Source organism: Acinonyx jubatus, chromosome B2 (genome assembly GCF_027475565.1).
Source record: "Acinonyx jubatus isolate Ajub_Pintada_27869175 chromosome B2, VMU_Ajub_asm_v1.0, whole genome shotgun sequence".
NCBI lineage: Eukaryota > Metazoa > Chordata > Mammalia > Carnivora > Felidae > Acinonyx > Acinonyx jubatus.
In genome coordinates, this window is record NC_069385.1 from 55,051,902 (window position 1) to 55,123,990 (window position 72,089).

Sequence of the window (72,089 nt, forward strand, 5' to 3'; positions counted from 1 at the left end):
AGCTGCCTTCAAAAGAATATAATTGTCAAAATCATGAGAGTGTTTGAGGCAGTGCATGTAGAATGAGAAAAGAATAAAAGTGGAACTCTGGGAACCACAGAGAGGAGGAGACCAAGAAAGGATGATGAGAGGTGGGACTGTAGAGGAGATAAGGGAAAAGATTAGTGCTTCATGGTTCTAGAAGGGAATATGAAAAAGAAAAGGAAGCATTCATACACAGCAGAATTTGAGTCAAGTAAAGGATAAAAACATAGTTATGGGATCTGTCCCCTAGAAAGCTGTATTAGTTATCCATTACTGTATAACAAATCACCCCAAAACCTAGCAGCTTAAAACAACAAATATTTATTATCTCTCAGTTTCTGAAGGTCAAGTTTCCAGAAGGAGCTCAGCAGGGTGGTTCTGGCTCAGAGTCTCTCATGAATTTGAAGTCAAGTTGTCAGTCAGGGATGCAGTCTCTGAACGTTTGACTGGGACTGGAGGGTCAACTTCCAAGGTGGCCACTCACATGACTGTTGGTTGGAGGCTTCAGGTCCTTCCCTGTGGGCCTAAGGGACCGCTCAAGACAGTTTTCTCCATAGCAAGTGATCCAAGAACTGAGCTCTTTTTATAACCTAGTTTTGGAAGTGATATAACCAACCACTTGTGCCATATTATATTGACTTGAAGCACATCATTAAGTATAGCCCAGAGCCAAGAGAAGGGACATTATACTCTACCCCTTTGGGGAGAAGTATCAAAGAATTTGTGGACATATTTTCAAAACTGCTTCAGAAGCCTTGGGTGATTTCTGCCAGAGTCCATCGGGGCAGTGGATAGAGAGAAACAGTGTGGGCTACCAAGTGAGGTGAAGTCACTCACTGGAAATTTGGCTCTAAAGAAAGAAGTAGAACTTCATAATTGAAGGAGGAAGATTTAAAAAATTTTTTAAAAATATTTATTTATTTTTGAGAGACAGAGACAGAGTGTGAGTAGGGGAGGAGCAGAGAGAGAGAGGGGGGGAGACACAGAATCTGAAGCAGTCTGCACAGAACCTGACACGGGGCTCGAACTCACAAGCTATGAGATCATGACCTGAGCTGAAGTCAGACGCTTAACCGACTGAGTCACCCAGGCGCCCCTAGGAAGAATAATTTTTAAACTCCCTATACTATCTGTTAGCACAGGGACTGTATTTTTATATTTTTATAGTCCCCCAAATGTTAACAGACTGAATTCAACATTGGTGAAATAGGTTTGAATTTGGGAAGACACTTTCCCACAGAAATGCCTTCCATAGGAAATGGGGCCACCACACAAAAACCTATTTGACCCATGTTTCATTTATGGTGCAGTAGGGTGCCAGGGCCATCATAGCATCCACTCACTTCTGTGTAGGATCTGTTACCAGGTAGGACCCATTGCCCATTTCTGCAAGGATCCCCAAGTTCACCACTATGGGGAATGCTAAACAGAGAGCCCTTTGTAGGTAGACCCATTTATCACGTAGACTGCATCTGCTAGCATCTTTCTATAAGAGAATGTCCTCTTGTCAATCCAGCTTGTCATCAACTGGAACGCTTCTCTGTCTCCGGGGCTCTAAGCAGTACTTCCCTGGGCTTGGGTCCTTGGTGGGATTGCGCCTTCACGAGGGAGAGGAATGAAGGCATAATGTGAGAAGAAGGAAAGGAGATAAAGGAAGTAGGACTGACATGGATCAAAAACTTACGTACCTGTCACTTGGGTTCTCACAATCATCTAGAGAAGTGAGTCTTATTCTTTACCATGTTTAAAAATGAAGAAATCGAGGCATGGGTATAAAATATTGGCCAGTTGTAGAGCTACATACCTATATAAATTATATAATAAATAATATATAAATTAAATCATAATAAATTATAGTGAAAGTGTGGCAGTTAGCGGTGTGGGGAAGCCTGCTCAAACCAGCTGATCATGTACATCATTTCCCAACTCTCTATTCAGTGACATCATATCAGTAGCTTGAAATCAGCCACAGCAGGAGTATTTACATCATGGAACTGGACAAATGTTGCAGATTCTCTTTCCCCATAGAGCCAGGTGCTAAACGTTTACCAGCACACTACTGGTTATTGTGCAGATGTGAGGTGGAATGTTGATGAAATCTAATGGCTCACTGAAGAAATGGTGGCAACCTCAGTTGGCAGAGAGGGGGCGTGGGGCTGGTGCAGAATTCCAATCACTGAAATTAGGCAATGACATCTAAGTCCCTCAGTGGAGCTGCAAGGGGTGTAATTTGCTCTTTTACCTCTATTTCCTGCCTATTTTCTGCACATGCAGGTCAAGTTGGGTGTGAGATATGTAACTTCTTTTGGGTGACATTAAGGAAGTGGACTGATTGGGGAAGAAACTCCTCTTTGGAGGAGCTTAAGAGGTCCCTTGCTTAGAGATTGACAGCTGCAGTCTCCCTTAGAAAGGTCTAAGTGGGAATCTTTGTCCTCACAAGAGATTGTTAATAAGGAATTAACAAATTCTTCCCATTTGGGGTCTAGACCTACAGAGTTTTTATATCCAGTTCTCTTATAAAAAAGAGAAACTCTAGTCTCTCTTCTGCTGGATTCTGGACCTTGAGAATTCTGTGGTTTTTCTAGAGTGTGGAGACGTAGATGAGGACTTCTTCAGAGCCCTCTGCCCCCACCAGCTTGTCTGATTGTTCTAGTCTAAGCTCGGGAGCTCAGGGCAGAAAGAAAGGGTTTTAAGACTTGATTGTTCAGTGACTCTGAGGGGAGAGTGGCCTGGGTTAAGCTAGGAGGAAGCTGTGAGTTTCCTTTACTAATTGTTTTCAGGCCTGTTGCTTAAGACTTTACTCACCTTTTCAAAGACTTTATTGCACTGTCTACAGTGCAAGTTACTTAAGAGGCTCTTCTCGCATCACTGTTAACACCAGCAACTTCACTCACAACCTCACTTGTTTTCCCCGACAGTGTGTTTGCCTGTTATTTGTTGCTTTTACCTGGGGAATCAGATTATGCTTCCACACCCTAAGATGAAAAGTTTTGGAAGGATATGCAAGAAGCTGATACAATGAGCCCTTCCAGGGTATTAAACTAGAGATCCAGTATGTTTCATATATTTTATACATTTCTGAAATTTTCAATTTCTTTTTTCCCTTTTACTTATTTCCTTGGTTCTTTAGTCATTTGAAATATTGCAGTAAGTGCCTGTGAAGCCACCACCCTGAACAAAAGCTGAGATCTTTCTAATAATTTCCATTTGGCCCTCTGATTTCCCTACTTCCTTCTCATATCCCTGCCAGCCCTCAACTCATGATAACCTTCATCCTGGATTCATCATTCTCTCACTTTCTTTCTTACACAGTTTTATTGCAGCAACTGGATTCCTAAAGATTATATATTTTTATTGTAGTTGTCTTAAATTTTATGAAAAAGGAGTAATGTTTTATATAAAATTTGGCACTTATGTTTTCTAGTTACTATGTACTAAACTGTTGAGATTCAACCAAATGTTTGATTCATTTGGTTGCTTACTGTCTAAATGTTTTACCAATAGTATTTTGTACATTTTTAGTAACAACTAGCTTAAATCTTTTTTTTTTCCAGAGAGAGAGGGTGCAAGTGGGCAAAGGGCAGAGAGAGAGGGAGAGAGAGAGAGGGAGAAGGAGAGAAGTGGGGCTCAGCTGAAGCGGGGCTCGAGCCCATGAACTGTGAGATCACGTCCTGAGCTGAAGTCAGATGCTTAACTGACTGAGCCACCTAGGAGCCCTAAATCTTAAAAAAAATTAACATAATTGACAAAAGGAATATCTTGTGTATTAGCAGATGAAACAACAATTTGATATTATCTTTCAGTGGGCAGTAACAGGGCTGTACCTCCTCTGAATGCACATTGCACAGTGTTTTCCGATACTGGATTTTCAGTGTCTAATCTTTACCTCTGAATCAACCCTTTTTCTCTTGTTCTGCTTTCTAATCAAGAAGTCAAGCTTAATGGGGGCATTATATAAAATGTAGAATATCAGAAATAACCTGAGGGGCAGTACAAAAACGCTGATTTGCATGATTTGCATGAAGTTTATATTTTAAAGATACCAAGCAATCTTTCAACTTTCCACCTGCTTATGCTTAGCAAAGTATTATACATCTTAGAGTAAGTGTTAGCATTTTCTCTCTTAATTTTCTTAGAACCTTGTCAGAAAAGAAGAAAATTTTCCTCTAAACTCTTAGGTTTAGTTCTTAGAGGCCTGTGAATTAAACTGATGCAATTAGCAAGAAACAAGACAAAATTTAATCATGTATTTGTATTAACATATGTACAGGAGTTCATAGAAAACTATGACTCAAAGGGAAGATTAAAATTTGGGGTTTATAGGTCATCTTAATAGGGGAAGGGGAGGAGGAAAAGGGCACTTCTAGGAAAACAAAGAACTTTCTGGAAAGATAAATGAGCCCTTAGGTTCATATGAGATATGACAGCTTTGTGACCATGTCTGTTTAGATGTGGGTAGAGACTTCTCACTTCTAGTTGTCCTGGGGAGTTGATTTATGATGACTGAATTTTTTTTGGATTCTTTGATGAGGGTCTGCTTTCAGGCAGATAAGAGACTTCAGGAACTCAAATGTCTACTGCTCAAAATACTTTTTATGCCACAGAGGTGTATTCTGGACCCTTTCCCCACAACTGCAACCTGTAGTATTAAATTGTCTGCAAAATAGTCACCAAAATTTCTAAATTATCTCACCTCTCCTCTTTGCCATTTTAAACATGTGTGTTCATAAGGCATAGGGAAACACTGTTCTTCATTTGTAATTCTAAACAGCATTTGATAAAATCAATGTTGAAGAAATTTCTGATATCTATGGCAACCGTGCTGGGAACTGTCTAGAAAGACTTTCTAGGACCTCAAGGCTTTCTCCAGAAACCTGTTGCCTTTGCCCAGGGAACAGCCTAAGGCCTCCACACTCCAAGGAGCCAGAACCTCCCCAAAGAGACACATCTGCGTGACCCCAAGTCTCTTTGATAAATGCTCAAAGATGAAAGTTGGCTCTCTTCCCTTGGAGAGACATTGGGGGATGTCAAGAGATAAGAAGTTTCTAGGAAGAAAAGAATGTAAGGGGAACAGTGAGAGGATAAAAGTCTTCAGATAAGAGGCAAGTGAGAAAAGCATTTTCTGCCAACATTGTGAGAAGTGGAAGAAATATAAGCAAGCTTGCTTTAGGGCAGAACTAAAACCAACTGAGCAAAAAGAGACTTAACTTGTGAGGTATGGGGTTTTGTAACAATGAGAAAAAGCCCAAGGGTAGTCCAAATGCTGGTCCAGTGTTGCCTGGGACAAGGTCTGCTGTAGGTGACCAGACAAGACACCTGGCCCTGTGGGGGGATTTCAGAGCTACCAGGGAGGCTCCCTGAACCCCCCACTGCCTCCACTGTTCTCCGTGACCTGAACAAGAGTCTGAGGCTACAGGTGAGAGTCAGGCAGAACCCCAGCCTGCCCAAAGGGCTGCCTTCCAGTGGGGGGAAGGGAATCTTAGCAATGGGAGGTTGTGTGTGCCCATCTTTTTCTAGAAGCTCCCCAATTTCAATTCTTGAAAGAGAGTCCATACAGAAAGCTGTCATTCCACCCTGTAAGGTGCCTTTTTTGCAAATCAGAAAGTGGCACCTCTGTAGGCAGCCTGATGTGGCAGACACAATGTGCAGATAATGGCACAGCAGGTGAAGGCCGGGGCTGGGTGGGCCCAAGTGGTTCTCAGAGGGGCACCTTCCAGCAGGGCTTTCCGATTCATGGATGCACTCTGGGACCTTGATCCCTACTTAGAAGAGAGGTTCAGCCTGAAGTTGCCAATCATTTCTACCTCCCTGTGAACCACCTTTGGAATCCACTCTGTGCACGGACTTTGGTGGAAGACCAGGACAGAACCAAGAGGCAAGGTCATTGAAGGAGAGCTTGAATGGACCGCGCTTTTGCCCAGGGCCAGCCTGAGCCTGGAGCAGGGAAACAAGGAGCAACTGTAGGAAGTAGAAGCCTCAAGGCCACAAGGCTGGGCTGCTTAGACTGAGCCGATGATGCTCATGGGTTGGCTTCCTTCTGAAAGATGAGAAGACACAGCAAGTGAGGAGGAGGTCTGGCTGAGGTTGACCATGGATTACCACTGAGAATGGACCAGACCAAGGCCTGGGAAGGAGCCGGCTGTGGGCAGATGGTCCTAGCACTTCCCAAGCCAGTCTGAACTTCTTGTTCTCTGTGTTTATTTCCCTTTTACTCTCTCTAATGTTCAGTCAAGCTTTGCCAAAGTTCCACCCGGTTTCAGCTTACCAGAGCAATAAAGAATGGGGAGCTGGGTCATGGTGAAGGCAAGGGAACAGAGGACAAATTGGGGCTTGTTCGTCCTCCAGCTTTTTCTGCCTGTAGATGCTCTCCTGGCATTATTTCTGCAAAGCAAGACATTATTCTAGCTCACTCCTCATGCCTGGGGAATGCCTCTCTCAGGGCTCCAGGTGCTGGGCCACCCAGCACCTCTGGCCCAGGATAAACATTGAGCAGTGATTTCCCTCCAAGGTGTTGGAGAGAAAAGTACATTATTTTGTAAACAGGCAGATACATTGTAGAGGACAAACTTCATATGAGCCTCAAATATTTAACACAGATTTCAAAATAAATTTCTTAAAAAAATTAAAAATTAAAGAAAAATTAAATAATTTTTTAGCTTTGGGAAAGCGGCCCCTCGAACTACTCCCAGGCTTTCTTGTGATAGTAAGTCATTCATCCTCTTCTGCTTTTGGGGGTATTTCAGCAGAAAAGTTTGAGAAATAGGCTTTAGCAGAAGCAAATGAGATTATGAGGCAGTTGAGAATCACAGAGAAAGGAGTTCTCAGACTCAGGTGGGTTGTCAAAAAAGGGCCTGGAATGTTGGCAACAGCTGGCTGAGAACATTGACAAGAGTGAGTTTGGAATTTAAATGTGTAATTCAATGCTGATGTACCTTTGAGGACTTCACTCCAGGCCTGGAGCTCTTAAGTGAGAAAGGGCTTTACGTTCTATCAGGTCCTTCCTTCTCTTATTTCTGGGGAAGACCCATAGCCCAGAGAAGTTAAATTATTTGCCTCAGGTCACACAGTTATTCGCAAGGATGGAACAAGAACCAAGGTCTCTTGTCCCCTAATGCCCTAATTGTGATCATAGGAAGCAAAGCTCTGTTTCTTATTGTATTAATCTCTAGGTTTAAAGATAAGTGTATTCTTAGTTACATTTACTTCCAGGTTAACATAAAACTTTCAGGGCTAGAAGTTTCTTTGGAGTTGTGATGGGGGGCATTCCAAGAATGGAAAAGTGAGATCTTCACTATTTGTTCATTCACCCAGTCATTCAACGTGCCTTAATTGCTTGCCTGTTGCGTGCCAGACACTGTGTGGGTGCAGGGAATATAAAGATGAATTATTTTCTGCCCTCGTGAGGTGGAGAGATTGGACTGGGAGATACCCAGCCTAATGGGGTTGGTGGTGGCCCATCACAGCACATCAGGATGAGTGTGGGACAGCCACGCACAGGGTTTTTAGGGAATCACATAAGGAGGTTATCTAACCCAGACAGGGATGGGATCAAGGAAATTCTTTCAGAGGTATCAGTTCATAAAATAGCCAGGTTATGGTTGGTAGGCTGGAATGAACCTTTTGATAATAAAGTCCACTCTGCCAGAGTTCTTGAAATATTTGAAAAAACTTGGCAGAGTATAGTCCTTGTATGGGTCATGTTACCAAATGTTTGATTTGTTGGGCTCCTGTGGGCCACACAATGGAAACAGCTTATGATGTCCACCATTAGACCTTACGCCATCATACATGGCAACAGGGTCATTCACCACAATTTATTTCTTCTCATGTCACTCTCCCCATGTCCGTGCTGCTCGAACCACACAGCCTCTTCCCTGTGACTCAGACACACTGAGCACACTCTTAACTCAGGGCCCTTGGACTTGTTCCTCCCTCTGGTCACTTGCCCACAGTATCTCCATATACTCCTAGCTTTATTCAGGTCTCTGCTCCCATGTCCTTTTGACAGGGACAGCTTGGCTTTCCCAACTACATCATGAGAAAAAGTAACATCAACCTGTAGTGGGTCGACTGGTGGCCTCTCGAAAAGATATGTCTCCATTCTAATCCCCAGAACCTGTGAATGTGACCTTATTTGGAAAATAGGTCCTTGCAGACATAATTAAGGATTTTGAGATGAGAATATCATCCTGGATTATTTGGATGGGGCCTTACATGTAATCACAAGTGTCCTTATGAGAGAAAGAGGGAGAGTTGAGATAGACAGAGGAGAAGGCCATGTGCAGACGTGGGCAGAGGTTGGAGTGGTGCAGCCACGTGAAATGCCAACAGCCGCCAGGAGCTGAAGAGGCAAAGAAGGGAATGTCCCCGACAGCTGCTGGAGGCTGGGAGGGCCTACTGATGATGTTGGTTTTGGACTCTGGCCTCCAGACTGAGAGCATAAGTTTCTGTTATTTTAAGCCACCAAGTTTGTGATAACTTGTTATGGCAGCCACAGGAAACTAGTGTATGACACAGCTCCTGCCAGTCTCTGCCTCCTTAGGCTTGTTCTTCGTTATCAGTACTCGACATATTCTTCTGTCTGTCTGTCTATTTATCTATCTATCATCATCATCATTATTCATCTAAACACACACACACACACACGCGCGCGCGCGTGCGTGCGATTTCTTCATTCTCTTTTTTGAATTCAAGGGCGTTGTTTTTGTTCACTGTTATATCACCAGCCTCTAGAATAGTGCCTGGCATATGGTAGGTGCTTAGTTGACACTGAATGAATGGATGGATGACACGTTGGATTCTGAGGCTTTGCAGGCACTTGGCGTTACTTTTTCATCCTGTGTGTAACTGAGGAGACAGAAGGATCCCACTTCTGGTGATGCAGGGCTTTGAGTAATGGGGAGGGTCAGTGACGGAGAGATCTGGATTTAAATCATGGCTCTGCCACTTGTTAGCTGGTGACTTTGGGCTCGGAACCTCAGTTTCATTAACAGCAAAATAAATACTGTTGCTGTAGGGCTGCAGGGAATGTTAATAGCATGGCTGGCTCGGTGCCTGGTGGGTGGTGCTCAGCGTGGTTCTCTTTTCTCTCCCATTCATGGCCCTAAAACTCACTGTAGGTACAGACAGGAAGGCTTTCCTCTGTGTGGCCATTTCCTCCTGCCTCAGCTGCACAGGTTCCTGAATACTACCTATCCCCTAGGGCTAGCCCTTGCCATTCTCTTTAAAGGTAGGATTTGCTTAATTGAACACAGCAAACCTGATGATTCTCTATTGTGAGATGATGGGCTCCATGGGACCTTGAATTTCCACCCTGGACACTAACTCTTACAATCACTTCATTTTATCAGCCTTTGTGCTGTGAGGAGAAAAGTAGAGGCCATTTTTACACCTGCATCATTATGATGGTTGCTGGCATCCATCAATGTTAGAGAGAACAGCCCCTTCCAGCTTGCCCTGTAGGGATAGCTCTTTAATTGTACATTTGTACCTGGTAGATCCTCATATTGTTTAAGGAAGGTTATACACCCACATGCGTGTGCGCGTGGATCTAGTTCTCTTTCTCACAAACATTGGTTAAACACCTGAAATATTAGAGAGATTAGCACTTATTATCTCTAGGCTCCTGGGTTGTTGGATAAAGCATGGTTTTAATCTTTTTCTTGATGCTTTTCTTCATTTTCCAAAATGTAAATTAAAGATGTTTCTTAATTCATTTCTTCTGTCAGATAAAGCCACAGGGTTTGCCTTTGAGATTTCATTCCTAGAAGTGGTTCAGAATATAAATGTTGAGGTTAGCTTCAGTGCCAGTGACTGGGGATTTTCTCTAGTCTCTGGCTGAACATGTAGAAGTTGTGTTTTTCATTTCTTTTCTGTTCTTAAGCCATCATACAGACACAGAATTGCATGGTAAAGAGGAATAATGGCAACTGTTGTCTGTCAAGAAGGTTAGCTGTGATTTCCTTGATCCGCTTTTCATCTTTGCAATTTCACTGGTTCCCTTGATGCGAACTTTTCCTGAGGTCTTATACAGACTCCCTGTAAAGCAGTGATTTCATCACACTCTTTAGCTTCTAGTTAAAAATAGAATATCTCATATAATTCCCAGGGAAAATCAGTTTTGTCAAAACTCATTGTTAATTCATAAAGGGCATTTGGCTGTGCAAAGAGAAGAGCATGGAATCCAATGGATGTTTCCAAAGTTATCATTTCTTACAGGAGCTTAATATGCCATCTCTGTCAACTGTGTGGGCCTGAACCAGTTAAACTTACTTCATCCAATGGAGATACATTTGATTTTGCATGAATTAGGGCAGCATTTGCAAAAAGCTCTTGACAGAATATTTCATACATATTCAGTTCCAGCATCTTGTGCTTTTCTTTAAAGTTGGGAAGAGAAGCGTTTCCACTATTCATTGTAGGCAAATGTGTTCTATGTTTTCAAGTGGAGCTAGCATAAGTTGTTATTATGATAACGTTAATAACACTTTTCATGTACTACATTCTGGTTGACATTTCCCCCTAATTGAGAAAAATCTAAAATTAATCTTTGTAAGAAACAAGACCAGAGAGGCTAATCAGGTCTGGAACTGGGACTAATTGTACCATAATCAGATTGATGGGCTGTTAAATATCTGATGTGAAAACCATGGCATGAAATGGCAAGAAAGGATCTGTGCAAAAGTCCCATTGAATTTTCCCCTTGTCCTTTATTTCTCAGTTTGTTCAAAAGGCTTATTACCTCAGCCTCAAAGCACAGATCCAAGACCTCTACCGTTCGGTAACTTTTATTTTTTAACCAGCTCAACTTTTCCTGAGAGAGTTGCAATAAATAGACAAGTAAGTAAGTAAATCTTTATCCTCTCTTTGTCCAGGATAAGGTCCTACAGTGATGCTGGTTTAGAGCCTGAAGCTGTTGCTGATTCTGATGCTTTGTGATTAATTTTCAAGTCTGCTTATGGTTAAATTGTTGCTCAATTTTGGCAGATTGAGACAAGCAGACAAGGGACTAGGCACTGGGTAGAATGGGATAGGTCTGAGCAGCAACTGTTAGCTCTTTCACCAAGGTTAGATCCCTTTCATCATCTCTGGGGTGGGGTAGTCAGTCTGGTCAGGGCGTTGGTACTCACGATCCTGTAGCTTCATAAGAGTTCCGTGGGGAGTGATGTGGGGCAGGGGTGTGGTGGCGCATAAAACACTAGATTAACTTTTGCTTTTCTCCTGGAAGCAGCAGAAGTCAGAGGCAGATGTTCTATGGGAGGGACTCCATGAATTTATATCAGAGACAGTCTAAAAGTCCAAAGACCACCTAGACCCATGGTCAAGGATGGCCAGTCACCAACGTGATGATACTGATGAAGTCAATAGCCACGTGCCCCCTGCTCCAGAGTCTTTGTTTTAGAGTCGATTGTTGAAGTAGGAGTGTTGTAACCTCAGATTCAAGTTGCAAAATGACACTGAGAGATTAGGTGTCAAGTTACAGGCTCGATATTTGAATAGGAGGCTTGAGGCGGAAGCTGGTGGAAGCAGAATAGGAGACGGACTCAGATGAGGAGGAGGATCGTCAGAAAGTTTAACTCAGAAGAGAACTCCGTGGGTGTTTGTAGGTGCAAAATGTATGCCCTGAAAACATCCAAAGAGGATGTAACTTTTATTTGGTGGGGAGGGGAGAAAGGCATTGATTGATTATGTAGGGTTTAAAGCACATAAATCCCACTCCCCTCTAACGCCTCTGTCCCCCCAGGAAGTGAAAAATTGCATGGAGAGCACACTTTAACCCAGAATTTTGTGAAGAGATTTAATGAACTGAAAACAAAAACAGAAAAGCCCCCCAAAACCCATTAGCTGAGAAGCAAGGTTCCTGAGATTACTGCTCAGTCACCCAGTCACCGGAGTCAGATTTGTCTTGTTTTCTTCACCTTGAGCCCCTCTGAATGTTCTATGGAAGGACCATGTCAAGACCTTGTCGTTTCTCTTTCTTAGCCAGAGATCCCTTACACCCTGAGCTCCTAGAGCCTCCTGGTGGGGGCGGCCCTCCTGTTGGCCCAGCTTTCCTCCCATTCCCTCCACCCCCACTCTTGGCTTCTCACTCACCAGGAGACAGCTTGGTATGCTCAGGACCTGCCTCATTTTACAAGGCACAGTTCTCTACAAGGCACAGTTTTCTGCCTTAAAAGTGTTCACTTTCTAGAGTCTGGTCTAAGACAACAGTGGAGGGTCCTAGCAAAGGTGTGGTGTCTCCAGCTCTGACTTCGCTGACTGGCTTGGCTCGTTCATCTCCGGGATCCCTGCCCAACCCACCAGGACCATCTTCCAACTGCCCTTCCAGCATCCCATTCATACCTCAACCCCAAGGGTGGAGGGGCAAAGGAACTCCATTTACAAATCATCTCCGTGGAAGAGGGGAAAAGAGCAAGTGACACAAATGCACAGGTGTGGAGGGGTGCCTGGTTGCTTAAGTGTCTGACTTTGGCTCAGGTCATGATCTCGTGGTTCATGAGTTCGAGCCCCACATCAGGTTCTCTGCTGTCAGCAAGAGCGTGCTTTGGATCCTCTGTCCCCCTCTCTCTCTGCCCGTGCCCCACTTGTGCTCTCTCTCTCTCTCTTTCTTAAAAATTAATAAACATTAAAAACAAAAAACAAAAACAACCCAAATGGACAGGGGTGGCTTCAGCAGACACCAGAAGCTTAGAGGACCGGACACAGTCAATTCTGGCCAAACCCTCCTCACCAATGCAGAGTCCCTGAACCTATTTGTTTCATGGAGGCAAATGACTCAATGAACTCTTTAAAAATGTCTGTTGAAATATTAAAGGCAATAAATATCTGTTATAAAAAAATAAGACACGTGAAAGTAAAGTAAAAAGTGAAAGTTTTCATTCACTTTGCTCTCCTAACCCCATCTCCTCCCCTGAGGGAAACACTGGTGGCCTTTGAAATGAGTTCTTCCAGATCTTTTTCCGTGCAATATGAGTGAATAGCAATTAAGTCTTTGAATTGTTACATCCACAAATGTGGAAACTGGAAGCATCTTGGGCAACGAGAATATGCCGTTAGCTTATTAATAACAAGGCCTGGAGGAGTACCTCAGTTCTTTCCTTTTTTTTTCTTCTTTTTCTTCTACTTCTCTTATCCTATCTAAAAATGTGAAGCCCTGCTAAGGCTATATTATCAATTTTACCTCAATAAAAAAATGTAAAGTCTTAAAGAATATGTCTAAAGAGAATCTTCGCTTGCTCCGAAGCTCACACACATCAAAATTCAGAGTATTTGTGCTGTCCACCCCTGCTCCGCAATCCCATCTGTATCTGCAGCCTACTGTTCAAGTACACTCTTAGCGAGGCTTATTAAAGAAAGGCTCCCGGTTCTGATTCCAGCCTGCCTTGTATGTTACATGTGTGTTTCTGGACACCTAGAAAACAGTCTCAATTATTTAAAAACAAAACGAAATGCAGTGATCTTTCCCACACTCTTGACCTCCAAAACGTCTTGTGAAGTAACTGCTTTGAACACTTCCTGATTTGGTTGCTTCAGGATGGAAACAACTGTTACCTGAATTTTCTGCATACTGCAGCCCTTACCGACTCACACACCCTGCATCGAATGTCCCGCAGACGTGGCCTTCTTTTCCTTAGCAGGATGGACCCAGCATTTCCTTTTTTCCAAGGGTCGCTCCCCAGGGACCACGCATGCGTGAGTCTCCGTTCTAGCCTTTTGGCTAAAGAGAGAAGCTTGTGAAGGTTGGAGTGGTCACCCCAATTTATTGTTTGTTCCCAGCCAGGAAAGTGGAAGACCCGGCTAGTTTCACGAGAAATTTTTTGAGAAGGCTTTTGAAAACAGTAACACAACAGAGAAACTTCATTCTAGAGTTGTGATCCGTGGCCTCCAGGGCAAAGTGATGTCAAGGAAGTCCGGAGCATGCAACTGGGTTCAGGGGAATCTCATCAAGAAAAAACCCTGGCAAGAGGCTCCAAGGGATTGCTGCAATCTTTTCTTTCTTTTTTTAAAAGTTCATTTATTTATTTTGAGAGAGAGAGAGAGAATGAGAGAGAGAAAACATGAGCGGGGGAGGGGCAGAGAGGAGAGACAGAACCCCAAGCGGGCTCCAAGCCATCAGCACACAGCCCTATGTGGGGCTGGAACTCATGAACTGTGAGATAATGGCTGAGGTGGAGAGTCGGACACTTAACTGACTGAGCCACCCAGGCACCCCAGGAGTTCTTCAACCTTAATTGCTACTATTGAAGGAAACTTGGGGTTATCTAGCATAATCTCCATGTTCTATAAATGAGAAAGAGAACGCACAGAGCGGGGGAGGAGACTCGTCCATAGTCCCAGAGCTGGAACAAGAGGCCGGGTTTCCAGCTCTCCACCCAGGACACCTTTCAGTGTATCCAGCCACCCCTCTGTCTAGGACTCCTCCAAATTCCAAGTTTTTGCTTCAAAACTGCAACTCGAGTTGTATATGTTGCTATTTCTACATCATTCACGGTGCTCATTTTTGAAATGCTGTTTTCATTAAGACTTTTATCTATGGCCGCCAAAGAGCTCCCGGAGCCGCCTCGTGCTGGTGATGTGGAGCCCCGTCCAGTCAGGGGGCACAGGGGCCCAGAGGCACCGCTCCAGAGGAAAGAGTGCTAGGCATGCAGGTGCCCTGCCAGGGAAGGCGGCCTCCTGTCCAGAGCCGAGCCCCCCCCTGCAGCCTGTGCCGCTTCTCACGTGCCAGGCCAGGTGCTGCTGGTTCGGATCTATAGCAGCTCCTATCAAAACCTGCTTCAAGTCAGCGGGGAAAGATGGATTATTCAATAAATGGTCTCGGGGTGACTAACCGTCCCGTTAAAAAAAAAAATGCACTGTTGCCTTCTTATTCCTTATACTGAAACACATTCCAGAGGGATCACACACGTAGGTGTAAGAAAGTGAAGTCGTAAGAGTGTTGGAAACAAACATGAAAGAATTTTTTTTTTGAAACATGAAAGAATTTTAAAGTTTAATAATCTCACGCTGGGGCCAGAATTTCTGAGGCTGAGACACAAAACCTAGAAGCCATGAAAAAAAGAGACTAGTAAGTTTGACTGCATAAATAATTTAAATTTCTGCAGAGCAAAGAATTACCATAAAGGAATTCAAAAAATACAAATAAGCCTTAGAAAAATTATATATATATATATATATATATAACAGAGGCAAAGAGCTAATTTACTGAGTGTCTTTTTAAAAAGTTTTACAACGCAGTAAGAAAAGGATCTGCAACTCTATAGAAAAATGAGCAGAAGGCAGCTAGAAGCAGACTAAAGGAATCCAAGTGGTTTATAAACAAAGAAAAACAGGCACATGAATAATTAAATAAACACTAAAACAACGGCAATATTTTTTACTATTAGATTGTCACAGATCAGAAATTTTTTTAATACATTAAAAAATTTTTTTTTCTTAATGTTTATTTTTGAGAGATAGAGACAGAGCATGAGTAGGGGAGGGGCAGAGAGAGAGAGGGAGACACAGACTCTGAAACAGGCTCCAGGCTCTGAGCTGTTAGCACGGGGCTCGACGTAGGCATTGAACTTGGGAATGGTGAGATCATGACCTAAGCCGAAGTTGGACCCTTTACCAACTGAACCATCCAGGTGCTCCAGAGATTTTTATATAATAAACAGTTTAGGCAGCAGGGAAAGAGGCACTTAGATGCAGGTAGGAGACGTGTAGTTTGGTGCGACCTCTTTGGAGGGAAAATTGACAATATTGATGAAAAATTTAAATTGAAATACATTTTGACCTGGCAATTTCTTTGTAAAAAAATTATGCGAAGAGATTTATATAAAAGGATGCTCATTACAACGCTGTTTGTTACACAAAATCACCTAAATGATTTTTATTTTTTTAAATTTTCTTTTTTTACATTTCTTTATTTTTGAGAGACAGAGACAAAGTGTGAGCAGGGGAGGGGCAGAGAGAGAGGGAGACACAGAACGAGAAGCAGGCTCCAGGCTCTGAGCTGTCGGCGCAGAGCCCGATGTGGGGCTCGAACCCACGAACTGTGAGATCATGACCTGAACTGAAGTCGGACGCTCAACTGACTGAGCCACCCAGGTGCCCCCTAAGTGATTTTCAATAGCAAGGTGGCTACATAAATGATGTACCTTCCCATGACGGAATGTAGATACGTCTGCGCCAGAGGTGAGAGGACATGTGTATAGGTACAGTCATCACAACATTGTTTGTAAGTTGCAAAAAAAAAAAAAAAAAAAAAGCATGGGAGGGACCACCCAGGTGTCCTTCAACAAGGGCCCGGCACTGATGGGAAGCTGTTGCCAGAGAGATGAGAACACATGTACAGCCGCATGCTGTTAACGTGGCGATCGCAAAGACACATACATGTCTGTGTGTGCTTTGAGCACCTGGGGAAGCAGTCACAGGAAGGGGATGACGTGCCTGCTTCTGGGGAGAAGACCAGAGGGTCTGGGGAACAGGGTAGAGAGGGGAGACCTGCTTTTCATTGTGTATTTGTTTGCACCTGGGACCTGTATGTCACGCTCTTAAACATTATTGCTGATCCCGCTGAGTTTTCATTGACACACACCATATTAAAAACTGAAGCTGAGAAATTTTGAAAACACAAGAAAATAAGCAGATTCCATCATCAGAGCCCTGATGACATTAAGGAATCGTGTAGCCTGAAAAATTTCACTGTATACTAGTTGAGAGATTAAGAGTGAAAAGAATAAATAGCATCTTAGTATTCTTGTGAAAGTAGTTCTGACTTCGTGAACCCCACCCCCAGGGGTCCCTGGTCTGCACTTTGAGAACCACTGTTACAGTGAATATAACAGACACTGATAGATGGTGAGAAAACCAGGCACACAGACCAGGGCTCTGGACACCAGGACTAGGCTGGTGTCCCAGTGAAATGCTATATCCTGGTGTCTCCCCTTCCCCTGGGCCGATGACAAAGGACACCGGGCACTCTCGGCCCCCACCCCTTGCCTACCTCCTCCTTCAGCTGCAGGGCTTGTGTGTGACTATGTACAGTAGCTTTGGAATGTGGCGTCACCCAGGCGCGTTATTTCTTGGCCTTAGAGGCAGACATGTGACCACCTGGCCTGGGAGCCCAGCCCTGGCTCTCTCCTCAAGATGATGCTGACAAAATTTGTGGGGTTTGGCTCTAGAGCAGAGCCTATTTGGAAGTGGGATTTGGGGTCTAAGACTTTTGAGAGATTCTTTCTTTCTTTATTTTTTAAATTTTTTTAACGTTTTATTTATTTTTGAGACAGAGAGAGACAGAGCATGAACGGGGGAGGGCCAGAGAGAGAGGGAGACACAGAATCAGAAGCAGGCTCCAGGCTCTGAGCCATCAGCCCAGAGCCCGATGCGGGGCTCGAACTCACGGACCGCGAGATCGTGACCTGAGCTGAAGTCGGACACTTAACCGACTGAGGCACCCAGGCGCCCCTCTTTATTTTTTTTTAATATAATTTATTGTCAAGTTGGCTAACATACAGTGTATACAGTGTGCTCTTGGTCTTGGGGGTAGATTCCCATGGTTCATCGCTTCTATACAACACCCCGGCCATGCTCTTTCAGCTTCTTGCTTCTTACCTGACTTCAGCATTTCAGTTTCTACCTCAAGTTGGCAGCAATAGAGTCGGGGGGCAGGAGGCGTCCCTAACTGTCTCGAGCAATACTTGGAGGAATGAGACCCTAGAGTGGTTGGGATAGGAATCTTACTCTGGGTACTTTACGCACATTTGCTGACTTAAACCTCACAATCATACCATGAGGTGGCTATTATTACTTCCACTTTACAGATAAGATGATCTTAGAGAGGTTAGTTCACGCCCACGTTCACACAGCTATTACGTTGTGGAGCCACATTCTATTCTGTCTGACTCAGTGCCCACGGTCTTACCCATTCAGAAATACTGCCCAGAAGCCTAGAAGGTTTCATTTGAGTTTCGCTTCTTTGCCTTACCCAGTTTTGGAAAGAACCATCCAGAAACACTTTATCTCTCAGGAGATAGGACAGGTAAAAAAAAATGTGATGGGGCAGGAGATTGGACATGTGCCTTTCTTTGAACTCCTGATGAAGTTTTATTTGCAGGTAATTCTACACGAAATGAATCAGAATAGCCTCCTTACTTCCATTATTCTATCTGAGGAACTGAGGAATTTTGTTCAGGTCAGGGACTGAGAAAAAGTGAAATGGGCCTATCCTCAGTGTCCTTGGGACCACGTCTTGACTGCTCTGTGACCTCAGCAAATCCCTGTCTCTCTCTCTGACCTTTGGTTCATCTGTAAAAAAGTTTGGAATAAGAGTTTTTTCTCCTTAAACAAAACAACAACAACAAAATTGCCCAAGTGAATTCCAAACTCCATATTAAATTCCAAATTTAATATGAATGGTAAGATTGGGTCTGATTCATTTTGCATAGAATTACCTGCAAAAAAAGTCATAATGAATTCAAGGTTGACTATTGGGGTGCTGATTCTTTTTTTTTTTTTTTGGCATAATTGTTTTATTTTTTTAAAAATAAATTTGTTAATTTTAAAAAAATGTTTATTTGAGAGAGAGAGAATCAGAGACAGAGACAGAACATGAGTGGGAGGGAGGCAGAGTGAGAGAGGGACACAGAATCTGAAGCAGGTTCCAGGCTCTGAGCTATCAGCATAGATTCTGATGCGGGGCTCGAACTCACAAGCCATGAGATCATGACCTGATCCAAAGTCAGACGCTTAACGGACTGAGCCACCCAGGTGTCCTGGCATAATTGATTTGTGTAGGGGTATGGCACAATCCTTCACTTTACATTTGGTTTTCATAGTACACGCATAAATGAGGTTGGGTTGTTTTTGTTTTTGCAAAAATATTCCAAGCTGTTATCAGTTTTCCCACGAGTTTCAGCCCAGTCCTTTGATATTTAAATGATCTCTTTTGAAGCCCCTATCCTGTCATCACCCTCAGATTTTCTCTTCTTCAGTTAGTTGGTGTAGCTTTCCCAGATTCTCATTTGTTAATATGGCTTCATGTGTCTGATTTGAGCAGCTTGCCAATAGCACTTTCACCCACTTCACAGAAAGTTCGTTTTCCCCAACATTTGCCATCTCTTGGCATTTTTGCACGTACCACTTACAAAATAGTCTGCAAAGAACATTCTTACCTTTGGGGGGAACTGGCTAGTGTGAAAAGGAGAGGGACGGATGGCTGAGAAGGTATAAAATAGAAATGTGGTCAGTACTTTTAGTGAATATTTTGTGTTGTGATTAACCTTTGCTTTCTGTGTGCAACTTCATAACTGAAACTTGGGTAGTAAATGCTCATCTAACAGGATCCATGGGAAGGATCAGCCACATACTTGGACAAGGAAGAGCAAATAGGTATCACCCAGTGTACCCACTCCAATTGATTGCTAGTGCTTGTCTGAAGCATTGTGTTGAGAAGGATCCTGAGACTCCTTTTGGCCTTTCTAAGGAAGAGTAGTACGATTGATTAACATGTTTGATGATGTGTGGGAGGGACTGAGTGGCAGTCTGTGTGCTGACATAGCCCATACTAAATACTCAGCAATTGCCAAGTTTTCTTTCTTACAATGTGGCATTATTGAGGAGAGATTAAAAACAAAAAAAGAAAAGAAAAATGATGATGATTGCTCAGAAGTAGTTCACCTCTGAGAAAAGATGGACAGAGACAGGAGTTGGTTGAACATTTATTCTGGTAGTACCTGCTTTGGCTGCTTGGCCAGCCAGATGACAAAAAAGAAGTCTAGTGGTTATTAAGAACACAGATGACATTTTTGTTGTGACGATTTTTGCTTCCCCCTGCTATCTGACAATCGTGGAAATGTAGATCTAAAACAAGGAAGTGAGATAAAGCAGAAATGTTACCTCTTGTTATAACTCAGGCTCTGGAGTCAGACAGATTTGGGTTTAATTCCAGTTCTAACATTTATTGAATGACGGTAAGAAACTAGCTAAATCTGTCTAGACCTCAGTTTCCTCATTTGCAAAATGGGAATAATAATAGTAGGTGGCGCTCTGGGTTGTTAGGAGGACTACAAGTGCATGTGCAGCAATTTCCTGCTTCCTGAAATGGGATAGTGAGTTTCTCTCCCAGGAAATGTGTGTGATGCATAGTTAAGGGTAATGTATGCAAAGTGCCAGAGAGTTTAACTGCCACTGAAACCATACATCAAAGTCTTGACCCTAGGGTCACCCAGATGTCACTGAAGCCACAGAGAGAGCTTACAGAAACAAAAGAAGCCGATGAACCAGTGGAGTTACTGCTCAGGACTCTCTTGGCAATCTCCTTCCTGCTTCTCTCCAGGAATGTGGTTGCTGCTCAAGCAATACTCCCATCTCCACTAATGATCTTAAAAGCTAATCAGAAGATACCAAGAAATACAGCATTCTCAGCATGCCTAACCTTTGCTGAACCCTCTTAAATACTTTTGTTTGAGAGAAAGTTGTTTTAATTCAAATCTATTCAGTCTTTCAGTTTCAACCTTCTCTGTTTCACTCAAGCTAAAGGTGTCCTTATTCTCTAGCCTGGGAGGGAGCCCCAAGGTCAGTTTCGTTTGCACTAAAAAAAACAAACAAAAAAAAAAAAACAAAAAAAAAAACAAAAACAAAAACAGGGAGATGGGCTAGGGGCTGGGATGAGACAGGGAAAAGGTTCATTATTTTCTAGTCAGAGAGTCAGTGGGTTGTTTGTTTTACCATCTCATTTTGAGATTTTTCTTGTTGACGTGAAGAGTCAGATTTTTCAGGAGTGAAAAATCAAATGATTCAGAAGCCAAGGGGAGAAGAGTGAACAGGTCACAACTTAAAATATTAATAATGACTTTTACAGTCAAAGGGTAGTCAGATAAATTCTGTGAACATTGAGTACCCTCTGAACATAAATCATCGATGAGCACCCTTTGTAAATCTGCCTCACTTGTATTGTAGCTCCATGTTAAAGTGCAGGGGCATCAGTTACACGGCAGAGAGACCGGAAGTGGGAAGGAGAGCACGCCTTCGGGGCACCGAGGCTCTGGTATCAGGTGCAACCATTTTCTGAGCTCTTGAGAGACAGGCTAGGCATCTGCTAGCCTGGGCTCTCTCGCTCTCTAGCTGTAGGACACGTGGTCATACATCTCAAAGCCTTAGGCTCCTCGTCTGTAACGTACAGGTCATAGTGTTGCTATTATTAGGCCAGGCTCAGCTCTGTGGCTCTGCTTCCACTCAATAGTGAGTGATCAATTACAATGAACAGTCAGCATCTTATAGTTTACTATCTCCACGTCAGGAAATAAGGGACTTGCCCAGGGACACATGGTAACAAGGAGAGCCAGGAATCAAGCAGACCTTTGAACGGACAAAATCCCTCTCTTGGTTCGGTACATGGCCCTGATCTCACATGTGGAAGTCATAGGTACCGTGAACAGTGGCTGCTCAACCAGAACTAAACGCAGAGTAATGATCTTGGATGGTCGTGGTGCAGCCTCTTTGGAAAAATAAGCAAAAGGAAAATTACTTATGTGGCATACTCTACCAACAACAGTTTTTCATTTTTTTTAATGTTTATTTTTGAGCCACAGAGCGCGAGTTGGGGGGGGGGCAGAGAGAGAGGGAGACAAGATCCGAAGCAGGTTCCAGTCCGACGCAGAGAGCCGACGCGGAGCTCGAACTCGTGAACCGTGACACCATGACCTGGGCCGAAGTCGTCTCTTTAGCCGACTGAGCCAACCAGGTGCCCCAAGAACAATTTTTAGAAGAGGATCATTACCCTATGTTAATTGGACAGATAGGTTTTTTTTTTTTTTCTTTTACATTGCTTAGGCTTCCTAAGGCATCGTCTATATTCATATGGGCCTTGGCCTTCTATGGACAAAACTCGAAAACGTATGACCACACCTGGAAGAAGAGGCACCTGTATTGTCCTTTCAGGCATGAGGTTGAAGCCAGGCCCTCTTCCTCTGCCTCTCCATCACTGCCTACATGATCTCAGTGTGGCCCAGGGGCTGTTGCCAGCTCTCTTGCCCAGTGAGTGCAAGTGGGCACTGAGCTGGCTATGCTATTACTCCTTGTTTAAAGCAAACCAGCGCTTGGCTACCCAAGTCTTCCCAGATTTTCTTTTTGCCTAACTTGCCCTACAGCTGTGTGTTTTAAACTTCCACGTGCACGCAAACCTCCGGGAATCTTGTTCATTCTGGCTCAGTAGGTGTGAGTTGGGGTCTGAGATTTTCCAATTGCATCAGGCTCCCGGGAGGTGCCCTTGCAGCTGACCACGTTGATTATAAATAAAATGCACCAGCTTTTCCGGCCAGGGCAAAATGGAGCATCTTGAAGCCATATGGTTTTAAAAGAGATTTTAATAATAATAAAAATAAAATAGCGGGCTCTGCCAACCATGTACAAAATAGTTTACTGAAATGGTCTCCTCTTTAAAAACGCTCCCCCCTCCTCACCTCCACCCTTCCAGTATCCCAAGAATGCATTTAGAGTCAGCTACCATGCCAAGATTTTTGCTGGACTCTCTTGCCTTGGGTTTTATTTCTACATGTGCTTATATCAGCCTTTACCTAGTACTTGAAATGTGGGTCTTTCAGAGAGCAGTGCCTCTGATTTGATCTCCAAGTTAACCAGGGGCTGCTGACAGATGGCCAATGAGGGCTGACATTCTCCTGTCTCTGCCTTATAGTGAGATCTGGCCTTGGCTGCTGTGTGTAGTTGTGAGATTTGGCTCATGGAAACATGATTTCCTGACTGTGGGCTTGGTGCCCCTCTCCTTAACACCAGTGATAAGCTTCATCCAGCATTTGATAGTCCAGGATGTCTATCTGGTTGTTTCTGCAAGCCAATGGACTTTGGCTGCCAGCAGGCAGTCCGGAATTTTAGCCTTGATGTTTCTCGTATTTTCATTTCCTTCTTGGCAGATGTCAGCAACTGCTGGCCTGCTTCTGTCAGTCCGCCATGACCATTCGTTCGGGGGTCAGGATGGGAAGCTCGGTTACTTCGTAATTTCCTTCCCCACATCCCCTCCCTGCCCACCCCAGCCATGAACAACTAAAAACGCAGCAAGAAGTTGGAAGACCCTCAGAGAGAAATCTGCAACATGGCTTTATGGATAATGGCTTAATATCCAGGTATTACTTTCTTACTGAGTCTCAAAGCTGCCATCAAATGCCTTCCCGCCACTGTTCTGATGATACGCGTTGTGTAGATTCGAGAAGCTCTGTGGGTCTCAGTAGTGCAGAACACAGGGATGGAGAAGGAAGGTATGAGATGAACTCCCCCTTCGGTCTTTATGCCTCTCGCACAAAACTTGATGCCATGGCAACCACTTGATCCTGGGGACAGGTCCACGGAGGGCCTTTCTGTAGGTCAGCAGCATCACTGGTGGACCACTATAGGAAAAAATAATTAAAAAAGAGTTTCCTGTCAATCACTGAGATCTGTCCCTTTTCAAAATACTTTCTGTGTGCAGCCTTTCCCCACCATTGGTGCTGCCTGCAACCACCTTGGTTCAGCTCTCCTTGCCGCACCCCCTCTCCCCGTGCCTTGAGGCCTGTGGCTCCTCAGCACATGCTTACAAGGGAAGTCTCCCTAAAGTACTGTTCCCCTTGTGCTGTTCCTCCACTTAGGAACCCAAAATGGCTCCACATTGCCTTGGAGATGAAACATGAATCCTGCTGTACATTTCAGGGACCGTGCAATCTGGCGTTCCCTGGTTTGTCAGCCACATTTCCCACCACCCCAAGGTGGCTCAGGCCCATGGCCTTGCTCTCTGCCATCTCCAAGGCAGGACTCAGGACTCAGGACTTGGGGTTGCCCTTTCTTTTCCTTTGTTTATTTGTAAAAATTTTTAATGTGTATTTATTTTTGAGAGAGACAGAGAGACAGAGCACGAGCAGAAGAGGGGAACGGGCAGAGAGAGAGACACACACACACACAGAATCTGAAGCAGGCTCCAGGCTCCGAGCTTTCAGCACAGAGCCTGAGGCAGGGCTTGAACTCACGAGCTGTGAGATTATGAGCTGAGCCAAAGTCAGACGCTTAATCAACTGAGCCACCCAGGAGCCTCAGCGGTTGCCCTTTCTGCCCAGCTTTCTTCTTCTAATGCTCCCCAATTACCTTGTCCTTCTGCTTCCTGGTTCCTGGCATGCTTGTCATTAATGTCTCGATTGCATAGTTGTTTGTTGTCTGTCTTCCTCAACACCCTCATGCCCTGTGAGGGCAGGGTACCGTGCTAGTCTGCTAGGGCCGCTGTAACAAAGTACCACAGACCAGGTGGCTTAAACAACGGACATTTTCTCACAGTTCCGGAGGCTAAAAATCCAAGATCGAGGCATCAGCAGGTTTGGCTTCTCCTGAGGCCTCCCTCCTTGCCTGCCAGATGGCCACCTTTTCGCTGTGTCCTCACATGGTCGTGCCTCCGTGTATGTGTCTCCCTGGTGTCTTCTTGTCCAAATGTCCTCTTCTTATAAGGACACCACTCAGGTTGCCTTATGACCCACCTTAAAGGCCTCATTTTAATGCACTCACCTCTTTAAAGGCTCTACCTCCAAGTATGGTCACATTCTGAGGTACTGGGGTTGGGCTTCACCATATGAATTTGGGGGGGGTACAACTCAGCCCATAATAAGCACTCTCCTTCCCTCTCACTTGTGTATGGCCAGTGTCTAGCCCTGTGTCTGGCTCATGGAAGGCAGGTCTCAGCATAGGTTTGTGGCTGAATGATTTTGTGAAAGAAGCTACTGTCTGTCTCTGACGTGTCCTGTCCCTTGTCCCTCGAATCATTTGAGGCCTGGTCCAGCCTTCCCTCACCTGGGAGGACTTCCCAAACCTGGCTGACTTCCTACTCTGGACTTCTCTAGCCTACACTTATGCACATGCACATGATGACTCTTTCAGGGCTATTAGCCTTGACCCCTTAGCTGGAGTGCACAGCTGGAGCTGTGCCCCACTCCTCATGGACCAGACACAAGGAGGGTGCTCTAAAACAAACTCCCTAAACAAATGTGTGGGTGATTTTCCCTTAGGAATGATTTGGATCTGTTGAGGAGGTCCTTGAGGGAGCTCTAGCCAAGTCCAGGGAAAGGGACCACTCAGACTCACCCAGCCCCCAGAACAGAGCTGGAGGAGAAGCTGTGGGTTTGGGGACTTTAACCAATAAACTGCGTTTCCTTTGTCCTGGAGATCATCACAGACCAAGTTGGAAACACTACTCATCAGCCTTTCCCAAATAACAGCTTGACACATTTTATTATCTGAAAGCATTTAAAATCTGGGTGACTTTGTCTTCTTTCCAACCATTATTCTCTTGCCAGCCGTGGGAGCATGTCTTCTGAAATTCAAAGAGTTAGGCCTGGTTATATATTGACCTCATTCCCCAGCAACTTAATTATTGACCCAGCTTGTAAATCATTCATAGCTTTCCAGAGGTATCCATATACCTCTGCTGGCAGCAAATGGTACCCTGGGCTATTTGTGGAATGGAGGCTGGGGTCAGGGAGAGCGTGAAAAATTAAGAATAACAACACTTCCTTTTCTCCCTGAACTTTAACCGCCCTTTTAAATACAGCTAATGCTTTCTTCCTTTGCCACCTGCTCAGAGAACCTAAGTTTACTGCCAAGAAGGCTATGTAGTTTCACTTACCATTCTTCTCCATGCCATGCCGCCCCAAGGACATCAGGTAACTTCAGTTTCATCTAGGAGGGAAGTAGCTCGAACCAGCCGTCTTGCCTCAAGTCTCTCTGGGTTTCAGCCAGGGCGTTAGGAATGAAACGTCTTAACATTTTAAGTACCCCTTCTAATCGTATCTGTTAGGGGCTGGATAAGAAGTAACGGCTTTCAGCTGGCCTGCCGGTGGGGCGTTCAGGCGGGTTTGTGGTTAACCAAGGCCACACATCCAGTGAGCAACAAGATGGGGTTTAATTGTAGTGGTGTCTGGTGGGGGGCCCGCACCTCTGTGGTGTCAGTTATCAGCCAAGCCTGCTTACTCTCCAGTGAGGGGAGAGGGCCAGTCAGGTCTCACCGGCTGGCTGCAGGGTTCCGCTCCAATGCCTGTGAAAACAGACACCAAAATAATCAAAGCGCTGCATTCCTGTGTCTAAATGGCAGCTAATCCCCTCTGCTCTGAAGGAGCAGAAACCACAGGTGACAGTCCAGCCCTGGGTGGAATCAGCTGTTTGGTTCATTTGTCCCCCAGTCTTGTCGTTCTCAGAGTTGAAAGGAACCTGAAAGATGCCTCAGTCTGTCTCCCGGGTGAGGAAACGGAGGCTGGAGCGTGTTCAGGGGTTGCTTCTGTTGACCACTTGTGAGCAACCCGGACCCCAGTTCTGCTGTCTTCCAGGCTATAGGGCTTTCTTTCCATCATGTCGTGAGTTGTCGTTCTCAAATGGGTTAGATAAGCCTTCTTTACTCGAGTTTCAATTAATATAAGCTGGAAATGGGCCTATTTTATTAAACCTGGAAAAGAAATGAATGGCAAGAGTCTTTTTTAAAGTAAACAGTAGAACATTCAGAACACCAGAAGATGATGTCACTATTTACCAGAGCTAGAGACAAATCGTTCTCAACTTGTTCAGTGCACACGGTCTGGCTCCCAATCAGTTCTAGCCAAGCTTGTCCTGAAGCACAGACCCTCCCCACCTCCCTGCTCCCCGAAAACTACTGGAACAGGTGGGCAGCTCCTTTGTGCTTTAGAATTGCCTCTTTGTTCCCCTTGGAAGTGTAGTCGGTTGGTGTTGGGTGGGGAAATCCAGGAGAAGAGATCTGCTGGGGAATTTTTAACAAGGTTTGAGTGTTTTACAAGCATCCTTGCAGGCTTCACTACAAGATGCCCTATGACTGCCTGTCCCCTTGTAGATGCTTCTAGGAGCCCGAGATTGCAAAATCAAACTTTGTAGGTAAGCAGTTGAGGGCTGCTGCATATCAATGAGCCACTACCTTTCTTGGTAACCTCTTTTTTTTTTTTTTTTAACCTTTGGAGAGCATCTGTTAAAGCCAAGCGAATCATTTTTTTCTAAATTTTGCTCTCACTTGGTACCACTTCTGGTCAATTGCTTTTCATATATTAATGGACTCATTTAATATTCATGAAAACCCTTCAAGGTGGGTTTTCTCATCCCCAATTTTCAGATGAGGAAACTGAAGTCCTGAGCAGTAAGTGGCTTTCTCAAAGTTACATAATTAGTAGTATCACCGAGTCTGTCTTCATTCCACTGTACGTCTTTAGCAAAGCACAGTATCCCATGATTAAAAATAAAAACAAAATTCTTGACCTTAATATGCAACCCTGCTTAGTTAAGCAGGTGACCAGAGAAGGTTGCTGACTGTCAGGAGAATTCACACTGCGTGATTTTAGAGTCCTGTGCCTGTATATTGCGTGTGTGTGTATGACGGACTGAATGTTTGTGTCCGCCCCCCGCCCCAGATCCCTATGATGAAATCTGAAATCCTAACCCCCAATGCGATGGTATTAGGAGGTGGCCCTTTAGGAGCCCTCATGAATGGGATCAGTGCCCTCATAAGGATAGATGTGAGAGAGCTTTCTTCTTTCCCTTTCTCTGCCATGTGAGGACACAGGGACAAGGTGGCTGTAAACCAGGAGGAGGGTTCTTATCAGAATTCGACCATGCTTGTACCTTGATCTTGAACTTCCAGACTCCGAAACTGTGAGAAATAAATATTTCTATTGTTTAAGCCACCATAAGCCACCTGGTCTATGGTAATATGTCACAGCCTCTCCAAGCAGACTAAAACTACGAATACTTATACATAGCATCATCATCATTTTCCCTCTGGGATGGAGTCCGTGGTGGCCTGAGGATGAGGTCTGTGACTGTGGCTGCAAGCTTTGTCAGTGTATTCACTGGGCAGAGATGTGGGCCCTTGCTTTGGGGGCCAGGCGGTAGGAACATCTTGTTTACTCCCAGAGTTCTGCACATCCTGCTCTGGCTTAACCAGTTCACAGAGGGATATGAATTCTAAGTAAGGGAGGCCTTTCCAGATGAAATTATCCAATTATATTTCTTAATTTTAACAGTGTGAGTAATAGAGACAATGTTGGATAATTTGCAGGCAGGTCAGAGAAAACAATATGCTCCCTCACGTAAAGGCTACACCCTAACTCCAGCACGGGAAAACACCATACAGTCCATCCCTCATAAACCCCAGGTGCGATGCCAGCTCCTAGGGCCACACCAACGTGGCACAGATGAAAAAAAGCTACCGGAAATGCCACTTCAGGCTGTTAAGCTCCTGCTGTTCTCTCTCTCCATACTTTTTTTGGCTGCTGGTAATTTGCCCGAGGTTCCAACCCCTGCTTCATGACCAGCCCTCTCTCCTCAGCCAGCTCCGATGCTCCCACCAAGCTGAGCAGATGAGCCCAACAGTGCTCATTCCTCAAGGGGCTCTGTTCCAGCCAGCCTCCTCCTGGGCCCCCAGAGTGCACGTATAAGAACAGCATTTTACTTACAATTTTGCTTTAAAAAGATTATAAAACGACTTCACCAATACTGGAACACTGGTTGTGGCCCTAAGAGCTGGCATTGTGCTCAGGGTTTATGAGGGGTTGACTGTATGCTGTTTTCCCATGCTGGAGTTAAGGTGCAGCCTCTACCTGTGGGACAGTATTGTTTTATCTGACCCGCCTGCAACTGATCTAACGTCAAATCTCTATTACTCACACTGTTGAAATTAAGAAATATAATTGGATACACATCAGGATTTATAATTTATTATTTTACTGTTATTTGCTGCATTTATTAAATCTGGCTTTCTGTTGCCTTAGTTTCTAAAGCTGTTTAATACCTTATATTTACTATTTTCTATCTTATATTTACTCTCTTACGGTAAAGAAATATATCAACCAAAAAAGACGGTTGAAAGATATGTTTTTTATCAGTGTGTGGTCCTGGATTCATTTCTGTCTCCGAATTGGGTTCCCTACCCCTGGTCTCAGTATAAATTAAGTTCTCTTATCTCTATCTGGCAGGGAGGGTCCTCAATAGAATAAGGATTATCAGGTGGGAATGTCTGCAGCTTTCCTCTCTTTCCCAGATGGCTGAAAAAAAAAATGCTATATCTGTCCAATTTCCTCTTTCCTTTCCCCTCCTAAAAAGGAGGTGTTTTTATTGCTTTTTTAATCACTGGGAGAGGGTTTGTATCAATGTACATAATCAGGAGACAGAAAGAAAAGAGGAAGTAAAGAGAGGAAAGACAGTGTGGGGCTGGCTTGGAGAGAGATGCTCGAGAACAGCAGATATGAGTAAAATGGGCAGTGAAGGAAGGAGAATTCATGAATGTTGGTTTGCCTTCTCTTCGTGGTTTCCAAATAAAGACTTTGAGTCTTTGAAATTCCTTTTTTTGTGCTGAGCTGTACTGTTTTCATCACGACACCACTATTAGACTGAACCATGTGGATCCTGGCTTTATTCAGGTCATATGTGAAAAATATTCCCATGTCCTCTCCATTTTTAGGGCTTTCCATTACTTTGCTCCAAGCAATTCAGAGGCATGAGGTTATGATCACAAGCGTCATGATTTTGGCTCTCTCAGGTGGATCACACTCTTTGGGATGGGTCTACAATAAGTCTGGACAGAATTCATCTCTAATGAATCTGATAAGCCTAAGAGGAATTACTTCATTACCATGAATAAGAAGCTTCCTAACTGGATTTGATTTCAATAGCGAGGACATGGGGAACTTACTCCAGATGTATTGACTAGAATAATATCTGTTAGATAAGCTTCAAAATATTTCAGATTTGTTTCATCTTTTTGTCTGGAGAATCCTCTGAGGACCACACCTGCCTTGTAGAAATGTAGTCAAGATAATCTTTTAGAGGGAATGGTGATTTTGCTGGTGTTCTTTCAAAAAAATTTTTTTTTCTTTAATTAGAGAAATCTCCACTGCTATAAGCTGTCAGAAAGATGTGGTGCTGTCTTCATTTATAATAGAAATGTGTTCAGCAATTTTTTCCCCTGTATGTTTTACTAGAGAAATTGTTTATATTATTTATCAAGTTCAAAAATGCATTTTTAGGCAACATTCTCCAACTCAGCCTGTCCAGGGTGCTCACAGAGTCTAAGAGATACCTTGTGGTCCTCAGGACTGCCAAGAGCTGCAGAGTTGAGACTTCTTTCTCATTCTTTTTTTTTTTTTAATGTTTATTTTCTTCACAAATTTTTTTTTAATGTTTATTTATTTTTGAGAGACAGAGACAGCATAAGCAGGGGAGGGGCAGAGAGAGAGGGAGACACAGAATCTGAAGCAGCCTCTGGGCTGTCAGCACAGAGCCCCATGTGGGCTTGAACCCGTAAACCGCGAGATCATAACCTTAGCAGAAGTCAGAGACCTAACCAATGGAGCCACCCAGGTGCCTCAATGTTTATTTAATTTTGAGAGAGGGAGAGAATGATGGGGAGAGGTACAGAAAGAGAGGGGGACAGAGGATCCAAAGAGGACTCCATGCGGACAGCAGAGAGTCCAATGAGGGGCTCGAACTCATGAACCTGAGCTGAAATCAGATGCTCAACTGACTGAGCCACCCAGGCACCCCTTCTTTCTCATTCTTGTGGAAATGGTGTGCTCTCAATTTGGGGACAACTAAATGACTAACATCTGGGATTTTGCCCTTGTTCACTGTTCAGGGGTTTGCCACTCTGGCAAGAAGTTTGTGAAAGACAAGTTCTAAGTGATTAACAGACTGGAAGCTTATGTTTGGTGACTAAAGTTTCCCTAGTTCATTTTAGAATAGAAAATAGAAATTTGGAAGTATTTCTTTTTTTTTTTTCTGTGCATTATTTTAATCATTTAACTGATTTTTTTTATTTAAAAAAATTTTTTTTAAAGTTTATTTATTTTTGAGACAGAGAGAGACAGAGCATGAACGGGGGAGGGGCAGAGAGAGAGGGAGACACAGAATCGGAAGCAGGCTCCAGGCTCTGAGCCATCAGCCCAGAGCCTGACACGGGGCTCGAACTCACGGACCGCGAGATCGTGACCTGAGCCGAAGTCGGACGCTCAACCAACTGAGCCACCCAGGCGCCCCTTAACTGATTTTTTATCTATGCAAGGCCTCATTCTCCAGTTCTCTGGCTTTCTCCATTGTCCGAAGCATTTTCCCTTCTCGACCTTCCCAGCCTGGGCCTTGAAGTATACCTGGGGTTATGCTAAGTGTTTACCAGTCCTACAAATGTCACCTGATTACCTTTGGTTGGGTGGCAGGCTGCACTGCAGACACTGTCAGGAAGTAAAAATATAGCTACTATTTGACTTCCTCCTTCCAAATCTGATGCAAAGTTTCTTTGCTTACTTTGCGTTTCTGTATAGGGCTTATCTCCCCCTCTGGTCTGCCGTCTCCTGACTGTGGTGTTGGGATGTCAACTTTCTCCTCCTCACTGGGAAGCACCGTCCAGGAAGTCAAAGGTTGAAGCTGACTCTAGTAGGAGCTGGGGCTGCAAACTCCTGCCAAAATGGTGGGACGTGCCAGAACCTGAGGACCAAGTCAAGCCAGAGTCCCTAGGAAGACTGAGGTCCAAATACCAGGCTGCACATGGATGAACATGATATTTAGGAGGTCCCAGGCAGGGACCTGAGTCAGGGCCTCAGAACCCGGAGTTTAGAGTTTGGGGATGAAATTAAAGTGAAAAGAGACTGCCGTCAAGGCTAGGGTGAGAGGAAGAAAAACGCCAGAGCAGCTGTGTTTTATCATAGCTGCTGTATATTTGAATCCATTTGGGGCATAGTATATGGGGAGACATATCTGAGAAGTAAACAATGTGGAATTTCTCAAATAAATCAATAATTAAACATTAAAAAAATTTTATTTCATGGGGGGGAGGGGCAGAGAGAATCCCACGGGGGCTCCGCACTGTCAGCATGGAATCCAACATGGCGCTTGATCCCATGACTCTAGGATCATGACCTGAGCCAAAACCAAGAGTCAGATGCTCAACCAACTCCGGCCAGACCTCCTTTATTGGCTTCACAGAGTCCTGGGCCAGGTGCAAGTGTAGCTCCGTGGCAGAGAGTGCCAGTTTTTCCTGCAGGTCACCGTACGATCGAGGTTGGAGTTGATGAGAGAGATGCAGGTTCCAGTTTGTCTGCAGTGTCCATTTGTCCTTGTTTCTACCCACTCCCAGCTGCTTTCCTAGCTGCCCCACAGCATCTGGCTGACCCACAGCAACTTCAGGCTCAACCCCAGACACAGGGCCAACTGATGCCCCCAGCTCATGCAAGTGCAAAGGGAGGACCTCTGTACACTTTATTCTCTATCACCCACAGAGGTTCTGCATCTTTGATTGGACCCTGATGGATACAGAATGATGTATCGATTGCCTCTCAGAGATGCTATAACGGAATGTACTTGGAATTTGTTGACTGAACAGAAGATCAAATTTTAACTGTATATTGATTGGAGTGGTGGAAAATGACCAAGAAATAAAAATGCCCTGTGGAGATGCATGGAAATATATATTCTCTAGTCTGAAAAGCAAATCCTAAGTAACACAGGGGCCCTTCTACTCTGACACTCAAATATCCTGCATATTCTTCAAAGAGGAAGCAATTATGAGTGCTTAATTATTCATTTGGGGCTTCTGGGTGGCTCTGTTGGTTGAGCATCTGACTCTTGGTTTTGGCTCAGGTCATGATCCTAAAGTCATGGGATCAAGCGCCATGTTGGGTTCCACACTGACAGTGCGGAGCCCCCGTGGGATTCTCTCTGCCCCTCCTCCCTCAATGAAATAAATTTTTTTTAATGCTTAATTATTGATTTATTTGAGAAATTCCACATTGTTTCATGGGAAAATATCATGTTCATCTATGTGCAGCCTGATCTGGCTGGCTGTGGTCTGGGTGTCTCTTCACCCTAACAAGTCAAGCCAGCAGTCAGCAACAACGTTTTCTGGAGGTCACAGCACCTGCTGCAATGCAGACACCTTCAGGAAGTAAATGTATGGCTGCTCTTTCACTTCTTCCTTCCAAATATGATGCAAAACATTTCTTGTGGCCAGTGCTAACCCAGAACGATACAAGGAAGGGAATTCTTAGAAATTCCCTTCCAGGTTAGCTCAGGTCACAAGGTAAAAGCCACTGCGGCCTATTCCTTGTCAACTCAACATTCACACACCCTTCCTTTGCTCATGTCTAATATCCAAATAAAGACAATAGAACATTGTGCTTTTGCCTAATGTGATACAATTATTTTTATACTACCTAAGACGTACTACCCTGTCCTACAAAAAGTTCTAGAGTTCCTGCATCGCTTCTCGGCCTTTTGGCTGAGATCAAGTGTAGAGTTCTTGTTTCTGCGTTGGGTGGTATTAGTTTCTCCCTTACCTAAGTCACACTCCCCCTTTGCTAGTCTGTAACTTAAATGCTGAGATCTAAAAATTAATTACCATGAACACATCTCATGTTAGATGTGAGGAGAATGAGAGGGTAATTAACCTCTTTAAACAATCAAACATATTGACCAAAGCTAGACTCAGCAAAAGCTTTCTTTTGAATGAGATTATGGATGTACTAAAGTGATGCCTTAGTCCCTGAACTTAAGCTGGCAATTTTAGTTTCTTTTAATGCTGTCAAATTTATCCTGAGAGGAGTGGGGCTCCCAGCCAAGCCTGAACTGTGATTCTGCAATTTGGCCTGGTGGTATCTGATTAATTTGTGTGCAGGAAACCCCCTAGGCATCTATTTACTTAGAGAAACTGAAAACTCTGAGGAAGAAGCTTTGAACAGAGCTCCCACCCACACCCCCGCTGAGTTGGGGGACAGAGGTTGAGAGAAAAAGAGGAAGGGCAGCGTCTGCCTTGCCCAGCTCCAGGGCTTAGATCTGACCTCCAAAGATAGGGTAGGGAACTATAGTCAGAACTGGTAGGGGATGTATGTTTCTGGCAGATACAATCTTACTTGGAATTCAGGTGGAAAGTGTGGCAGAGAGCGAGAGAGTAGGCAGTCTCTCTATTTCTTAGAGAGCATCACAGTCCCATTTGGCATATCTAAAATGTGTAGGCTTGGGGGTTTCCGGAGGCTGCATCCTGGGCAATAGCACATAAGCCTTGGGGACAGATAGAGCAGAAGGGGAAGAACCAGACCTTCCTCAGGCCTGTAGGAAGTGAGTGTCAAGCAGGCTGGAGTGGGAAAACATGTCTGAGATTTCTCTGTGAGATACCTTCTGGGGACTCAAAAGGAAGTAGGGACAGGGGTTAGGGAGGGGACAATGAGGAAGATGGGGTAGCACAAGGATCTTTGTGGTGATGAAACAGTTCTGTATCTTGATTGTGGTGGTGCTTACATGAATCTACATAGGTGATAAAATTGCATAGGAACACACACACACACACATACACACACTGAATAGAGGCAAAACGGGAAATTTGTGGCTTGTACCAATGTCAATGTCCTGGTTTTGTACAAGATGTTACCAGTGAGAGAGACTAAGGGAACACATTACCTTTCTAATCTATTTTTGCAACTTCCTATGAATCTGTAGTTATTTCAAAATAAAAAGCACATTAAAAAAATGAAACTGGGGGAAATCAGTGAATCTGAATCTTTAGGTCCGGGCCTGGGCATTTCTGATTTTTTTCCCTCCCCTCCTCCTCCTCCTCCTCCTCCTCCTCCTCCTCCTCCTCCTCCTCCTCCTCCTCCTCCTTCTTCTTCTGGCTTTCACCAGATGATCATAATTGACCCAGGATTGAGAATGATCACTTTATCTGAAACTGTGAGGGTCAGATATATGAATTAGTAAGGATATGTGATACATTATACTACACATTATATTCTCTAGATGGTCCTGAGGCAGCACCCTATAATAAAACATGAATATTTTTTCAGCAAAACGTATAAATAGTCACACCAAGTAGGATAAACAACAATAAAAACTGGTGGGAGACTTTGAAGAGAGGGTCCAGTTCTTTCATTTGTGCCGGGGGAGGAGTCGAGAAGCCACACTGCTGTAATTTGGGCAAAATTGTTCATTGATCTCATTTACTCCACAGGTAGCTAGGAGATCTGAAGAAATATGGGAACTCATCAGAGAAGCATATACAGATTTATATATAGAGAGATGTCTGTCCACTTTAAAATTGGAAACAATTAGAAGCAATCTAAATATACAACTATATGGCCTTTTGCTTCCTTACACTGGAGAAAGCAAAATGGGTCACTAGGAGTTCTACTGGAGCCATCCAAAAAAAAAAAATTCAGCAAAGGCATTGGCTCAAATCAGCAGTCTGACCTGGAACTACAGTGTCAATATGTGCTGCCAGTGTTCCCGTGATTAAGTCGGACTAAGTGAACTTCCTTGAATGGGTCATCCAAGATATCTACCTTCCCCCAGAAACAATGCCAGCTCTTTGTACATAAAATAAAAATACTTCAATCGTGAGTGTTTATATATCTACAGATACATATGAAAATGGTTATGTAAATTACGTTACAGATCTACTGTGGAATATTATACAAGTATAGACTTTGCATTTTAAAGCTATAATGAAATAGAACATTCTCTCTTAGGTAATATTTAGTGAAAGTGAGTTTATTTTGATAAGCAGTTTTTTAAAAGACAAGCTACATCAAAGTGTTAACAGTGAATATCTCTAGATGGTGGGAGTACAGGTAATTTTTATTTTCTCTTTTATATTTTTTATTTTAAAATGTTCTACAATGAACAGGCTGACTTCTATCACTAGAAATAAAACAAGTATTATTAATTTTAAAATATGACAAATAATGGTAGTGTGTCAAAATATGCTAAATTATAGTTGATTATTTTCTTAAGTTATGTCTTGAGACTATCAAAATACTTAAGACTTAATTAATATGTTATAAAAGTTTTGGGGAACACTACTTAACAATGTAAATCTATATTGAAATGTTGTAATAGAGTAAACAACCTACCAGGATTTACTTGTCCTTCCAAATATACATACTTATTCTTGTGATAATTTTAATATTTATGTGTTGCACAGTGCAACTTAATTTGAAATTTTTCTTCAGTTTCCAGATTTTAAGAAAAACAATCTGCGTCCATTTTAAGCGAGGCAAAACCATATTAGTAAAACAATTTTTCTTGCAAACTAATTATATGCTAACTACTTTACCTTTTTTCTTTCTTTTTTCACTTAATCCTCACATCTGCCCTATGAAATAGGTGTTATCATTACCCATTTTACAAATAAGGAAACTGAATCCCCATTAAGTTAAGGTCACGCAATTAGGCTGCCTGACTTCAGAGTCAGGACTTCTAACACCATAGTTCTCAAGGAAAGAGGTTTAGATTGTGCTGGAATGGGGAATAAGATAGAATATGAAATTCCACATGAATGGGAGCTTTTGACCAAGATCTGTGCAGGAGTGGATGGAGTTAGAAGGCAGGTGGAATTTCTCTATGTGGGAAGAGCTGTCGGAGCAGAGGGGACCAGTCACAGCCTGTGTCAAGGCCCTGGCTTTTACTTCCAGACCTCTTAAATGACTTGGAGAAAGTGAGTTATTTACTCCACTGGGAGAATTGCATGAGACAAAACAGAGGCTTTCCACCTCCTTTAGCTTTCTGAGAATCATATTTTTCTTTAATATTCTCATTAAATGACTGAAACCTCCATCCCAGATTACATAGTGAATTAATCTTCCTGCCAGTGTGTTAAAAGATTCCTGGGGCATTTACATTTGCATAGCCTCCCTATTTCTCCAGTTCTTGCTCAGGTCAAATTCTTTTTTTTTTTTTTTATAATATAATTTGTTGTCAAATTGGTTTCCATACAACACCCAGTGCTCATCCCAACAAGTGCCCTCTTCAATGCCCATCACCCACTTTCTCCTCTCTCAGGTCAAATTCTTGAGTGATCCAGTATTGTCCTGCTGGTCATGGTCACTGCCCTCTCTCCACCCTGCTTCCTTCCATACCCGACATTAATCCCTTCTCTTGTTCTCCAAGCAACACCTACATCTGTTAATTAATGTCATGGTAGGTGGTGTCAGCACATCTGGCTGACTTTCACTGAAGATTTGGAGGTAGAAGGAGGGAAGTATGGTTCTGTCTAACCCAGCACGAGAACATGCCAGTAAGTCAACTCCAGACAAGTTCTTTCAAGTTTCTAACAGGTTGTCATAAGTATCAAGTCCTCCTCTTTCTTTCCTGGGAAGGCTCTTTTCTCTTCAACAACTGTTCTCATTCCTGGAGTTCTATGGCCAGTTCATCAGATCTCCACTATTTTATTATGCCAAACAAGTCCTGCTTTTTTTGTCCAACTCCTGGGGTCCATCCTGCCTAATTACAAGAGGGAAGATACGTCCAGCCATTCTCCTCTCTACTTTGGCCTGTTTGATCATGGGTGAATTATGGAGCCATTCTGAGCCTCAATCTACTTGTCTGCATGTTGGGGTAGTAACTACACTTCACCCCCCAGGACTATTGTGATAATTCAGTGAACATATTCACTTAGTATAGGGCTCAGAGATCAATGCCTGCTCATTAGTATTATTCCTTGACTTCTTAACTTCTGGGAACATTCAGACTTGTTTTCTCTCCTGTTATGTGTTGAGTCCTTGCTGGGCACCCCCTCTTGGCCAGAGGGAGGTGAAGACTGTTCCTTGGAACTTTTACCTCTGCTATGGCTAGTCCTCTCTTACTGTGGATGTCAGGGAAGAATCTCAGTGCTCTGAAACCAACCAGACCTGCCCTTGCCCAGGATGAACAGGGAGAATGTGGAAGCCACAGCTATTGTGGACTGTTGGCCAAGTGTTTGAGTTGGATGATGAACCCACAGATGGTCACATGGCCCTGGAAACTTGGAGAAAGGACTGATGAGAGCAGCTCAAATGTACAACTCTGTGGTTTCTTTGGGGAGAGGCTGGGAGTGGGTGGGAGGGAAGGGGATGGCAATGAGATTAGGGAAAAGAAATCTGATGGTATTGAAAGTTAACATAACTACTGAAGAGTGTTATGGGTGGGATTTGGTGATCACGAATAAACACAGAGATATTGGTCAGGTCCATTATATGAGCAAGAGTGGACAGAGGAAGAGGAGGAGTTCAGCAGCGTGGCTGAGAGGACATGAGGCACATGTACCAGAGTCAGGTAGATAGCTAGGAAGCCTGCAAGACATTCCTCAGAGTTCTTTCAGACTCGATGGTGGTATGGACCCTTGAAGTGCGGCACACTCTTGGTGTCCCACTCACCCCCACCCCTCACAGTGAGGTGCGTGCCCTCTCCTAAGGCCCTTCCTCATAGCTGCCTCCTCCAGAAATGGGTAGGGGCAGGCCCAGCCAGTTCCTATCCTTCTGCTCCATTGGAGACTGTACTTGTGGGACACTGGTGTACCCACAGAGTGCCTGGCACAGAGGGCCCACCTGCGCTGGAGTGGGAGGAAAGGGCTGTCAGGGGCCCCTTCTGTAGTCCAGGAGAACATGGAGCTGACTTTATTTCTAGCTGATGGTACCTTGTTCCCTGGGGGAGTAGGGTACCAGGTGTGGGGACCCTGTGAGAGAATGTCCCCTCCCTCAAAAAGTTCCTCAGGCTGGGCTACCTTGTGAAGTTGGCCACCTGGGAGTAGGCAACTAAGAGAAGCCAAGGACAAGACCCTTCCTCCGTTCTTAGCTGCCCCACAGGCCTACACCTGGAGGTCAGGTGTGGGGCAGCTCCTACTGAAGAGGCAGGATGTGGGCATCAGCGGAAATATCAGCCACTGCCAGAGAGAAGCAGCTTTGGCACTGGATGGGGTTATCCCTGGGGTAGGCAAGGCAGGCACAGCCTCTGAGCCATCTCTGAGCCCATCCTCGATGCTTCAGGGTGTGAGGGGGTACTTGGCTTTCAGGAATTATGTTAGTGGATGCTCAGCAAGAGACTATATGCAATTTGTTGTTGTTGTTGCCAGATTTATGGGGATCACACTGTCTGCCTTTTATAGCCTTTAGGTTAAAGGAACCTAGGGGAACACATGATTCAAAATAAAAGTTGGTTCATCTTTCCAGGTCAAAGAGTTATAAGTGTCAAAACTCTCAGGCAAGATCTATCAGTGACGCCATGACCACATGCCTCTATTGAAATTTCTCTTTGCAAGTAAAGAGGTATGTATTGTTTTTTCCAGCAGTGGAAATACAAATGATCTACTTTGGAAACCTTGGCTGTTTTACAGATAACTAATTTGTTTGCTGATAAATGATTACCCAGGAGCTGGGGTGGAGACCCAGAAATCCAACTGCAAAAATTATTAAGTTCCCTCTGCGCAGGCCATTGTGCTAAGTGGTTAGGGTGCTGCAAAGAATGTGGAGGGTACAGACTTTCTCCATTAGAATTTATAGGTTAGTAAAAGAAAGAAGACAGGAAAAACAACACGAACACATATAACTGTAACAGATAGGACCTATGCCACTCACACCAGCCATGGTATGATTAGAATAGGGTCAGAGACTCAGAGGATGACTTCTTGAAGGAGGTGTTCAAGCCATGGTTTGGAGATGAGAATTCAGGGTCTGGCAGAGAAAGGAGGAGAGCAGGTGGATATTGAAACTGCTCTCATAGTATTTTTAATGTTGCGCTTATTTTTTTTGGGGGGGGGGGAAGAATACGAGAGTGGGGGAGATGGGGGCAGAGGGCTAGACAGAGAGAATCTCAAGCAGGCTCCATGCTCAGTGCAGAGCCCGACATGGAGCTTGATTCCACAACCCTGGGATCATGACCTGAGCCAAAATCAAGAGTCAGACAGTCAACCGACTGAGCCACCAGGTGCCCTATATTGCTCCTGTTCTTGTTGGTTGATTCAGGGCAGCCGTAGTGCAAGAGGGTTAAGGACATTTGATTTAAGAAATGAAACAGGGTGTTCCAAAATTAGATCAGAAGTTTTGTTCAACTAGAGTTCAGAACTGGGTTTTGGAAATGTTGGGGAAATTGTTAGTTTTATTCCCAGGACCTGATGCTTCAGTGGTTGGATATTCTACATGACTATTTGCTTTCTCTGCTCATGCAAATAATAGATTTCCCAGACAAATAGTTCAGTGATCCTGGCACCTCACTTCTCAGATGGAGAGGACCTTGTACTGCCATTGTGGGCAACGAGGAGCCATTGGAGGATAGGAGACCAAGAAGTTGGATAATTATATCTGTATTTTAGAAAGATAATCCTGTCAAAGGCAATATGGAAACATTTAAAACTCTGCTACTATTATGGTTGGGTCTGAATTTTGAAGTACTATATAGTCTTTTTCTTCCTAATACTCTTTCCTAACCCTCTCACCCACCTCTCCTCTCCTTGCTGCTTTGAACAAAGTTTGTCTGTGCTCCCTGCCTCAGTGAAGGATACTCAACACAGAAGAAGTATAAAGCCCCATTTTGCTGGCTTTTGAGTTTCTCAAGTCTAAACCCTGGGAGTGAAGGACCCCAATATATACCACAGATTTGGGAGTACATGATGTTCCATTTAAAGGTCCCTGTCCCCAGACCCTGGGGACTCTGGTGGAGGAGGTGGCTTAGAGGGAAAGTAAAACTGTATAGTCATTAAGAGATTCTTACAAGTGGGATTGTGTGTCCCAGGTGCATGGGAATGATGGAATCCATTAATTAGTTTGAGAATGGAGAGACGGGTACCTGTTTCTTCTAGGGTCGAGCCTCAGGAAGGTGGCAAGCCCCTAAAGAAATGGATTTAGGGTATGCGTGGGCAGGCAGGGCTGTAGATACAGCCTCACAAAGTTCCCCAAACCACAGCATAGACTGAGAGCAACAGAATAACTCTCATGATGCTAAGAGGGGAAGAAAAGAGTGGCTGGCCTTTAATGGACTTAGTGGGTATAGTGAGGGTGCACTCAGCTGCCCTGGGCATGGACAATGAGTGACCAGTGCCAGATGAGACTATTGTGTCTCAACAGACGCCAATGTGGACAGATGACTGAAGCCCTCATATTATGCTGAGTGAATATCAGACAGAGAAAGACAAATGCCACATGAGCTCATTTACAGGTGGATTAAAAAAAAACAACAACAAAATATCATGGGGCACCTGGGTGGCTCAGTAGGTTTAGTGTCTGACTTCAGCTCAGGTCATGATCTCAGTTCATGGGTTCGAGCCCCACATTGGGCTCTGTGCTGACAGCTCGGAGGCTGGAGCCTGCTTCAGATTCTGTGTCTCCCTCCGTCTCTGCCCTTCCCATGCTCATGTTCTGTCTCTCTCTGTCTCTCAATAATAAATAAAAGTAAAAGAAAAAAACCCCAAAACACCATAAGGGCTAAGTTCATAGATACAGAGAATAGATTGGTGGTTGCCAGAGGTTGGGGTGCGGGGGTGGCTGAAATGGGTGAAGGTGGTATAAACTTCCAGTTATAAAATAAATAAGTCATAGGGATGTAGTATACAGTTTGACAACTACAGTTAATAATACTGTATTGCATTATTTGTAAGTTGCTAAAAGAGTAGATTTAAAAGTTCTCATCATACACACAAAAAATTCTGTAACTATGTGGAGATTTTGGGATGTAACTATGTGTTGATTGATGGTGATTTTACAATACGTACAAATATTGAATCATTACATTGCACACCTGAAACTAATGTAATGTATGTCAATTATACCTAAAAAAAAAAAAGAGGAAAGAAAGAGAAAGAAAGAAAGAAAGAAAAAAACAAAAGAAAATACTAGAGGCCCTTAAATACATGCACACACACACCCCTTAGTACACTGAAACAAAGATATAACCTTGAACTGATTGAGATAAGGTTTGGACTCCTCTGGTGAAGGGCTAAAATAGAAATTAAGTGTGTCATAAACGAGTAAAGATGAATTTATGTATTTGTACACTAAGATTTGTGCCTGCTATTGTCTATTGCTAAATGATAAAGATTTTCTTCCAGTTAATTTTCCTGGGGTTCTCATCGGCTTTCTAGAAGATTTTGGATGGAACCCAGGGATTTTTAATGTCATAGCTTTTAGTTCTGATCCTGCCTTTTGGGCTTAATGTCACATTCCTATGAATTCTCAGGAATGTTGAAAAACAATTATTAGGGTATCCCAAGTTTAGGTGAAGCACAAGCAAAGAGTTGGAAGATAAGCCTGTGGTGGATCATTGCCAGGCCTGCCCGTGGAAAGCCCCTAAATGTATACAAATAGAAATTTCTTAGCTCCTGTAATAAAAGAGCAGACAAAGGGAAGTTACTTAACTTGTAGCATTGGCAAAGAAAAAAGAGAGACTGCATAAATACTGGGAAGTAATTATTTTAGAATCCCAAATCTGACTATAGGCCTAGGGGATATGCTTGCCAAGCTATTGCGTGGTACAGTGATATGAATTATCTCTGGGGACTGGCATGGCCCTTCCAGAGGGGAGAAGATAAAAGCTAGGGAGCCCCTTTGTTTTGGGCTCCTGGGCTTGGGCTAATTCCTCACCCCAGGGGCTGATGCCTACAGCACCATCCTAGGTATATACAGTTAAGGAACATATGGGAATCTTGGGAGGCTGTATTTGTGTTCATTTATTTGTAAATACTGTAGCATGAGTAATGTAGTATGTGTGTGAGTTAATCCTAATCTACCCTAACTCTTTGGAGTGGTTTAATTGTGGATAAAACAAGTAAACCCCTTCTAGTCTCTGTCAACAATTTAGATTGCTTTATTTGCATAAAAAGTATTAGAAGTAATTTTTGATTTAGTAGAACCTGCAGATTCTTGGTAGGTGTTTGGTTAGGAGTAATATAATAGGACCAATTGTCTTGTATGAATAAAGGATAAAAACCAGCAAGCTTGATAATTATGCCTCAGTGTAGGGCTGAGGGTTGGAGTTCACTGGTGTGATGTCTCAAAGGATAAGACCACTCCCCCGTCTCTCCCCACTATCTAACCATAGGAACCCAGTCTCTGTGTATGCTTCAAAAAGTCTGACTCCAACTTTTGAGGCTGGCGCAAGAGTGCAAATGGAGGCCCACACAGGATGTGTCTAAGTATTTAAAAGCTATAAATTGAGCTAAAAATCTATAATATAGAATATGTTCCATTCTCTTGCCTTGAAAATATAGATATCTTCAGACAGACCCAGAATGCCAAGTGTGAATACATTCTTGGACCCCTCAGAGTTCTGCCTACTCCCTGAAGTTCCCTTTCTCTGCCCACCCCCAGCTCTGTCTCACACATTAAAGACACGCCAGCTTACATGCCCAATTCTCTATGAAGAGCTGTCCCCTTAAGCCTAGGGGTGAGCACAGCCATGGGATATTCTATCCTCAATACTCAGACCCCAAGAAGAGGCCTGTGCACGACCTAGAGATGGGTTTGGGACCCTTGGTGGGGAATTCTGGGAGTCTGGGTATCAAAGAGTGGTCTGGAAAGTGAGGTATGGGCTTTGGGTGGGCTTGTTTCCTGGACCCTGTGACTCATCACTCTGTGGGAGAAAGGGTGCCCAAGAAAGGCCAGATAGGTACCCCTGAAGGACAGGGTTGGACAGCGGCTCCTCTTGCCTTGGTGTTTCTGATTTTTTTTTTTAATGTTTTTAAGTTTATTTACTTTGAGAGAGAAAGGCATAGAGAGAATCCCAAGCAGGCTCCATGTTGTCAGCCCAGAGCCCAACGTGGGGCTCAAACCACGAACCATGAGATCATGACCTGAGCCAAAATCAAGAGTTGGACCCTCAACCACCAAGAGTTGGACCCTCAACCACCCAGGCGCCCCTCTGCTGATATTTGTTAGGGGTTGGGGGGAAGGTTGCAAGAAGAAGGGAGAGAAATCTCTTCTGAACCACAGTGAGTTTTTTTTAAAGATTAATTTTGTCTACTATCTAACAAATCTCCCTGCATTTGATGAAATTTGGTGTGAGCTGAGACTTGCTTTTATGGCAACAGCTCCACTTGGCAGCAAGCTTGTGGGGGTGGGAGCATATAGCCTTTACTTGTGTACAACATGGCTGGTTACTGCTATTTTCTATGGTCAGTTCATAACTTCTGGATGCAGAACCAACCATGGCCCAAGAGTTCTGTTTGCAATTGCTCATGCCCATGCTGGACTTAGCATGTGCTGAATGACTAGTTGTGTCCGCTAAGAGCTTCCATTCCTTCCCTCAAACTTCAAAATGGCATTCTTTAGGAAGTGGTATAAGTTTATGGATCTAAGACCTGTCTCTCCCCATCCACCATGGACTTTGGACAAGGACCCCTTCCCACTGGTATCCGAACCTCATGGAGCAACATGGATGGTAGCCTCATTCAGCCCCAGCTAGGGGACTGACAAACAAGGATAGGAGAACATGAGCTCTGATAATTCAAGGGTCTTCAGAAAACCACAGCAAGCCAGGAAATCCACCATGTTCTCTGGGGAAGCAACAGGGGGAAGGGATCCAAATCTCTTTTTCTTTCTAGGCCTCAGTTTCCCTACCTATAAGATGATGAATGTGAATTAAGTGATCTAAAGTTCCTTCTAGTGCCAGAATTCTTAGGTTACCTGGCTCTTCTTGATTAAGGTGACTTCTAAGCAAAAGTAACATTCCCCTCTTCTCCTTCAGCACAAATGGAATTCATTCTGAAGGCATGATGGGCGGCTATGTCCTGGAGGGCCGGGGGCAGGGAGCCACATCCATTTGCCTTGAGTCAATAGGACAGGAGACCTTCTGCCCACCTCTTCGTGACAGGCCTGGACTGCCCTGCTCAGCCAGGCAGTCCTCCTGCAGGCTTCAGTGAACAATTTCCTTCTCCCTCACATTAGTTTAATTGAGCTTTCCTTTTTGTGTCTGCACGTCAGTTGGTACTCAGTGAATCATGTGGTTTATAGATGTATAGATAGAATTTGATTCTAGAACTCCTTTCCTCCAGGCTCAATAGCTCCGAACTGTATGCCTCTCTTCAGCTTTCTCCTTTTTCAGGAAAAGTGACTAAGAGGTGAAGAAAAACACCTTGAGAGGGAAGTTGCCGGAGCAAGCTCTTCCCAGCTTTAATGTCCCAGCTGGTGCCCAGATTGTACCCTGCTCTTAGAGATTGTTCCAGATCTTACCCACTCGGCCACTAAGCCCAGAGGCAAATACAGCCTGCACAGCAGCCAGACAGAAAGATTGTCCAGCTGCTTTGCTGTTTTCCTTGAGTGTGGATGTCACGAGGCTCATAAGGTGGGGGAGACTGGGAGTCTTAATTGTTAGAAGAAAGATAAATTTCCTCAGCCTTGTTTTCATGTCTCAGACTGGCTGTTGTGACCTGGAGGTGAGTTACGGGAAGAAGTTGCATTGCCCAGTGGTTGAGATTGAGCTGCTGTCAAATGGTGGAGACAAGCCTAATGTCATGTGGTCCCTTTTTTTCCGGGCACACCCACCTTCCTCTTTTTCTAGTGTCTTCCTCAGTTATCCTGCTGACCCTCCCTCCCTCCTCTGCCCTTAGGTCAGCTTAGGCCCCACCAGCATTTTTTCATGATGACATGTCTCCTCCTTGAGTCCCATGCCTACGCTCCCTTGTGAGTGTGTTATGGCAATGTTTGCAGGACTGTGGGACAAAGACACATGAAGGTGTCTCACTTGAATGTAGGAAGTGAGCAGTCAAAGGAATTGGGGGTTGTCTGTTTTTCAGGAAGACAGTTTGGTGGGATTGTTTTTTGTTGTTAATGGTGTCAGCCTCTTCTTGACAAAGTGATAAAGAAGGTCAAATGTATTTCAGACCCTGGCTTTCCTTTCTGAAATATCTTTTTCACTGACTGCTCTAGCCCCCCCAAACCCAACTCTGTCCTGTGAAAACCCCTTTCCATGAAAATTGCCCCCAACATTTCTTTCTTTCTTCTCTCTCTTTCTCTCCCTTTTTCCTTCTTTCCTTCCTTCCTTCCTTCCTTCCTTCCTTCCTTCCTTCCTTCCTCCCTCCCTCCTCCTCCCTCCCTCCCTCCTCCCTCCCTCCCTCCACAACTTTGAACATATTTAATAAGATGGTCAAGGTCATGAGGGACCTGGGGAGCTAGACACTGGGATCACTGAGAAGTTGGGAGAAAGAAGTCTGCCAATGTTCCTGGAGGTTCAGCCCCTGGTTGTCCCCTTCAAGTGGTGGAGTCATTGGCTGATGCCAGGCCATACAGTTGGTGGAGGAAGGAGAGTGGAGAGTCAGGCTTTCCTGCTGAGGTAGGCAGCAAGACCCTAGGGAAGGTATCCCTCCCTCAGCTATGATCCCCCATCATTTCTTCATTCCACTTTACCCTCCTCAGGATGTCATGGATTATCTTGTTAACATGCCCCTCAACTGTCTAGTAGGTTCCTTTTATCCTTAGCTGACCAAGTCTCAGAATGCTCGGCACCAAGGTGCAAAGAAGGACGCAACCAACCAGAGGGCCCAGCAACCTGAGCAGAATACACATGAAATCTGTCCCTGCCACCAGCGTGTGGTGGTGCAATCAGCCAGATGACACCTTCTGTTATGTTGAAATTAACCTGCTAGACAACTCTGAATTGGAGAGCAACTAGCTAGGAGAAAAGGTCCTCAATTATAGTCATTTGCAACTGGATTAAGAGTTTTAAAGTTCCTGGTATTAGTAGATGAAGTCTGTTGTTTACCTGGCTGGTAAGGAAAGAATGATACACTGGGCAGAGCCTCACCAGGACTCACAACAAGTTCTAATGCACTTATGGCCTCATTTTGTTGCCACTGTTGCTTCTATTTGTATTGGATAAAAACCTTCATGTGGGCTGTGGTATGAACTGGTGTCTGCTTTGGTTTGGTCTGAGCAGGTTTCATCACTGCTTTGTCTCACAATATAGGCCTGTACAACTTTGGTTTTTTTTATTTTTCACAATGAAGTTCTCCCTATGAACTCAGTAAAATTCACTGCAGAATAGGGAATTTTTTAAAGCCTCCTCAGGAATATTTGTAGTTTAAACCTCATTGCTAATTAGGAGGTGAGTGAAAAAGTCTGCCCCTGTTAAGGGAATTTCAGGCATATGACAGCCCATGGGGAGGATTCAAGGAGAAGGAGTGCCTTCTGTGACATTCCGGTCACACCCAGCATGGAGCTCCCTGGGCCACAAAAGGTCAGTTCAAAGTCTGCTGATTGGTTCAAAGTTTTTTTTCGGGTCTAAGGAATTTTTTCTTTCTCTTTAGAGAGAGAGAGTGGGAGAGAGGGATGCAGGAGAAGGGTAGAGAGAGAATCTTAAGCAGGCTCCACATTCAGCACAGAGCCCAATGTGGGGCTCGATCCCACGACCCTGGAACCATGACCTGAGCTAAAATCAACAGTCGGATGTTCCATCACCTGAGCCACCCAGGCAGCTGTGGTGTAAGGATTTTTGAAAAGTGCTTTTTCCACACTGTACCACTCAGGGATGCTAACTTAAGGGGAATAAATTCTTTAGAGATTATTTTAAAATATCACCTAAAATTTATAAATGAAGGAAATGATTCTACATTCTACCATGATAGTCTAACTTAGCTGGGTCATCTTACACTAAATGTGGACTACTTTTTCTTTTTAAGTTTATTTTATTTATTTTCAGAGACTTAGAGTGTGTGTGTGCAAGCAGGGGAGGGGCAGAGAGATGGAGAGAGAGAATCCCAAGCAGGCTCTGTGCTGCCAGCACCAGCATAGACCCCAACGTGGGGCTCGATCTCACAAACCGTGAGACCATGACCTGAGCCAAGATCAAGAGTTGGACACTTAACCAACTGAGCCACCCAGGCACTACTTTTAATGGGCCATTTTTGTGTAGCATTACTCACTAGTAATTGATGTAGATGGAGAATATTTAGCTAAAAGAGACTAGCATGTCCTTTATTCCTGGCTATTGGAAATGTGGTTCATGGAGATCTGTAGCATATCTCCCTGTCCCCAATGTGTTTCACTAAGTTTGGACTGGAGCCCAGAGAACTCGATATTTAAAAAAAATCTTCTTAGGAACAGCCAAGTTTGGGAACCATCAATCTGGTCCATCTTTTGTTCTCCCGATGAGGAAAGTGAGGCTCAGAGTGGTGAAATGACCTATCCAAATTATCAGCACATTAAAAACACTCACTACCAGGCCAACCTACGTTAAAAAAAATCACATTACCACACAAGATTGGAAAGACTATGTACTTGTGGAATTTGTCCCAAGAAATAGAAGGGGTTTTGCCTGATACGACACCAAAGCTTGGCACACACAAAGGAATTAGAGGAATTAAGAGTGGCTCTCAAGGAGCTTCTAATTCAATGGGTGAAGAAGATGGTGGCCAATCCAATAAATAAAAACGTATGTAAGAAAAGGAACCTATAAGTGCATTTGCCACTCCAGACTCATGTATGTGCATCTTTGTATTGGAATTGTTTCGTCCTCCACAATCCTATAGCATTTTGTTTGTTTCCCTACTGGGCCATTTCTAGCCTCCACTGTATCAGAATTCTTTAAGCGTGAAGCTTTGTGCCTAGCCCCTAAGCAACAGAGTGCCAAACTCTTTCTATCTTTTCTTTTCTTTTAAAGATTTTATTTTTAAGTAATCTCTCACCTAACAGTGGGACTCAAACTCACAACCCTGAGCTCGAGTCGCATGCTCCACCAACAGCCAGCCAGGTGCCCCAAACTCTTCCTTAATGGCCATAGTAGCCAGGCTGCCAGTGCTCTGCACCCAGTTGGAAGGCAGTAGCTTTTCTTTTTTTTTATTTAAAAATTTATTTATTTATTATTTTTGAGAGAGTGAGAGGGGAAGGGACAGAGATCAAGGGAAGGTCTCTGTGCTGACCGCAGAGAGCCTGACATGGGGCTCAAAACTCACTAACCACGTGATCATGACCCGGGCTGAGGTCGGATACTTAAGTCCAGGTGCCCCAGAAGGCAGTAGCTTTTGAGGAAAGGAATGCAGGGAGCGGGCCATCCTCCAAGTAGCCATGTAATCAATTACCTGATGTACAATAGGTGCATTGAGTGGTGATTACAGGACCAAGATTATAAAAGATAGTCCTACCCTAAGGATATTTATAACCTGGTAGGGGAGACTATGCATGTTCTCTTAAAAATATAACCAAGATTATTGGCACGCCTGGGTGGCTCAGTCGCTTAAGTGTCTGACTTCAGCTCAGGTCATGAGTTTGTGAGTTTGAACCCCCCTCGGGCTCTATGCTGACAGCTCAGAGCCTGGAGCCTGCTTGAGATTCTGTCTCCGTCTCTCTCTGCCCCTCCCCTGCTCACACTCTGTCTCTCTTTCTCAAAAATAAATAAACATTAAAAAAATTAAAAAATGTATAGATAACCAAGATTACAAGACGATATATAATAAGGGCCAATTGAAGAATTAAAGAATGTGGAACCAAGGTTCCCAACCCTATTAGACCCAACATTCTGTTTTTATAACAAATACTTTTAAATGGTTCCTTTGAGACACGTGTGGGGTTCAGTCAGTTAAGTGTCTGACTCTCAATTTCAGCTTAGGTCATGTTCTCACAGTTCATGGGATCTAGCCCCACATTGGGCTCTGCACTGACAGCACAGAGCCCACTTAGGATTCTCTCTTTTTCTGCCCTTCCCCTGCTTGCATTCTCTCTCTGTCTCAAAATAAATAAAATAACAAACTTAAAAAAATAAAATAAAAAAATAAATGGTTTCTTTATTTTCCTGAAATAGAATCTATGAATAATATAAATGATTCAACAACAGTATAATGAATTCCTTAACTCTGATATAAATAAGAAATAAAATAAAAGTAATTTGTAATAAAACCAGATGTATTTTAATATAGAAATGCTCAGGCACATTTATGCCAAAAAACATAATGAAGCAGTCAGATATAAAATCACAGCCATTGGAATGGCTACAATGCAGACTGATACAGAGATCATGTCCTGGAGACTGAAATTCTGTGAGCAGCAATGCTGTGGAGAACGTGTGTCTCCAAAGTTGTGAACAAAGGAAAAGTTCTTAACAAAACAAGGGCAGTCCTCCCTGAATTTTTACAGAAGCTGAATTCCTAGACAATTCAGTGTATATCAAAACCATGCAAGCAATATTTGGTGTCTCTAGGTAAAAAGGAATTATGGAGCACCTGGGTGGCTCAGTCGGTTAAGCGTCCGACTTCCGTTCAGGTCATGATCTCCCCATCTGTGGGTTCAAGCCCCGCATTGGGCTCTGTGCTGACAGCTCAGAGACTGGAGCCTACTTCCGATTCTGTGTCTTCATCTCTCTCTCTGTCCCTTCCCGACACGTGCCCCTCTCTCTCTCTCTCAAAAATAAATAAACTTAAAAAAATTAAAAAAAAATAAAATAAAGAACTAGGTTCTGGGCTAAGATAATTAAAAAGAGGTTTTTCACCTACCTGGCTGCCTGGCAGCACTTTAGAAAGCCATGTGACTTAAGAACCAAGTTTTCCTTATAGGGGACTGTCCTCTGTACTTGTCCAGTACCATCCCTGCCCACTCTTGCTAGTGGCACTCCTGCCCCGCACCCATCAGTGTGACAAATCCCAAATCCTGTATATGTTCCCAAAACACCTAATGTGACTTCCAATGAGAACCACCAGGAGAAAAGTTACCTGGGGGTAGAGCAGTGCTTCCCAAACTTCAGCATGCACTGGAACTCCCGGGGAATCTTGCTAAAATGCAGATTCAGGATGTCTGGGGTGGGGCCTGGGAGTCTGCATTTCCACCACAGTCCCACAGTGTCTAGCCAGAGCCAGGCTAGACAGATCCAAGGAGGAAAAATACACTTTGGGTTTAGGTAGCAAAGACCTCACAGAAACGAAGGGAACACAAACAGGGCCTTGAAGAGTAAACAGATGTGGAGCTGATGACATCCCGTGAGGCCTGGGCCGTTGGAAGGTAGGCACCAGAGAGGGAACAGCAGCGACTGGTGCCCAAAGCAAGCGAGCAAACAGTCTTGAACCAACAGTGGCCCCACCGCTCCACAGGCTGGGTAAAAATCACAGCTCCCTATTGGGGGTGGGTCTGCCAGACCCAGGTGAAGTTCATCTCTTTTGATAAATCCAGCGGCTTCCCCTTTGATAAATACTGTCAAGGCTGGAACATGTGGTGCTAACAAAATATGGTTTTAATTTGGGGCCCACTGCGCTCGTGGTTAAATACTATGCATGTGTACACAAAAGCAGACTCACAGCGAGCCAAGTTAATATGCCTGGGCTGAAAATGACTCAGCCCAGGAGGATTCGGTTGTACAGATTTTGCTGCTCTGAAAGGCAACCTAATCACCGTCATCACTTTTAATGCTCCAAGACTTCTTGTGAACATGGAGGCTCTAAAAATCCAGCCATTTGCGCGTCTGTATCCAGCGCTGAAGCAGCACACATGCGTCTTCCTGGTTATGTGTTGGCTGCTTTATTGTCATATGTTGTTTGACATTCAGAAACTAGCACGCTGTTTTCATCAACTCAACACTGCATTAAAACTTGATGGTCCCTAGCTTTGCAGCAAAGGGAGGTGGGGGTGGAGCGGGGAAGCAGAGTGGGAAGAGGAAATGAGAATCAGAGAGTAGCAGCAGACCGGGTCTTGTTCTGGTGGATCCATTCCTGGGAAGACAGACACGCTCCGTGTTTTTGTCAATCTGTGTGTGTCCACGCTGGAACGGCCCAGTGAAAGAAGGGAACTGGCTAAACAAGTTTCTGTCTGGCCTCGGAGGTGGACACTGCAGGTAACTGGACTGCGGCCCATTCGTGAATAATGAAGTCTGCTCCGTCCAGAGTGTAGGTCACAGGAACTGCACCAGGGCAATTGCTCAGCAAACCAAAGATTACAGCACCTGGCCAGTAATCTTATTGGCGAAACAAAGCTGAGAATGAGGTCAGCGACAGGTGTCCTCCGTGCAGTGGGACGCAGAGAAAGTGAAGAAACCAGGTGGGTGGTGGGAGAGCAGGAAGGAGGAAGAATCTAGAGAATATCCTGACCCTTCAAAAGACCAGCTCACCAGGAAGGTGAAACTGAGGGAAGCAAGCCAACGTGTTTCATGAAAAGGAGCAAGGAAGGCTCTGATTTCTTGAAAAGACTAGGGATTTATCACAAAGGGAATATGAGGATGAAAAGAGCTGATGGGAATTCTTCCTTCCAGAGGCATCTGCCATGTCGCATTTTAAAATTAGCCAAAACTGTATTTTCTTTCTATTATGTTATATATCATCGTAGTGACAGAATAAGCATGAAATGCTGTGAGCAGTGTCTTTCTAGTCAGCCACTGGTTATCGGGGGAACTTCTAAGGGAGCACAGCTTTGTGGGAATGTTTAAGCTTTGAATATCCACATTTATTTTAATTTTTTTTGTGGCAAAAGTGAGGTGTGATTATTATAGACAAATATAAAGTACTAAAAAGTGCACCTATTTTTGAGAATCAGGGAGAGTTCTCTTATTACTGGGGTAAGTCTTTCATGGGGCTACCTTAGAATGATCAGGTTCAAGTCAGAAGATGTGAGGATCGAATAGACTGAGAGATCCCAAGGTATATTCCAGTGGTCTCTGGGGTCCCCCAAGTCTTCTCTGGTTTTCTGGAGGAGGAGAGAAAAGGAAGTCTCATAGCCGCCCCCACCCCCCACTATGAAGGCTGCCAGATGGTTTGGAGCTGTGGGGGGATGCCAGTCAGGCGTTGTCCAAGCCAGGCAAACATTTGGAAGCATTGCTGCATTTGGGATTTTCTTCTTTTTTCCTTGGATTCCTTCCTCACTAATGGAAAAGATTGAGAGGAGGGCCTGGCAATTTATCTGGAAAAAGCAGTCAGACCTCTAATGGTATAGAGATTGTGTACCATTGGAAAGGGTGGGGACAGAAGGATCTGTTCCTGAGCACCCATCATGGTGATGAAATGCTATAGGGACAAGAGGTCAGTGGGCATTTAACCCACACCAAATTTAGCAACTGAAACAAGCCTCTAATTGGAGGCCTGGATTCCACATTAAAAGCCATTCTCTACCTGATACCTTTTTAAGATACTGCCGTGGTATCTGAATTTCATGGACTTCACTCATTGCAGGTCCCCAAGCACGCTAGCCATGAAGCCATGCTATAGCACATCACCTGCTTCCAGCAGCCTTGACCCCAAGGGCTAAGTGGGAAAAGAGGCAGCTTTTCTCTTTCAGGCTCCCTACACCTCTCTAGTTTGTGACCTTTTAACCCCCTCTGGGTACCTTGGTTCTAGTCTCTTCCAATAATCATCTCGGTGGGCCTCTCTTGTTTCTACACCAGTGTCTGCCCTTCCAGTGAATAGGAACCCAGATATTTATCAGGGGGACTCCCCCACCCCCACTCTAAGTCCCAGATATTTATGGGGGGGCTGCCCCTCCTACCCTCAGTCTATGAGGGGCTGGTGAAACTGACACCCTTCTCCCTGTGGGGTGGGACAGATGAGCCACACTTAGGCCAATCATTTCATCCTACTTCATGGCTACGTGATTGTTCCTGAGATGGGCACCACAGCGCAGGCAGAACCTAGGAGAGGCAGTGTGGATTTTTGTAGCTGCTTCTGGAAAACAGGCTCTCCCTTTCTCCTCCATACCAGATACCTGGGAGGACACAGGGATGAAGTGGCTGCCATCCTCTTGCAGTCCCAGGAAGCTGGAATTAATTCTAACAGTGCAATGGGCAGGTCTGAAAGCTAGGAACAAAAAAGAAAAAGCAAAAAATCAAAAGCAGAAAACCTGTGTTCTACTGATACTATATAAACTCTAAATCCAGCTCTGCCCAGAGCTAGCCTTATTATGGAATTTTAACCTATATTTCCTATAAATGCCTTTGCTTAGGTCAAAGTTGTGGCAGGTTATCTGCCACTTGCAATCAGAAGACAGACACAGCCAGGAACTTCTTGTTCTTTCTCACTACCCATATCAAAATCTGTTTTCAGAAAAGGGTTGTCTGTTCTAAATTATGAATGACTGATAATGCTTCAAAGTATGATTCCTTCAAGAGAATTTTCGGTTTTCAGCATTCCTTCAGCAAATATTGACCCCTTATGGTACAAAGAGACATGAGAGAGTGTGGTATGAGGAAGGGATAGCCAAACTTTCCCACCAAACTCAGAATTTTTTTTAAGTTTCTTTATTTGAGAGAGACAGAGAGACCATGAGCAGGAGAGAGGCAGAGAGAGAGAGAGAGAGAGAGCGAGAATCTCAAGTAGGCTCTGCACTGTTGGGGCACAGCCCAAGGTGGGGCTCGAACTCACGAAACTATGAGATCATGACCTGAGCCGAAACCAAAAGTTGGACCCTCAACCGATTGAACCTCCCCAGTGCCCCCAAACTCAGATTTTTACTGTTTAATTTTCTCCATTTAGATCAGTTCCAACTTCTGACAGTGGCAGAGTAAATTGTATCTGACTAACCTTTCTGCCAAAGACAATTATAAATTCTGGACCCCAAACAAAATAATAACAACAAAACCTGTTTAAGGCACAGGAGAGCAAACGAAATGATTTGGTTCTGCAGACAAAACCATCTCTGGGGAAGTTATGACCCTTGAAAAAAGAGAATCACACTGGGTGAGATCCACATTGATGAGGCATCTCCTTGCACCACTAAGCACTTCCCACTGTGGTAGGAGACAGCGTTCGAGAAGAAAGTGGCAATCCTACCGAGCTGAAGACTCAGACGTTGGAGTTTGGGGCTCCCATAGCAGTTTGAAATTGGGGAGAAGGGAATCCCAGAAAGGAGGGAGCCTCAGACGGGGAGCTTTCAAACCTATGTAGAGACTTCCTGCAAATCCTTGGCTTACTCCTAATCTGTGCATGTGCAGGGGAGGCACAAAGAGCCCAGGGGAGAGAGGAAGCCTGAAACAGCAGTTGCCTTGTGTTGAGAGATGGAGCTGAGTTCAATCCCCACCAAGTCAGAGAGGTGTGGTAAACACCTAGGACCTTCCACTGGGAACGCAAAAGGGCACACTTTGGGAGTGAGGAATGCTCACTCTGTTAGTGAGTCTGTGCCCTAGGAATAAAGGTGAAGCCCAAATATACCTGCCCTAATAAAGCCTAAAACCAAGTCCCCACAGCTGCATTATTCAATATAGTAACTTCTAGGTATGTGTGGCCTTTGGAATCCAGTTAAACTTAAATAAAAAATTTAAAATATAATTCCCCTGTCACACTAGTCATATGTCAAATGCTAATAGCCATTCGTGGTTAATGGCTATTGTGTTGGACTTCACAGATTATGGAACGTTTTTATCATCACAGAAGTTTTATTGGATAGGATCAAGATAACGTGCTAATTTAACTGCTTGCTAGAACAAAGCTCAGCTTTCTTTTAAGAAAGATAGCAGAATCCAAAGTCTCCTTAACTTATCATACATAAAGCTCAGTGTACCTCCCCCCGCAAAGTGCAAAGAAATAGGAAAATGCAATCTGTAGTGAAGAGAAACAATAGTCAATAGAAACGCAGACCCACATATGACCCAGACGTTAGAATTAAAAAAGACTTAACAGCTATGATAAATAGGTTAAAGAATCGACAGGACATTATGGGTATAGCAGGTGAAGAGACAGGAAATTTTAAAAGAGACAAGAAAATTAAAAAAAAAAAAAAAAAAAAAAAAAAGAACCAAATGGAAATCCTGCAGCTAAACAATACAATATCCGAAACTGAAAACTCATTGGTTAGAAATTAATAGCACAACGAACACAAAATACAAAATTATCAGTAAACTCGAAGTGACCTTGAAGACAAGTCAATGGATATCATCCAAATGGAGAGGGGGGAAAATGACTTAAAGACAAAGAACAGGGCTTCAGTAACCTGTGGGATAGTATCGAGCAATCTAATATACATGTGAGAAGAATCCCAGAAAGAGAGGAGAAACAGAGTGAAGTGAAAATATATTTGAAGAAATATTGGCTGGAAATTTTTTCAGTTTGATTAAAAAAACAGTAATCTCAGCAAACCTCAAATTTCAGCCATATAGGCGTCTTTGACCCAGCCTCACCCACTCACTGACAAGATACAGGGGATCTTCTGTAAGTACAGTCGGGCCTGCGTTAAGGATGCAAATATTCAGAGGCAGCTCTGATACTGACAAAATCCCACAGGTCTCTTCCTCCATTTTTGCTGACTCCAGATAACAATTCCGGAGGACACTTTTCCTACCTAATGATCTGACATCCTTATTTCAAGCCACCCTGAAATGGGATCCCCACATATTTTGAAAGACTTAGGTTGATTTGACTCCAGTTTAAATTCAGCTTGAAGGACATGTTCTATTTAAGTGGAGAATAATAGTGATTTCTGAGAGCTAGAGAAAATGGGGTGGGGTGGGGTGGGGAAGAAACCCACCTGAGATTTCAGCCTGAGAACTTGTGGCACCTGGGATGTTTTCCATGGCAGATAATAATAATAATATTTTAAAAAAAACATACTGTACCAACTTGAGTGAAATATAAGGACATTTGTTATCTCACAGGATTCCACAGGTGGGGTAGACTCCAATGATGTCAACAAGGACGCACATGCTCTCTCCTCCTCTGTTCTGCTCTTCTCCACAAAGGTTTTGTCTTAAAGTTGGTTCTCTGTGGGTTTTAAGAAGGCTGCTAGGGTGCAGGGCTATGTGTGTAGAACTGTTCACATCCAGCAGGAGACAGCAAAAGAAAGAAAACAAAGAATATAAGTCCCTTCCTTTAGTCTGATTCAGCCAGCTTCAGTTGTACCGATAAGGAAGAATATATTTATTTTAGACTCCAGTGGTTAAGATTTTAGAGCAGAAATGTGGATGGTACCTTTAAGACTGAGTTTCTAGTCAGGTTCCTAAGAAGGGTCTCGGATATCAGGGAGGTTCTGGAGTTACAAATCTTGAGGGTTTAGAAGTAAATCTCCCGTAGCAACAGTAAATTGCATTTTTGTTTGTGTTACTACAGAGCAAGCTGATGAGCCAACTCATTGAAACTCCACCTTTGGCCTGCACTGCAGGGTTTTCGCTAGTATCAGACATTTCTCCAGCACCTCGGGATGAAATCTGATAGGCAGCAAGGGCATGCTGTTTGAGACAGTTCGTAAGCCTTTTAGGTGACAGATGATAATAATCAGAGTGCCAATAATCGAACCAATGCACACACAGCACCATCCAGAAAATATCGAGGGCTCTCACAACGGCAACCATAAAATCCAAAACAATAATAACAAAACAAAATAGAAGGGAGAACGCAGAACTGAAAATTACAGAAAGAGTTTTGATTGAAGCTATCCAAGTGGCGATAAGTTCTTATGTGATTACTCTAAGTCATCCTGTTGCGTAGAGAAACGAGTTTGCTAAGTGTGTTTTTCCCATGTAAGTGGCTTTGTATTCTAAGTTGGCCTATCCACTGTGGCGCATGACTATAGGTCACAGGGAGTGAGGAAAACAATGACAAACAATTGTGATGTTTGTCAAGATGAGGTCACACCTCTCATTCTAAGCATTAGTAAGAAAATCACAATAACCCCAGCTGTTGCCCTGAGAATGGATGAAGGCGGAAGGTGGATGCCCAAGCAGAAGTGAAGCAGGGGAAGAACAGCACAGAGAAGTCACTGGAGGACAAGTGCAAGTACAAGATATAGTGAGAGGCAGACATAGAAAACCATCCAAAGAACACTGGCCTAAAGCAATCCTTGGTGGGTGCATTCTTTTTAATTTGTTTATTTTTTAATGTTTTATTTTATATTTGAGAGAGAGAAAGAGAGACAGAACGTAAGCAGGGGAGGGGCAGAGAGATGGAGACAGAATCTGGAGCAGGCTCCAGGCTCCGAGCTGTCAGCACAGAGCCCGAGGTGGGGATCGACCTCACAGACCGTGAGATCATGACCTGAGCCGAAGTTGGACGCTTAACCAGTTGAGCCACCCACGTGCCCCTGGAGTATTCTTTTTAAACAATGGTGTTTGGCAAACCAGAAAATAAGGACACAAAGGTAAAAATCATGTCAGACTAAGCAAACAGCAGCTGGAACCAAAGAAGCCCAAGGACAGTCTTGAGCATGGAGAAAATACTGCTGGTTAGGCATTGTTCTCTAGAGCCAGACCACACACATAGAGTCACCACTGAAAATGAAGGACGATTAGAGTTGGCATATGTGTGTGTGTTTGAAAAGCAGGAATAATGCTTTCTGAACACAGACACTTATTTTGAAATCTCTGTAATAACAGCTCTTTTCACAAGCTGTGACCAAAACACGCTCAAGTTGAAGCCTCTCCTCTTCATCCCTGGTCCTTTCTGCTGCCTCTTCTCTCTCATCAGGGACCTTGGTACCTTAGCCCCATGGAGAACCTCCATCTTCTTGCCTGAGTTGAAACCCATCTCTAACCACAGTACTGCTAACTTTTGTAGGTCTTTTAGGTATTATTCCACACCCTGCACACCCAAGAGGAGGAGTGGGTATAGTCTGCTCCTCATTTCCTGGTACAGCATCCAAACATTCTTGTAAAATGGCTGCTCCCCTGAAGTTCTGGGGTCATTGTTATCCACTGACCTCCCAGATACGCCCTCTCATTCCCTGAGGACTTTACCTCCTAGCTGACAATATTCTGTCACACCCCAACCCTGACACCCTCCTAGGATATGTTGCTGTATCCATGGATGACCTAGTAAATCCTCTGGCCTCCCAATTCCTTAACCTTCTCCACTACCACCAGCACCTACTTCTCCGTCATAGCCTGGACCTTCTCATCTCTCAAATCTCCCACTCTGACTACAACTCTCTCCCACTTTAGTCTAGCCTGCTTAATCACCTACTCAACACCTCTTTTTACCAAGGCCCTTAAGCTTCCAGCCCCTCTGCTTTTCATTATCCACCAACCCTCTGTGTCCTTGTTTCCCTTTGAAGTCATGTTTAGATCCCATGGTTCACTATGTTAATGACCATCTGGCCAGTACCCTAAACTTACTGGTCTATTTTGTCCTTTCCACAAACCTGCCTGGAAAAATAAAATCAGTCCTGGAAGAACTCAGCAATACACCTTCTTCATATCTCCTCCTAGGCAGCAAAGCACAACTGGAGAAAAATCCCCCAGCTTAGCAAAGTCTTCTCCATCATCACATCCACTGACTCTCAAACTACCTTCCCCTTCCCCCTGGGGAACCGTTTTGTCTTCTTGTCCACGCACCCTTTGTTCTCTGAAATGATCATTTCAAACTTTCTTCTCAAAGCCTTTAGTCCCCCTCTTATCCCTCACTCCTGGTAGATGTCTTTGCTCCTACTTCACAGAGGAAATAGAAGCCCTCATGTGGGAATTGCCTCACTTCCTGGACCTGCACCTATAAATCAAACTGCATCTCTAATTGTACCTGTGTCCATCCTTTGTTCTTTTCTTCTGACAAAATGGAAATAATGTCCCTCTTCCTAGAAAGATCAACTCTCTTCCCCATGCTGTGGATTTCAACCTTCTCAGAAAAGGCATGTTACCAATTATCCCTCCTTTATTTTTTTTCTTTTTTCTTTTTATTATTTTAGAAGGAAAGAGCATGAGCAGGGGAGAGGGGCAGAGAGAGAGAGAGAGAGAGAGAGAGAGACTCTTAAGCAGGCTCCATGTTCAACACAGAGCCAAGTGCAGCACTTGATCCCATGACCCTGGGATCATGACCTGAGCTGAAATCAAGAGTCAGACACTCAACTGACTGAGCCACCCAGGAGCCCAAACTCCTTCCTATCTTTGATTTGTTCCCCTCTAGTATATTCTTTTCATCAGCACCTAAAGAGCATCTAGTCACTCCTATTCTAAAAAAAAAATCCCATTTCTGGACTCCAAATTTTCTTTGTGGCTCTACTCTTTTCCTCTGTTCCCACTCTCACCCAAACTGATTGGAAGAGTTGTACATAGTCATCATTTGCCCTAATTCAACACCTGCTTCCTCATTAGCCTCCTCCAAAAGGCTTCCTTCCCTATTTCTCTATTAAAACTATTTTTATCAAAGTATCTAGTGACCTCCATGCCTCTAAATCTCATGAACACTCCTCGGTCTTCATATTATGCGCTTTTAGTGAACTTTAACAAAGGTGACCCTTCCTTCTTTTGGGGAAAAACCAATTTTCTTGGTATCCAGCCTCCTACACTCTTCTGGTTTTTCTCTCATGTCTCTGCCTCCTATATTTCCTCTGTCCCTTTGCCAGATTTTCCTCTTATACTTGGCCTTTAAGTGTTGGAACTACTCAGGTTCAACCTTAGATCCTAGCTCACAGGAGGCTTCGCCTCTATGCTGAGAGCTCTCAAATTTGTACAACTGCATCTCCAGTCTCCAGAGCCACTCGACTACCTACTTCATACCTCTGCTTAGATGCCACAAGAGCATTCATTTAAAGCTAAACCATGGCCTTTTCCACCATGCTAGAGGTCTTAGATTTTTCGCCTGTAGATCCCCTCTCTGTCCAGGAGGCTAACTTGGTTGACTATGTCCACTGCCTTGCTTGCCTGTGGCTTCCCGTTGTGTTTGGCTGCTGAGGATATCTGGCAAGAGATTGTAACCAGAGGAGAGAGTTAGGTCAAGGTATTTATTCCCTTAGCTCCCTCTGTGTGGTTGTCACAGGTTGTGTGAGTTCCATGACTGAACATCAGTGCTTTGATTATTGGGGCCTTTTCCATATGACCCTCTTCCTCAAGTCTAGGGCATTAATGCTCAGCTGCTCCTCCTCCTGGGTTTTGCCTTCTCTTTTGTGATTTCCCTATGCCCTATGTATACCACTATAAGTAATTTCCACTTTAAATTATCCTAATTTGAGCACAACCCGGTACTTACTGGTACTCTGACTGGTACTCTGACTGATACAGTAATTGATACTAAAAGGGACCACGAAATCGATCTTTGTAATTGGTTTTTGAGATTGGGTTGATCATGTTTGAGGAGTTCAAGGGATAACCTTGTGGGGAGTGGGGAGATTCAAAAGATGGAAATAGATGCCGATAATCTATGCATGCAGTAATATCTCAATCATTCAAATCATCCGTGGTCATAGCATGGGATAAAGAGGAAGTGGGGAGGGGCAAGCCATTGGGAGATCAAGATAGTATGGCACTTAGTTATTCTGTCAAAAGTAGTGATTTTAAAGACTGTAAAGTCATTTAAAGTCTGTGATGGCCTACAGTTATTTAGGTTGAAATTCTGTAAATTGTCTGGCATAGTGTAGAACTGTGGTTGATACAGAGTGATGACCATGTCATCTGGGACCATCAGCATCAACTGGGAACATATTAGAAATGGAAATTCTCAAATCTCACCCCAGATTTACAGAATCAGAAACTGGAGCTGAGCCCTGGGAATTTGTACTTTTGAAAATGAATCTTGATGCACATTAAATTTTGGGAACCAGTGCCGTAAAGCAAATTTAATGTGCTTATGCATCACCTGGGGATCTTGTTAAGATGCAGATTCTGATTTGGCAGGTCTAGAACAGGAGTGAGATTCTAATGTGCTCTCAGGTGATGTGAAGATGTTGTTAGTCTGTGAATTACACTTTGAGTAGCAAGGCTGTAAGAGTGGAGGGAGCCTGGAGGCTCAGGGAAATGGGAATGTTGGAATGAATCAGTTACTCCAACCTGTTCAAGTGTCACTTAACCAAATGCTCTGTGAGGATTTGAAGAGCAATTCACCAAGGCAGTAAAAAATTCATTGGTAAAGGGAGGCGTCAGAATCCTTGAAGAGCTCTGAGGTGACTCTCTAAAGGTCAGAGTGGCAGTGCTGATGCCATAACAGAATTGGTTTCCCTGGTCTTAGTAGGACTGTAAGCTACAAGGTACACACAGTGACCTTCATAAAAGCACAAGGATGAAGAGGCAAAGTGTTTCATACACAGGTATCTTTGGCAATGGCAAATTGATCACTAGATTCCAGAAATGAACTAGAAGAGCAGTTTACTAAATCACTTCTTCACATAAACAGGGAGAAAACTTCTAGTTTTGCTGGGCAAAGATCTAACTTGAATCACCATAGTGGGTAATACATGGCCTCTTATCTAGTTCCCAGGCTTAAGCCAGTCCATAGACCCAGAACCCTTTTAGAAAGGACCCTGCAACTTCCCCAAGCCTTGGAGGGACCAGTGACCATTTATTAGGGTGACTGGGTACTGGAGAAAGAGAACTATCCAGGGTTTGAGCTTATGATGATCCCTAGACCAGAAATGCCATGTCCACTTTCAGAATAGGGGCTATGGGGTCAGATGATAGGGCCTTGACTTGAATTCATCTGACAAGGCATCCAGTGAGACCACAGACCAATTTGATACTCTGTCCGGGAATGTATACTGAGGAGATACACTCAATAGCTGGTAGAATCCCCATGTTGGTGAAAGGACCAAGTGGGAGCCCCTGTATGAGCCACCACCTCTCTGACATCTGGTAAATACCCCCATCCCAAATAGCAAACCCAAAGCAATATTTTATTTCTGTCTCTACTGGGAAACCCCAAAAGCATCCCTCTCCACCTTCCCTCTTCCTTTTGAGTCTGTGCATTTCTTCCCCACAACTCTTCCCAGGATATTCTTCTCCCTCCCAACCCTCCCCTCGGTGTCCTATTCCACTGGAGATTACTCTCCTTTTTACGTCCTTCTGCTCCTCTCCGAAGATGCTTTGCTCTGCTGGCCTTCTCAGGAACTTGCCTCTCCCCACGACACTTCCTTGGTCCCAGTTTGTTTGAGGAGACGCTGCTCATACTATAGAGAGTTGGTTAACTGTCATTATTGGTATATTTAAGTTCTCCTTATGGTTAAAAACAACTACTTAAACCACAAAACTGTTGGTTGTAAAGCACTGTAAGTATACAGGAGAATATAGACTAAAACCGAACTCTCTTTTCTCTTCCTTTACTTCAGAGGAAACCAGTGTCAAATTTCCTGTTTATTCACATATACACACCAACTGATATATGGCTTTGTTTATTACAAATAGAGTCATCTATCATTTTTTGATATGCTTTTCTCACTCCACAGGTATCATAAACCTTATATCACATAGATTCACCTTGAATCTTCTAAAATTACACTTTCTATATTGAGATAATGGTAGATTCACGTGCAGTTGTAAGAAACAGCAGAGATCTCATGTACTTTTTACCCAGTTTGCCCCATTGGTAATACCTTGCAAAATTATAGTACAGTATCACAACGAGGATATTCATATTGATACAATAGGTCAATCTTATTCAGACTTCCCCAGTTTTACTTGTGCTCATCTGTGTTACCGTGTGGGTGTATGTGGTTCTAAGCAACTGTATCACCTGTGTAGGTTCCTATATGTACTATCACAGTCAAGATGCAGAGTAGTTCTGTCACCATGAGGATCCCTTGTGCTGCCCTTTTATACCCACACCCACCTCCCTCTTGCCCCTTCCGTCACTGCTAATTCTTGACAACCACTCATCTGTTCTCCATTTCTAAACATTGGTCGTTTCAGAAATGTTACATTTATGCAATCATATAGCTTACAATCTTTTGGAATTGGCTTTTCCATTCACCACAACTCTCTGGGGATTCATCCAATTTGTTATGCATGTCAACTTTTTATTGCTGCGTAGTAAACAATGATATGGATGTGCCACTGTTTGTTTAACCCCTCAACCATTGAAGGACATCTGGATTGTTTCCAGTTTTTAGCTATTATGAATAAAGTTGTTATGAACATTTATGTACAGTTTTGTATAAATATAAGCTTCTATTTCTCCGGGATGAATGCCCAAAAGTATAATTACTGGGTCATATGTTAATTGCATGTTTAGGGAAAACGAGCACACTCCTATTCTACAGATTTAAGTGCAAAATGGAAGAATATTTTAGAAGGGTCAATTGGCAGTATTTACCATTTTAAAAATGCATGTTAATTTTAGCTCAATTTTGCTTCTAGGAACTGTCTTCTAGAAATATTTGTGTACTTGCTAAAAGATATATGTACCAGGATGTTCATTGCAGCATCGTTTGCATTGGGAGAAAATTCAAAACAAACCAAATAGCTATATCATAGTATACACAATAAATCTTTTTATTTTCTTGCTGTTGAGTTGTGTACAAACTGTTAGGTTTTATTTTTTTTTTAATGTTTATTTTTGAGAAAGAGAGAAAGACAGAGCACAGTGGGGAAGGGGCAGAGAGAGAGAGAGAGAGAGAGAGAGGGAAACACAGAATCCAAAGCAGGCTCTAGGCTCTAAGCTGTCAGCACAGAGCCCAACACAAACTGAGATCATGACCTGAGCCGAAGTCAGACACTCAACCGACTGAGCCACCCAGACACCCCTAAACTGGTATGTTTTAATCTGAAACTCCTGTAGGAGTTAAGGTGTAAGCATTTTTTTCATAAAATTTTTGATTATTTATATTTCTTATTCTGGGCCTAATTATCATGTTCCTTGCACAAAATACACACTTTAAGGGTTAATCTTTTATTGATTTTTAGGCATTTGTACACAGTCGATATTATGGGTGTTAACCCTTTATCTGTAGGTCTGCTGCTCGGCCTTTGCAACATAGAGGTTTCTTCTTTCTGTGTAATCACATCTGTCACATTTCCCTTTATGGTTTCTTGTCATGTTTTGGAATTAGTTTCCTATCTTCCATCCCAGTTTTACTCCTATTTTATTAGAGTTATGGGTATACACATGTGTTTGTAACGAGCCTCGAATCCTTTTTGAAGGAGGCAAGGAGTATATGGATCCCATAAATAAATAAAAATGTTGGGTGAGATATGGGAAATTATTTTTAACTATTCATAACTGTCATGTTTCTTGACAAATATAATTCTTGCTGTGCTGTATACATTTTAAAGTGATGCCGGAAGGAGTAATTATATCATGACTTTTAAAGGATTATGAACACCTAAGGGAAAGGTACTGTTTAAACACGTTGCTAATAATGTGTTTGCACATTTTTCAAACTGCTCAAATTACATTCACGAGCATCAGCAGCATGATCCGTACCGGCCTCCTTGGAGAGGGACGGAGGATGGGAGGAGGTCAAGAATATTATTCCAGGAGAGGTTGTTTAGACAAGGAAGTAATTTATCTTGCTATGGACAGAATGAAGAGCTCACCACCCAGCAATTTGTAATTGATCACAATTATGTGGCCTAGCAGTGGGGTGCAAAATGAAGGAAAGTATTTGGTCAAAAGATTAGCACAAATAGAAGAATGTTTAGTGAGATCCAAAATTTAAGTTGGTTTAGCAACAAGAAAAAACAAAGCCGTTCGGAAGGACGAAAATGAAACAAAGTAAATGAAAATGGAGATTTAGTCCACATGTTGTGGGTTGATGTTTCCTTGGAAGGAATGGTTAAGAATTTTTGATCCTTAAAGCAACCTCATATTAAAGTAGTTTAACTAATTTAGACATGTTTGAAACTACCACAAACAAAATAAATTATATTGGGCTCTACACTGGTGGCTAAGAAGCCAGTTCACCGAAATGGAAGGATACTGAAGGTACTCACATTATGTAATCGGTACAGTATGTCAGACCTAGTGGTCTGGTTAACCAAATGAAGGTATATTTAGTGAAATTCAGTATAATTTTTTCCTAGAACTACCCCACTTGATTACAGCAAAATAGGATCTACTAATCATAGACTGCATAAATTGGAGATTGAGCATGGTTTTGGGAACAGAGATGCTTTCATTATATCGTTTGGTCTTCTGTGGCACATGAGGGAAGATGTGTCAGCAAGGCTAACATGGGTCCTTTCTTTAGGAATCTGCTTACGATGATCATGGAACTTGAACAAGCTTCAGTGCTCATTTAGTCAACTCCCTTCGTATTCCGGAAAAGGAAAGAGAAGAATAAAGGGTGTGACTTGCTTGAAGTCATGTAGTGAGTTCAGGACCCAACTGGATTATACTCAGGTCTTCTGATGCCCAGATCAGTGTTCTTTCCACTGTAGGAAAATGTGTGCTTCAAAAGTCCAGGCTCAATAGGGCCTCTGGCCCAATTTCAGGTTAACTTGGACATTTGCATAGTCTTCCCTAGGTATAAAGCTACATTGAGTTAATTCCATTGAACAATGGAAGGTATAAAGAAGGGATCCAGAAACTAGGCTCTGAGCCTGAGGTGAGGGCTTTAGCCTTTTTTTCTTTCTAGAACTGACTTTGGTTCTTCACTGCAGATGAAAATCAAGATGTGGCCACCATTGTGGAGAACTCAGGTCATCAGCTCCTGCTCACTCTCACCAGCCACTGCTGGTGGCTTCATAGTTTGGAACAATGCACAATGGGCTGAAGTCCCAGGGAACTCAGCTGGGAGTAGGAATATCACCAAAGAGGACGAAAATGTACCTATCTAAGTGCGATGCTAATTGATAACTTAAAAAGGTAAAATTTGTGATTTTCTTATGTGTTTCGGAGCCTGTGATTTACTCCCAAGTCTCAGTTTAAGTGCTGAGAAGCTCACAGTCCGTATACTAAGCTGTGGAGCCTAAGGGATAGAGGACATGGAAAGGAGGCCATCCCTCTGCTGCGATGTTTCCTTAGTCTCTATAGTACCCCTCACCCTGCCCAGGACTCTCTCAGGTTTGATGCCACTACAAGGAGATCCTGGAGTGACCCAGACTTGCTGAAAATGACAAATTAGGAAACTTTGAGCCACATGATCTCTTTTTTTTTTTTAATTTTTTTTTTTTACCGTTTATTTGTTATTAAGAGACAGAGAATGAACAGGGGAGGGGCAGAGAGAGAGGGAGACAGAATCAGAAGCAGGCTCCAGGCTCCGAGCTGTCAGCACAGAGCCTGACATGGGGCTCGAACTCACCAACTGCAAGATCATGACCTGAGCCAAAGTCGGACGCCCAACCAACTAAGCCGCCCAGCCACCCCGCACATGATCTCTTCTTATTCAAATCCATTTGAAAGCAAGTTTACAACTAAGCTAGGCGTTATGTCCTGTCGGATTCCCTTTTCTTGCTTATCCAATAGGATCAGGCCAGTTTTCTTTCATTTCCTCTATTATTAATATAATAGTGTGAATGTAATGTTGTTAAAGGCAGGACTGTAGTGAACATGTGGTATTTCTTTGTCTATTTAATATCCATTCCACCCTCCAGATGGCATCTGATTTCTTTCAGGGACTTACCTCTTCTACATGTATGCAGTCTAAAGCCAGAATCCATATGACTCCGTTTATATGAAGCCTGAGAACAGGCAGAAATAATCTATGGTAATAAGAACAGTGGTTACCTTTGGAGGAATGTTGATGAGGAAGAGGCACAGGGAGACTTCTAAAGTACTGGAATTTATTTAATCTTGGTGGTAGTTATATGGGTGTATACATATGTAAAAATTCATTAAGCTGCCACTTAAGATTTGTACATTTTATTGTATGTATGTTATACTTCAGTAAAAATGAAAAAAGGAAAACATAAAACAAGAAAATGATTGTATGGACATCAACAGCTCCATAAGTTAAATATATTTTGTTAATTCCACACACAGTCAAATTAGATTTATACCCCAATCCCATATATGACGTTGAGAAATGTTTAAAAACCTTTTGTATTTTTCCCCTCCATTCTTTGTTTATATCAAGGCAATAGGAAGCTAATGTGTTTCCCCTTCCAGGAGTATTTTTATGTTCAAAGGAAAACCATTGGGAGAAAGTAATAATTAACACAAAGGAATGACTGGCTTAATGGTGGGCTTTCAGGCATCAGTAGAGGAGGTATTTCAGGTCAAGGGAGGGTCAAGAGAATCTCCCAGAGAATTCCACACTGAAAGGGTAGAAATGAACAATAAATTCCTAATAGACATTTCTGCTAATTCACTGGTGTGGCCAACAGCCTTTGGTGTTCCCATCCTTGGATGGAAAAATCAGCCTACTTGTTTTCAACTGATAAGAGAAGTTTGCCTCCTGGGGATGGTCGTTTCCTCAAAGCAGAGGGAAGGGAAATTTCGTGGGCAGCTTTCCCTCCATACTGAGAAGAGAACAGAAAGCAGGAAATAGCAAGGCCAGGAGAGGGGATGCAGAAGTGAGGGTGAGAATGGAAAAGCACAGGAGAGAGTGGGTGTGGGCAACACCTGTGGGGAACTGATGGAAGATCCAGCAGGGGGAAGGGGAGAGAAAGGGAGCCCAGCAGAAAGTCAAATGAAAACAGAGACAGTTCATGTGAAAGAGACCAGAAGCAAGGCACTTGGCACCTGCAGCCTGTGCGTCCCCTTGCCCCTCATGGAGCATCTGGGCAGGTGAGTGGCCTCCTGGCTCCTTCCTTTCGGTTCCCAAGCTTTTCACTCCGTCTGCTATGCCTACAACAGCGCAGTGGTCTTCTTAAAACCTCATCTGATCATACTATTCCCCAGCTTAAAATTGTTTACCAGCTCAACATTATCCTCTTTAAAAGTCCACGCTCCTAACCATTGCATACCGGAGCCTCTCAATACTCGTCCTTGCTTGCCCCTCAGCCTCATCTATTTTGTGAATAAAGAGTGAATACGTTCAGTGAATTTTACTTACACTAACAGGCCCCCTTATCCGCCGTTTCGCTTTCTGCAGTTTCAGTTTCCCACCGTCAGCCAGGGTTGGGAAACAGATGGTCCTCCTCCTGACATTGTCAGAAGATCAGTAGTAGCCTGACGCTACATCACACTGCCTACGTCACTCTCCTCACTTCATCTCATCATGTGGGCGTTTTATCCTCTTATCAGAACAAGAGGTGTGAGTACAGTACAGTAAGATATTTTGAGAAAGAGATCACATTCTCATAACTTTTATTACCGTCTATTGTTATAATTGTTCTATTTTATTATTGGCTAGTGTTAATCTCTTACTGTGCCTCATTTATAAATGAAGCTTTGTCATAGTTATGTATGTATAGAAAAAAAAACAGTGTATATGGGGTTTGGTACTTCCGCAGTTTCAGGCATCCATGGGGGGTCCTGAAACATATCCCCCATGGATATGGGGGGACGACTTTCATCCTATTCATGGAATTTGGCTGTCTAGTTGCACTTTAAGAACCCTAGGAGGGTATTGATTGTATTTATACAACCCAACTCCAGGAGATCACTGTGAGTGAGTACCTGACCATACAGGAGCCTGGACAGGACTTGATTCCTCCAACCAGGACTACCTGCACCCTTACCTACCGAATGGGGACAGGAAGTTGGCATTCGCTAATCGAGATGTGAATGCAGAGATTACACCGTTACCTATGACTCTTATCAAGGACCCTGGTTCTTTCAGAGAAAGCCCTCTCTTCTGCTGTCTAAATCCTGGCTACCCTTCAAGACTCATCTCAAATACCACCTCTATTGTGTCCACTCAGGCTCAGAAATAAGGCTTTCCGGTATTTTGACAGAAGCCCTAGTTTGTAGGGAGAGGGAAGGACTTGGGGCCAGAAGCCAACAGGCCTTGGGATGGTAACATGAGGGGGGTGCTAGTGGTCAAAGGTCCAGTCTTCAGGGGCCCACAGCAAATAGGCTTAGTTCCTGCAAGCATCAATCAGTCACCTAGAGGGTCCACACTCCTGCTGGGGCATAGAAGCAGACAGTTCTGGCATCAAGCCTTGGCTGAAATTAACTGAGCAGTCTCGTCAGGGTGGTTCCCAGTGACTGGTACATTTCCAGCGGGAGTCCTCCTGGGGACAGGAGATTGTGGTTCAGGTGCCCGAGGGAAGAGGCAAACATGAGCAAGGCAGGATGCCCGGGCCTCAGTCTGGATTAAGAAAGTTGATCAGATCTCAATCACGCAGACCAATCTCCCACCAGGGAGAGCTCAGAGAAGGTGGAAATGCTGTGAGTCCCAGGTGTTCAAGACTCAGAGGATGCCGCATCAGCGAACTGGCAACAAACTGTTGATTCCAGCCCGACCAGCTGCTAGTCACCCCGGCTGGCGCTCCAGAATGGCTGAGCTCGAGGGTGGAAGGTGTTGTGAGCCGCAGCTGCTCTGGGCCAGTGGAGGCAGGGGCCGTGAGAGCCTGCCCTGCTCTCCTCCCCGTCCCTGTTATGTTTGCTGTCACCCCTCCTCACTTTTGTGTTCTCCTCCTGTAAATAACCCCTGCGGCCGGTAGCAGAGGGCCAGGCACACACAGTAAATGAGAGTCAGTTGGATCGAATTGCATTGAGCTCCTTGGCAGTTCAGGTCTTGGTCTGTGCTACGCTGCCCAACCCAGTCCTTTTCCATATTTTTTATATCACCGATGAGGACTGCTCTTCCTCTGTGCGTGGGTGAAATGTAGAAGCAGTGACTCTCCATTCTCCCGGGTGAGTAGCTGGATGCATAGGAAATGGAAGGCAGTGCATTGTTTCCCACACCCTGCCTTCCTCTGCCCCTCAGCAAAAGTGATCTATCCCTTCTTCCTTTCTGTCCCCGACATCAGTGGAAAACTTGATCTGGTTGCCATGGAGACCAGCCACTGACTTCAGAGCGCCTGTTTATTAAAGATGAAAGTAATGTATGCCTGGCTGATCTGAACAGCTGTCAGAGATTCGGCTGTTAGCAAAGGAAGTCACTAATTTCGAGGTATAATCACTCATCTAAGAGAGAGACGGCCCGCCTTCATCTTCCGAGTGGAGCTGGGCTGTGCGGGTAAGGTCGGCCCGAGCAGGCATTTCTGGTTCTTTTTTTTTTTTTGGCTGTTTGTTTTATGACTAATACGGTAACTCTACTTCTTTTCTCCCTTATTTCCTACTGAAAATACATGGTCTTTCAGTCGTGTGATAGATTAATTCAGTTTCGTGGGCAGGCCCAGGAAACCCAAAGCCTCTTATGACGTCGTTTCCTTTGGAAAATGTATTCTGGATTCCAAGCCACCTACTTACAGATGAGGTTGTCTGTTTATCCGTTCAACAGCCTCCACCAGGTGTGCAAGAGGAAAAGAGGCGGTGTTGAGCCCCACAGAGAGCGGACTTGGTGTATCTTGGGTGTGCTTCGACAGGTGGGAGAAGCAGGCACCTTCCGAGGGAGGCAATATATTAGAAGAGAGGTGGGGTCTTCATCTTTCAGCCCAACGAGCTGTGTGATCTTCAGGAAATTAGCCCCTTTCTTTTTTCTTTTTGCTCTTTCCATTCTTTCAATGATAAGCCCTGAGTGTTCTCCAAAACCGACTGAGAAAATGGGTTAATCCCTGCTGGGTTGTAAGGAGTGGCAGGGCCCACCGCAGCATTTTGGGAAGACCCAGCGAGCAGGGGGCCTGTGGTGCAGGGAAGAGGCTGCTGGTAGCTGATGCCTGCTGTCTCGTCACAGCGCAGATGACTCTCCATTCTTTTCTGCTCCCTTTCCTCATCTGAAAGAGAAGTGATGAGTAAGCTGATTCTTTCCAACTGTAACTTGTCTTTTGTTCCGTAGAGACCTAAGTGTGGGTTTCCACGAACAGAGAGGCCTCCCGACACTGGACAGCTAAACAAGGGTTAACCCTGAGTCTAGGTCACCGTTAACCAAGTACAACCTGTACATCTGGTCAAAGTTGTCTCTGGCCAAGGCAGGGGCTTGTTTCTGTCTCTTGGCCTCAATGTGCAGGTAGTGGTCTGGGCAGCAGCTCCTGTCCCATTTCTCCTGAGCTGCCCGGTGTTTGGGAACAAAGATGAAATATGAAGTGGGGATCATTAGTGCCTTTAGAACATGGTGCACCCAGAGCCCAGATTAGCCTGGACTCCAGAAAGGCAGCTTCTGGACAGGCAAACCTCAGAACTGCCACCATCTATCCCCTGGGAGCTTTTATTTCTCATCAGCTCCATACCTAGGGTAGGCAAAACAGCCGTCTCCTTGTCACCATAATGCTTCCTCCTTTCTGAGGTCATCCTGAACCCATTTTTCTCCACAGGATGTGCACCTGTCTTAGGTTTACATGTTTCACTGAAGGAAATTCAAATCCCATTCATGGGATGCCAACATAGGTCATAACACTTGTTATAAGCACATCTATTTGATTATTTTTTTTAATTTTTATTTTGAGAGAGAGAGAGAGAGAGAGAGAGCACGTGTGCACAGGGGAGGGGCAGAGGGAGAGAGAGAGAATCTTAAACAGGCTCCATGCCCCACATGGAGCCTGACTCACAACTGTGGGATCATGACCTGAGTAGAAATCAAGAGTTGGATGCTTAATCGACTAAGCCATCCAGGTGCCCCAGTACATCTATTTAAAAAAATTTTTTATGCTAATTGTATAAAACAGTAGAGGAAAGGAAGAATACTCATTCATCCATCCATCCATTTAATAACTTATTGTAGGCACTTACTATGGGTCAGGTAGATTTATAAGGTAAATCTGGTCTCAAGGAATGTGCATTTATTTTTCTTAAAACCTGCCTTATTGAGGGACACCCGGGTGGCTCAGTTGGTTAA

The 72,089-nt window shown here is 43.8% G+C and overlaps 1 protein-coding gene and 1 long non-coding RNA gene across 2 annotated transcripts in view; one reads left to right on the top strand and one right to left on the bottom strand.

Moving 5' to 3' along the window:
* Nucleotides 1–21,559: 21,559 nt before the first annotated feature.
* On the bottom strand, nucleotides 21,560–26,468 carry LOC128315561 (uncharacterized). Its single transcript, XR_008298428.1, has 2 exons — nucleotides 25,658–26,468; nucleotides 21,560–23,405 (listed from the first exon to the last, which is right to left on the bottom strand). It is a non-coding gene; the product is annotated as an uncharacterized LOC128315561 (long non-coding RNA).
* A 43,844-nt stretch (nucleotides 26,469–70,312) lies between these two features.
* Nucleotides 70,313–72,089, top strand: part of RTN4IP1 (reticulon 4 interacting protein 1) — a 150,967-nt gene continuing 149,190 nt past the window's right edge. The window contains exon 1 of the mRNA XM_053222419.1: nucleotides 70,313–70,334. The gene's annotated coding sequence lies outside the window, so the exon portion shown is untranslated. The remainder of the gene's footprint in view (nucleotides 70,335–72,089) is intronic.